The sequence below is a fragment of the Lepidothrix coronata genome, unplaced genomic scaffold (genome assembly GCF_001604755.1).
Source record: "Lepidothrix coronata isolate B3197 unplaced genomic scaffold, Lepidothrix_coronata-1.0 Scaffold156, whole genome shotgun sequence".
Taxonomy (NCBI): Eukaryota; Metazoa; Chordata; class Aves; order Passeriformes; family Pipridae; genus Lepidothrix; species Lepidothrix coronata.
Window position 1 is genome coordinate 1,074,342 of NW_016690336.1, and position 70,708 is coordinate 1,145,049.

Sequence of the window (70,708 nt, forward strand, 5' to 3'; positions counted from 1 at the left end):
TTAAAGCAATGGGCAACAGGATGGAGGTCTGTCCTCTCTCCACAGCCAAAGGAAAAGCTGGGAGAGGTGAAGTGACTTGCCCAGTGCCACACAGGAAAGCCATGGGAGAAACAGGGATTTCCCAACTGACTCCAGCCCCTTCCAGGGTCCCGGATCTGTCCATCAGTGGAGGGGCAGAGGTAGCTGTGATGTTTTCAACAGCCCCGAGGCTGTTGAAGGTGATGATTTGGTGAACACTGGGATGGGCAAGGTGGAGTCCAAGAACATGTACATGGGGACACTGAGGCACAGAGAGTGGATATGGACTTTGGGAAGCAGCAGCTGGCAGAGGGAGACGAGCCCCTTCTCATCCCTCCCAGATTTCCTGCCTGTGTCCTTCCCCTCCTCATGAGGGGCAGCAGAGGGGCAGGCACTGATCTCTGCTCTCTGTGAGCAGGGACAGGACCCAGGGAGCAGCTGGAGCTGTGCCAGGGCAGCCTCAGGTTGGATCTCAGGGAAAGGTTCTTCCCCCAGAGGGTGGTTGGGCAATGACCAGGCTCCCCAGGGCAGTGGGCACAGCCCCAAGGCTGCCAGAGCTCCAGGAGGGTTTGGATGATATTCTCTGGGACAGGGTGGAATTGTTGGAGTGTCTGGGCAGGGCCAGGAGTTGGACTGGATGGTCCTTGTGGGTCCCTTCCAACTCAGGAGATTCTACTCTTCTGTGATCCTTCAAAAAATCCCGGGGTACCTACAGATGGAAACAAGATCCCACTGCCAGACAAGGAGCCCATCAAACTGCCTTGAGACCAGTTCAGTGCCTTCAAAGGGCAATGACCACGGGATGGCAGCAAAATCCATCCCTGGGGAAGTCTCCAAACCCAGTTTTCCCAGTCCTTCTTGGCTGGGCACCACTGCTGGCACGAGGAGACAGCGGGGCTGGGGCTGGCAGTGCACAACCCAACCCGAGGCTGCAAAGGGACAGGGATGAGGGAAAGCAAAATGGTCTTTTGATATTTGTCTAGCTGGGTATATGAGCTCTTAGCTCCACTTTTTAGGGTTATTTTTGCTTTTCTTTTGGGAAAAAAAAACAAAACCAAAAACCAAAAACCAAACAAAAAACCCCTGCAAAACACACCAGGATACTTCCACTTCTTTTTGCCTGAATCCCCCAGGGTTGGATGTTTCCCATGGATGGGGAAGAAGGTGGATGGGAGAGGTGAAAAATAAAAATGTTTGCAAAACCCAACCTTTTTTTTTATTTTATTTTATTTTGCAAAGACAAATATATAGAAATAAATCGGGGCAAGAATCAGCTGCGCTGAGGCTGCAGCTTTCCAAGGCTGTCCCACTCCAAGTACCAACCTCTGAGGATGGTGGGAGAGCAGAAGGAGATCACAGGGCAGGGAGAACAGGCTGTTCTGCTGAGGGATGCAGAGATCTCTGGCTAATGAATTGGCCCCGTTTCCAGAAGCACTGCCAGGATGAAATGGGGTCTCTCCTCCACTTATTCATGTGAGTTGGCTGGTTCAAACCTCTCCGTCTGTGTCATTTCTGTGATGAAAAAAAAGTGGAATGGGAAGAAAAGGAAGGCATTGACATTTCTGTCTTGGGAGGAATTTTGGCTGAACCCCATTTAAACGAAGGTAAATCAGGGGTTTTTATCAGGGCTTTCTAAAGTAACACTTCCCTGGCATCCTTTCTCTCTCTTTTTTTTTGAAGCAGATAAAAATTGCAGGAGGGAGAAAAAGAAAACTAAAGGTGTGAAATTAATGTGTGGCTTTTTTTGTGAATTACGATGTTTTGGGAATGATGTTTTTTTTTTTTTTAAATAGAGTAAACATTTCCTGATTGACTTTCCCCTCCCTCCTTTTTAATCTCCATAAACCTGCTGGCTCCACACAGCTGTATTCCTGAGGGCTTCAGTTCTGGGCTTTCCAGCAGAATGGAGACACGGGTGTCCTGAAAGGCAACAGGCAGGAAAAGGAGGCAGATTTGTGGTCACTGCCTGCAATGAATAAATCCTACAGAGAGACAAGGAGCCTTTGCATGGTCCTCTCAGCAAAAACCACCCAGCAGCCCAGGAACTGCAGCAAGAGCAGAGCAAGCCCCAAGCTCCAAAGCAGAGGCTCTCCACACAAAGATATCTCCAGAATTTCACTCTGGAAACACTGATATAGAATCACAGAATCACAGAATGGTTTGGGCTGGAAGGGACATCAAAGACCATCTCATTCCACCCCCTGCCATGGGCAGGGACACCTTCCACTAGACCAGGTTGCTCCAACCTGACCTTGGACACTTCCAGGGATGGGGCAGCCACAGCTTCTCTGGGCAACCTGTGCCAGGGCCTCCCCACCCTCCCAGGGAAGAAATCCTTCCTAATATCCAACCTAAACCTACTCTCTTTCCAATTAAAGACATTCCCCCTTGTCCTGTCCCTCCATCCCTTGTCCAAAGTCCCTCTCCAGCTCTCTTGGAGCCCCTTCAGGCCCTAGAAGGCCACAATTAGATCACCCCAAAGCCTTCTCTTTTCCAGGCTGAACAATCCCAATTCTCTCAGCCTTTCCTCATAGGGGAAGTGCTTCATCCCTCCTTTCCCTCCAGCTCAGAACAGGAGCAAAACACCCTCCTCCTCCTTCCATCCACAGCAATTACTCAGCACCTCAGACCCACGTGCCAGAGAACACTGACTGGGGGGACACTCTCTCCACTCATCACCTTTTCCAGAAAATATAATGTCAGTGTCAATACAATCCTCTTTACCAGCAGATTCAACTCCAAAGCCACCCCATCGAGAGAGGAGGACTTTGCTGTATCACTTGGAGGGGGTCACTGTGCATACAAATCAAATTCCTGCGTCTCCAATGTAAAGAGATCTCTTAGGACTGTAGGGTTAGGATTGAAGAGTCTAATAAGGGGAGAGAATTAAGCCTGCAATCACTTGGACTGATTTAAATTAGGGTTTTTTTCCTCTTGCTTTGATTAAAATAAGCCGATTTTCCTTTCCACCTGTGTTTCTTATGCAGGCAGAATTTCCATTAACTTCAGTCGAAGCTTTTTTTAACTTCTGGAAGCTAAAACTTCATGGCATCCCTTCATCCTGGTTGCCAGGGTTTTCCTTAGCACATTACCACTCTTGAGATATTAATTATAATATCTCCCTGCTTTATGTACCAGTCACCTCTGTTATTAAATGGACCTCCTGTGTGCCTTTCTTCTCCCTTATTAAAGAACACTGACCTTCATTATGCATTAGAGAATATAATGAATATTCATTATGGAATGGTGATGATATTGGGCTTACATTGTCTGCAGGAAGATTTAGGTCAGGCATAAAGGAAACCCTTATTGTGACAGGGACAGTGATGAACTGGAAGGGTTTGGGACATGTGTCCCATCAGGGGTGGCTTTCAAGCACACAGCCAGATTTTAGGGATGCAGCAGGTAGAGGTGAGGCTGATTTGGGGCAAATAGGTGGGATCCTGGGCAGCCCTTGCACTTTTGCACACTTTCTACGGAAACAGGAGTATTGGAAACCTTCCAGTAAGTCCTCCCGGTGGCCATCCATTAAAAGGGACAGCACAGTGTTTAATAGCACAATTTTCAAGCTCTGGACTAATCATCCAGTGCTTAAATCAAAGAGAAGACAAAGTAACCTGGGCAGTCATCTCTGGCCATGGATTCATTCCCAGCCCTGTGTTAATGGTACTAAAGACAAGACCTGTCCCCACCACCATCCCCCTGATGTATCCTTTAATAGCCATGAAATCCTCCAGCACCCACCCAGAGCTCAGTTCCTCCCTTTACACCCAGGTTAGAGTTGGGATAATGCCCAGCAATGGGATGGGAAGTGCCTGAGGAACATGGAAAGGGCTATGGGAGCCCTGGGGGCTCTGGCTGGAATGGCCAGTCTGCTTTCCTGACTCCCATGGGGATTCACAAGGCATTCACCCCCTCCTCTTGACTTACAGGAGGTATTCCTTTAAATTCCTTGGGTCTGGGCAATCCCAAGGGCAAATACAGGCTGAGTAGAGATTGGATTGAGAGCAGCCCTGAGGAGAAGGACTTGGGGCTGCTGATGGACATGAAGCTCAACAGGCTCTGTCCATGTGCCCTGGGCTGATCCCCCAACATGGGCAGCAGGGCAGGGGGGGATTCTGCCCCTCTGCCTCCTCAGGTGAGACCCCCCTGCAGAGCTGCTCCAGCCCTGGGAACAACAGCACAAGGACGTGGAGCTGCTGGAGAGAGTCCAGAGGAGGCCTCGGAGCTGCTGCCAGGGCTGGAGCCCCTCTGCTCTGGAGCCAGGCTGGGAGAGCTGGGGGGGTTCCCCTGGAGAAGAGAAGGCTCCAGGGAGAGCTGAGAGCCCCTGGCAGGGCCTGAAGGGGCTCCAGGAGAGCTGGAGAGGGACTGGGGACAAGGCAGGGAGGGACAGCACAAGGGGGAATGGCTTCCCAGTGCCAGAGGGCAGGGATAGATGGGATATTGGGAAGGAATTGTTCCCTGTGAGGGTGCGGAAGCCCTGGCACAGGGTGTCCAGAGAAGCTGTGGCTGGCATCTGGATCCCTGGAAGTGTCCAAGGTCTGGTTGGATGGGGCTTGGAGCAACCTGGGCTAGTGGAACCTGAGCATGTCTCTGCCCATGGCAGGGGGTTGGAACTGGATGATCTTTAATGTCCTTTCCAATCCAAACCATTCCATGATTCTGTGATTTGGCTGCTCATGGCAGATGAAATCCAGTGAATCTCATTTATGGGTTACTGGTTTTGCATCTCTCCCCAGGGTGTCCAGTTTAGCTACTTTAGGATCGGCAACCCCAAGCAAAGATCATTTTTGAGGATCTTGACCTCTGCTGGAGACAGATCCCTGCAGAAAGAGATCCCTGCAAAAGTGCTTTCCTGACTGCTTTTGGGGGATAAATGTTGCCTGGGTTCCCCTGCCCTTTCCTTTAGAATATCACAGAACATCCTGAACTGGAAGGGAACCACAAGGATCATGGGAGTCCAACACCCCAAGGGCTCCAGACTTTCATGATTCAGTGCACATGTAAAACACACTGAGGCAGCAAAAGACCCCTGGTACCCCAGGCCATGCACCAGTTTTGTCCTCCTTCCACCTTCCTGGGGGATCCCAGCTGCCTTCCCCTGGCTGTTCCCACATCCCAGGGTGCTGTGTCAGCCCCAACCACTTGTCCCTATAACCCCCTGTGGGTCTACAGCTCACAGGCTTCCAGAGACTCTTGAAAATCTTCCTGATTTTTTTAACACTGATCCCACAAGGAAGGCAGACAAGGCAATATTTTGAGGAAAAGGAGATAAAATAAATTATTTTTTTTTCCTCTGAAGCCTTTTGTGTGGCTTTTAAAATGACTCCTGGAAATCTGCTGTGTCAGTCATCAAAGACAGCAAGGAACCAGATTACACGTGCCTGGAGTCTAATCCAGCCTGGCACTCTCACAATTCCATGTTCCCCCAGTTATCCAAGGAGCAGGTACAGTTCTCTCTCCCACACTGCCCAACTAACACTAGGTGGGAGCACCACCACTTGTTGGAGAGAGAAGAAAATTCAGTGCAGACACAGAGCACAGGCACTAAATTCAGCACCAGCAAGGATGGTGCCTCCTCATCCTGCTGGACCCCTGCTAAGTGCTTTGATTTTAAGGATTTCTTTAATTTATTTTTACATAAAGATACTCTGTCTTCTCCTGCTCTCCCCCCACTTCCTCCAGCAACGGGATCCATCTGGATTAGCTCCAGGGAGATGAAAGTAGCGTTGCTGCTCTCAGAGTTATCTGTGTTCTCCACACAGGCTGAGGAGAAAAGCAAATATTCCTCGTCTCTGGTGCAGCTCGTTCAGCTCTTGGCCTGATGTCAGCGTGGAGCTGCTGAACAGAGCGGTGTTATTTCAGAGGCAGATAAGGAGACCGTGCATCCTGCATCCATCTCTGCTTGCACATGCAATTCCTTCTGCTCTATTTCATGGGCATTTGCAGAATTGCACAAAAATTTAGGCTGGAAGGTGCCTTGTCCAGCTGAGTGCTGAACATCTCCAAGGGAAGCAATGCCCCCACCTCTCTGGGTTTGTGGTCCTGCCTTTCACCATCCTCACAGTGAAAACGTTGTTCCTTGTAACTCATGATGGAATTCCCCTTCCTGCAGCTCATGCCTGTTGCCTCTTGTCCTTTTGTCACACACCTCTGAGAGGAATCAGACTCTCCCTTCTCTGTAACTTTAATTATGGGAATGAAAAGAGCCATTAGATCTTGCTCAGCCTTCTCTACTCCTTGGCCCGTTCCACCAAGTGCTCACGAGCACAGAAGGATGGCACAAGTGAAGGGATGCTGAGAATGGTGGGGAAAAGCCTTAAGAATCATGGAATCACAGAATGGTTTGGGTTTGAAGGGACCTTAAATATCATCTTATTTCCACCCCCTGCCACTGGCAGGGACATCTTCCACTATTCCAGGTTGCTCCGAGCCCCATCCAACCTGGCCTTGGACACTTCCAGGGATGGGGCAGCCACAGATTTTCTGGGCAACCTGTTAGAGGAGGGGAGGCTTTGCCCCAGAGACAACCACCTCAGTTTCGCCTCCAGCCAAGACACAATAAAAACGCTTTGTCCTGTGTTGCATCCAGAAGGAGAAATGCAGCCTGTGACTCAACCTGCACATGCTGGAATCAGGATGTGAAAGCGTGAGCAACATTCCCATTAAGTGGAGTCTGCAATCCAGCCAAGCACACTTGGTTGGATTGATTTATGTAACTTGGCTGGAAATGTGGATTTTTGCAGCTAAAAGCCTTACCTCAAGCAGCAATGGCATTGCAGCTGCAAGTCCCTTGGGCCAACCTGAGGGAGGTATTGCTGGGCTACAACTGCATCCCGAAAAGAAACCAAATTGCATTTTGGCATCCCTGGTTTTCTTTTCCCTTCGTGCCTGTGGTATGTGGAGAGAGGAGAACAGTTCTTGGTTAATTCGTGCTGGAAATCCCGATCACCCAGGTCCTGGTGGCTGTTCCTGTGCTGTCACCTGAGTCCCAGACTTGGAAGGACACTGATTTCAAACGGAGCTGACGGCGCCGAGAACCAAATCGAGCTTTAATTAACTGGCGTCTAATGGAAACACGGGAAGGGACAGGTGAAATTAAAGCAGGGCTGCAGTGACAGACTTCTTCGCTAATGACTTCTAAATTGGTTACAATTTACATTTTGAAAAGATACGGGAAACTCATTAAGGCTCCAGACAAACAGCTCCGTGGGCACCAGGGGAGAGGAGGGAGAGGCTCTGAGTGAAAGGCACCCAGAACAGCAGCAACCTCTGAACATTTACCACCACTGCTGTTTGTGTCCTCCCCAGGACTGACTTTGTGAAGAAAGACAGTATTTTTATCTCTGATTTTCAGCTACAAAATGCCAGGCACAGAGGACTCACCTGTCGGTGCTGGGACCACGCTCAGATGAGCCAAGTGGAGTTAGTCAAGGATGATTTCCCTGACTAGAATCCCAGGTCTAGAACCACAGAATGCCAAAATCATTTAGGTTGGAAAAGACCTTCATGATCATCGAGTCCACCCTGTGACCAATCCCCACCTTGTCACCCAGCCCAGAGCACTGAGTGCCACGTCCAGTCGTTTCTTGAACACCTCCAGGGATGGGGACTCCAACAGGTCTTTTCTAGGGATGTGCCCATTCCCAAGAAACACTGGTTAGGAGTCACCTGGAATAATCTGTAACCAAAAGAGATGAAGAAAACATGCAGATGAACTGCTGGAAAATCATCCACGTGCACAGATGCAGTAACAGCCACGTGGTCTGAACCTCACGTGGTGAGGGCATTACCTTGGGACAGCCCCTGCCTGAAATTAGGGACATCCAAACCCACCACCTTGTGTGGCTTCACTGCTCACTAAAGAGCCTTTGAAAGGTTTTGGGTTTGTGGTCACAGAGAGGAAAGGACTGAATTTCAGTCAGAGGGATTTCCTTTCGCCACTATTTTTGTCTTTAATCCCCCGTTAGCACAGAAGCCTCGATCTCCAAATATTTTTGAAGACCTGCTCAAGGAAATCCTTAGCCTGGCTGGGTTTATTTTAGATTTAGATCTTTACTGGCATTATTTGTTCCAAATCTTCCCCCAGCTTTTAAGGAGAAAGAGGCCTCTACCTGCTCAAGTCTCACTCCCTGCATCACTCACACATCCTGCCCCTGTGGCAGAGTTGGACCAGACACTCAAACCTTGAGAGCAGAAATGAGCTGCCATGAAACACAGCACAGTGGGAATCATCTCACACTGATTTCCAGCCTTCAAACCTGGAGCACTTCATTGCTCTCCAAAACTCCCTGAGAGGAGATTGGAGCCAGGTGGGGGTCAGGCTCTTCTCCCAGTAACGAGTGACAGGATGAGATGAAGCAGCCTCAAGTTGTACCAGAGGAAGTTTATATTGGATATTAGGGAAAGAAATCTTCATGGGAAGGGTTGTCAAGCCCTGGAACAGGCTGCCCAGGGTTTTCAGCAGTGACCTGAGAGTGTACAGGAGACAGAAACCCAGGGCTGTGGTTCTGCTCCTGAGGCAGAGCCCTGACAAACTGTTCCCTTTGCATAAAATCCTCAGTGACTCAGGAACAAGAAACCAACACAAGCAGGACCTCATTTTCCTCTGCCACATTTTCATCTTGTCCTCATGTGTGTCTTAATTTTGCAGTTTAGTTTTCAAGAACTAGGGCTCTGCTTTGATTATGACCATCACTTGTATTTAAATTCCTCTTTTAAGGTAAATTTGAAAGTTATCTCAAGGAACAATAAACCACCTTATTTCTCTCATAACAAGTGACCTGAGTCCAGCAAGAAGGAAGCAGCAAAATCTCAACAGACCAGGGCAAGTCTCACAAGCTTCTTCAGAGGCTTTGGGGAGGAGGTGAGCTCCACTGAGGTCCTGGGTGGAGGTCACCCAACATTTGGGTTCCCATCTCGTTGCCCTGCAACTGTTAAATAAACCTGCAGCTCTTTGGCACCCTGAGTCAGACACTTCCCAGAGTCTGATCCTGCAATCCACCCAGTGCTTCCTGGAAGGTGCTTTGTCCCACTGGCACAAAGGAATAGATCCAGAAACACTCCCGTTCATTATCACACTTACAGAGTATTTGGAAGAATCCCAGAGGTCCATATCCAAGTGGGAGGGAGCTGGCAGGCAGCACTTGCATTATTTGTCCCTGTAAATACATTCTGTTACCTGAAGGTTCCATCCATGCTGCAAATCCAGGCATGCCCAGGCACTGGGAAGTACATCCATGTGAGAAAATTGTTAGAAAGCTCCCCTGCCTAAACCTGGGTGCCAACCTGCACTCTCCAAATAATTCCAAATAATTCCTAGGCAGGGTTCAGTGCACAGACCAGTCCAGGAACAACTCCCAGCGGGGAGTTTGCATCCAGCCACCCTCTCCTGGAAGGCAAGGCAAGTTTACAAGTGTGGAGGAGGGTGTTCTGTGCCAGCTGGCCACAGGGCCCAGGATACACTTAGTTCCTGGATGCACTTAGTTTATTAGGAGAGACGAAGCTGAATTGCCTCTGCTTAGAGCCTCATTGCCGGACATCGATCCGTGAGGCCACCGTGCACTCCCTGAATCCAGCCCTCTGGGATCCACTGCCAGCTGGATGAGTTCTGGGACAAAGGAGTGATGATCCCTCACACAAGTGGATACGCCTCCAGCCCCGGTGGGATGTAAATTTAAGGGGGTTTTAAGTGTAGATGTGGCACCTGGGGACAGGGGTTAGTGGTGGCCTTGGCAGTGCTGGGGGAACAGTTGGACTCAGTAACATTAGAGGGCTTTTTCAACCTTTATGATCCTGTGATTCTATAAGATTTCTATAAAATGAGGCATTTGAGAGGGTATTGTGCTATTTGACCTTTGGTCAAAATAAAGAATAAATTGAAAAGACACCTATTTTCCCCCAGATCTGCCTGCACCAGGATCAGGTGCTGCCCCCACACCAGGTGAGGAAATCGCAGAGGTCTGCACATGGATTACTGGGATTAAGGACTGACAATTACTACAACAAGGGGGAACATTTTTAAAATAAAAGAGGGTAGATTTAGATTAGATATTAGAGAGAAATTCTTCCCTGTGAGGGTGGTGAGGCCCTGGCACAGGTTGCCCAGAGAAGCTGTGGCTGCCTCTGGATCCCTGGAAATGTTCCAGGCCAGGTTGGATGGGGCTTGGAGCAACCTGAGCTAGTGGAAGGTGTCCCTGCCCATGGCAGGGGGGTGGAATGAGATGAGCTTTACGGTCCCTTCCAACCAAACCATTCCATGGTTTGATGGTGCCACCACAGTGCAGTATTTCTAAGGCTGAGTGGGACAAGTCACGCTCCAGCAGCCGTCACTCAACTCAATCACCACCCACAGCTCCTCGCAGCCTTCACACACGTTTTCCCAGTGTCCTGGTGCAAAGTCAGCCTCAAAAATCCTCTGAAATTCACAAATGGTTATTAAGGAAACCAGAGGGATTTTTTCAGATGCAAATCAGAAAAAATACGAAAAGGTTTCTGAGAAATAAACCTCAAGGGATGTCAGATGTTTCCGAAGATTCAGCGTGTAACAAAACTGACCTGAGCATCCCATACTCTGTCGTTCCTCTGGAGTTTAAGCTGTTTCTGCACGGGATATTGGTGACACCTACAGGAAAAACTCATCTGCTCCCTCTGCAGCCCAGAGAGCAGCAGGTGACATCCCACCATTAATATTATCTCCTCATTAAAGGCAGCAGGGACCATGCAGGCAAATAAAACACTCATCACCCACACGAGTGTGTGGTGGCTGCAGGGCCATCAGCTGGAGGGTGACAAACAGGACCTGGGAACATCCAACTTCTCCACATCTGCAAAGTACAAATTACAGCAGAGATAAACAAACTAAATAAAAAGTAGAATTTCTTTAATATTGCTTTTTTCTGGAGGCGCCTCTCAAGGTTTTGAGCAGTTACAGGACTACAGGTAATTCTTACAGGATATTTCTTCAGAAGTTCAGTGTGTTCTCTATTCAGGACGAATTTTAAGGAAGTTAAATAGAAAGGATGTTGGAGCCAGGGAGGCTCTTCTCCCAGGGAACAAGGGATAGGAGGAGAGGATACAGCCTCAAGATGGGCCAGGGGAGATTTAGGTTGGATATTGGGAAAATTCCTTCATGGGAAGGGTTATCCAGCCCTGGCACAGCTGCCCAGGGCAGCGGTGGAGTCCCCATCTCTGGAGGGATTTCAAAGCCCTGTGGATGTGGCACTTGGGGACATGGGTCAGTGCTGGCCTTGGCAGTGCTGGGAAATGGTTGGACTTGATCTTAAGAGGACTTTTCTAACCTAAATGAGTCTGTGATATCCAAAAACAGCCCCTTCACGAGCTACTCTGAAGAAAATTAATTCTACCTCAGCCCAAATCAGCACAGGAACTCTCATTAAAGAGCCACCATTTCTTAAACTTGTAGGCAAAGACACAGAAGAAAATCCAACATTTGTCATTCAGGTTTTATTTTTCCAAGCAATCCTGACCATTACACACAATACAAAATAACCATTGTCTGATGAGTACCCTGGAAATAACCACCAGGAAAGCTCCAGTTCATAATTGATCTAATTGTGAACTGTTGATAATTGATCTAACTGTTCCCCTCATGCCTCAGAAGGTACCAGAGGACACATCCTCTGTGACACAGAGTGAGTTTGGGATCCACCTAAGAGACAGAAACAGACCCCTGGAAGAAAGGGGAGCTGCCTTTAGGCCTTGGAGTGTTGGTGGGTGAGAGGCTGGGACATGACCCAGCCCAGAAACCTCCTGGGCTGATCCCCCAGCGTGGGCAGCAGGGCAGGGGGGGATTCTGCCCCTCTGCCTCCTCAGCTGAGACCCCCCTGCAGAGCTGCCTCCAGCCCTGGGAACAACAGCACAAGGATGTGGAGCTGCTGCAGAGAGTCCAGAGGAGGCCCCGCAGATGCTGCCAGGGCTGGAGCCCCTCTGCTCTGGAGCCAGGCTGGGAGAGCTGGGGGGGTTCCCCTGGAGAAGAGAAGGCTCCAGGGAGAGCTGAGAGCCCCTGGCAGGGCCTGAAGGGGCTCCAGGAGAGCTGGAGAGGGACTGGGGACAAGGCATGGAGGGACAGGCCAAGGGGGAATGGCTTCCCAGTGCCAGAGGGCAGGGCTAGATGGGATATTGGGAGGGAATTCTTGTCTGCGAGGGTGGGGAGGCCCTGGCACAGGTTGGGCAGAGAAGCTGTGGCTGCCCCTGGATCCCTGGAAGTGTCCAAGGCCAGGTTGCATGGGGCTCGGAAAAACCTAAGTAGAAAGTTTCCCTGTCCATGGCAGGGGGTGGAACTGGATGGTCTTTAATGTCCCTTCCAACCCAAACCATTCCATGATTCTATAACTGACTTCCAAAATAAGATTTGAAAGTATTATTATTAAAATAAAACATTGCAATAAAACATTCAGGCTGTAGATCAGTTCCTTTTTGAGAACTTCCCCCCATGTCCCTGGTTCCACTTTGCTAAAATTTAGCAAATCTCTCAATAAAAGCTGTTTTTCCTGTGACAGACAGATCTGAAGTCATCTTTAGCTCATGACACGAGCAGAGGCAGCTGTGGAGTCCCCAGCTATGACTAATTAGCTACAGCACTGCTTTAGATGTCACATAGCCTCTAATTTGCATTTTCAACTTATTAAAACACTCCCCCCACGAAGAGTGGTTCAAATGGCCACACTTAAGGCACTTCTGAAGCAAGAAAGGGTTTGATAACCCAGAACTTCACAATCACAAAGCAAGTGAAATGGGGTAAAACCCACAATCCTTCCCTCTTCACTCACAGGGCTGGGGCAGAGCCTGAAAAATGGTTTCTGATCTAACAGTGACCATCCAAAGGAGGGAAGTTTGTTCTCCATCTCCAGCCCCAAGTTCCTGCATCTTTTTGTGCCGAGACTCGTCTTGATCTAAAAAAACAAATCCAGAAAGAAATAAGAAAAAAAAAAAAGACTGAATTAGTTGCCTGCTCTGTCCCATTGCTGCCAACACAAGGTAGAGCCAGGAGACAAACCCTCCCTTTGTCTGGACACCAACATTAGATCAGCTTGAAACACGACCCATCTATAGCCAAAGCCCTCCCACCTGTACTGGCTCTGCACACGTCAATGTAAACCTGATTCTTAAGCAAATAACAGAATTATTTAGCTTGGAAATGAGCACTGAGATCAGCAAGTCCAACCTATGACTGAATAGCATCTTTTAAACTAGACCAGAGCACTGAGTGCCACGTCCAGTCCTTCCTTGGACACCTCTGGGGATGGGGATCCACCACCTCCCTGGGCAGCCCATTCCAAGGCCTGACCACCCTTTCCATGAGGAAATTCCTCCCGATGTCCCACCTGACCCTCTCCTGGCACAACTTGAGGCTGTTCCCTCTCTCCTGTCCCTTGTTCCCTGGGAGCAGAGCCCGACCCCCCCCGGCTCCCCCCTCCTGTCAGGGAGTTGCAGAGCCAGAAGGTCCCCCCTGAGCCTCCTTTTCTCCAGGCTGAGCCTCCCCAGCTCCTCTGGGCAGCCTGGTTTCCTACACTTGTACCAAATTAAGCCAGATCACTACATCAGACAGCTGCCTTTGGGCCAGCTCATTCTCAGCCTCTCCAATTTTGTCACGGGCACGTTTGCTTTGGTCCAGGCCAGCTCAGGACATCACTCCTGGCATGGCTCCGTCTTCATCCCATTCCCACGCACAAGAGACCGAAAGGCAGAAGACAGAGATCACTCAGAGGTGTAACTTAAGCTTCACCATTACCAGGGACACCCTGACAGCTCTGAGGGCTCGGTGCGGGGTGACGGCTGAGGATCTCCTCAGCCTCATCAGCCGCCCGCAGCCGCCGTGCCGGGCGGCCAGGCCCACGGACGGCGTGCTCAGGGGCGGTTTTGCCTCATAGTTTTTAATTCCCGCTCCATTTCCCGCTTTAACTCCTCCTTTAACTCCTCGCTCCCCTCCTTCCCTCAGCGCCCGCCTAAGGACCCCTCCAGCGGGCTGCCCGCGCCGCGCCTGTCAGCCTCCAGCGTGCCCGCCGCGCCCCGCCGCCGCAGGCACCGCGCGGGGCAGCCCGCGCCGCGGGGACCTTGCGGCGGGGAAGGGGCCGGGCCGTACCAAGGGTGCCGTGGGCGGAGCCGGGGCCGCGCCATGGACGCCGCGCTGCTTGCCGCCGCCGCCGTGCTGCTCGCCGTCCTCCTCTTCTTCGCCACCCGTCTCCGCGGGCAAGCCAGGGCAGGTGGGTCACGGCGCGGCGCGGACCGGACGGGCCGCTCCCCACGCCGCGCTCCCCCCCGGGACCGTTCCGGTGGGCGCGGCCCTGCTCTCAACTGGGTCTGGAGCGGTGCCGCGGGAGCCGCCAGGGGGCGCCACGTCCCGGGGGCTCCCCCTGAGGGGGACCCGCCATGTTGGGGGGTTCTTGGGGGTCTCGGGGGACTTGGGGGGTTCAGGTGTTTTGGGGCGTCCCAGGGGGGTGTCCTTGCGGTCCTGCTCTGCCTTCCGCCCGCAGGAGCCCCAGGTGGCTCCAAGGCCTGGTGGTCCTGCCGCAGGGGGCCGGGGGTTCCCGGCCTGAGGCAGCCCCAGAGTGAGGGGCGTGGGTTGGAAGTGTGTGAGGGGCTCTGTGAGGGTTCTGTCAGGGATTCTTTCCAGGTTCTCGCTCCAGGGCTGGGAAGATGCCCCCAAAGCTCCTCCTGCAAATGGGGAGGGAAATGGAGAACAGAACCTAGAGGGCCGTGATCAGCGTCCAGCTGGAGGCCTGTCACTTTTGGCGCCCCCCAGGGTTCTGTCCTGGGCTCACTGTTGTTTAACTTGTCCATCAATGACTCGCATGAGGGTTCGTTGCCTCCTCAGCGAGTTCTCTGATGACACAAAACTGGGGAATGGCCAATACCTCTGAGGGTTTTATGGCCCTTCAGGGGGACCTCGACAGGCCGGAGGGATGGGCAGGGAGGAACCTTCTGAAATTCAGCGAGGGCAAATGCAGGTCCTGCACCTGGGGAGGAACAACCCCTATCACCAGCACAGGCTGGGGGTGACCTGCTGGGGAGCAGCTCTGGGAGAAGGACCTGGGGGACAACAAGCTGTTGCTGAGCCAGCAGTGTGTCCTTGTGCCAGGGAGGCCAATGGGATCGTGGGGTGCACTGGAAAGAGCATTCCCAGCAGGTCAGGGAGGGGATCCTTCCCCTCTGCTCAGCCCTGTGAGGCTCATCTGCAGTGCTGGGTCCAGCTCTGGCTCCTCAGCACAGCAGGGACGTGGAGCTCCTGGAGTGGGTCCAGAGGGGGCTGTGAGGGTCATGAAGGAACTGGAGCAGCTCTGGGAGCAGGAAAGGCTGGGGGAGCTGGGGCTGTTCAGCCTCCAGAGGAGACACTGAGAGGGGACCTCCCCCATGTCTGTAGGGTCTGCAGGGAGGGGGCAGAGCATGGACCAAGCTCTGCTCGGGGGGGCCCAGCAATGGCACAAGAGGAACGGGCAGGAACTGATGCCCAGGAAGTTCCACCTGGACATGAGGAAGAACTTTAACTGTGAGCACAGAACAGATTGTCCAGAGAGGGTGTGGAGTCTCCTCACTGGAGATATTCCAGAACTGGGTGGACACAGTCCTGTGCCGTGTGCTCTGGGATGACCCTGCTGGAGCAGGGAGGTGGGGCCAGATGGACCCACTGTGGGCCCTCCCAACCTGACCCATCCTGGGATTGTCCCCCCCAGGCTTCTCCTGCAACTGGGGAGGGAATGGGCTGTGAGATAACAGGCAGGACCTGCCCCCTTGGTGCTCCCTGGCAGCTCCTGGGTTAATGTTCCTGTCAGACAGGAAGGTGGGCAGGTCCCTTTCCCTCTTCTGCTCCTTTTGGCCACTTCAGGTGTGTTTTGGGAGCTGGTGGATGATGAAGCACTTCCAGCCCTCCCTCAAACAGCCACTGTGCCACTGCCGACCAGTGTTAGATCACAGAATCCTTTAAGTTTCTGAAAGGAAAAGACCTTTAAAATCCTCCAGTCCAACCATAAAAAACTCTGCCAGTTCCACTGTGATGGAAAGACCTTTTTTGGGTGGGAGTTGAGTGTTATGGGAAGAAGTCAGATGTGGCCACAGTCTTATCAGGCTTGTGTTTCCACAGTGGGAGCAGGGAGGTTGTTTGGCTGCCAGGTCTCAAATTAAGATGTTTAGCCAGGACAAACACTGAATTCCAGTATCACCACAGGTTTTGCAGACATGGGGTAGTTTGGGGTTGGAGTTTGTGGTATTTTTCTTTGGGGGCAGTAGCTTTGATAATTTTTAATTAAGAGGGAAAAAAACCCCACACCTCCAGTATAAAAAGAGTTATTCAGTGCAAGACTGTGCTGGTAAAGACTCTATGTTAAAAGCAGTTTTGGCTGATAGTAATAAAATTAAATAAATAAAAAAATAAATGAAATGAAAATTAAATTAATTAAATAATAATTAAGTTTTCCAGCACGTTTTCCCTCACACCTCTGCTTATATAGACCTGGTCTAAATCTTTCTCTTGGAAAGATTTGGAAACTGATGGAATTTCATCGTATTCCTAATGGCTTAGAGCTGAGCTTTTGGTAAAAGTGAGGGACATCATTTCCTGAGCTGGACTTAGATAAATCAGGGCCTGTGGGGCTTGGGAGGGTTGATTTTCTTTTTAAGCTTTCAGAGTCCTAAACTGAAGCCCAAACATTTGTTTTAAATAGTGTGAATTATTAAAAAAAAAAAAACTTTAATACTGATTTTGAGCAACTTGGTTAAAGTTAGCTTACATTCAGGATAATTCAATTGTTTCGAAGCCTCTTTTTCAGAGTTAACTTTTTGACACTTCCACATTGGTCTTGCCTTTTTTTATTGTGTTTTTAAGGTAATTTCTACCTTAATATCCTGGTTTCTGTCATGATAAAATCCTTCACAGAATTTAATCTGGTGGGGATGACTTTGTGCACAACAGGAATTATTTTTTCAAACCTGCTGGGGCTGTGGGGTGTTTAATTTAGTCTTAATTTAGTCCCCTCCCAAATTTAGTCTTAAGCAGGAATTTGCTTTCCCGTTCCTTTTTCTTACATGGAAAATGGAAGTAAATCTGCCAGGAAATCTACGTTACCACATGGAAAGGACTTGGAAACCAGAGACATTTGACTTGGAAAAGTGGTGGGAGCTCTCACCTTTTCCTGTTAATGTCCAGGGATTGTGGCAGCAGCTTCACTTTATGTTCTGTCATGGAAATTGCCTTTCTAAAATGTTCAGGGCTTGCCTTCTTTAGGGAGCTAAGGATCACAAGAGGTAAATCCTGTGCCTTTGTATTTGCTTTGAGAGGTCATTTGGAGCAGCAGAGTGTTCCCAGCAGGATCGTGCCTGGACTTGTTCTGCCGAGAACAGAAAAAAACCCAAGTAGCATTTCTGGCTTTTTTACATCCGTTTGTGATGAGCTGCAGGAGGACGAAGCCCCTCTGCAGAGAAGCCAAGCACACTTCCACCTGGGGCATCTGGAGCCGCTTCCTGGTTGGATTTCCCAGGTTTTGCACGAAGGCAGAAGGTTCAGGGTGGTGCCACCGTGGTGGGAAGTGCCACCAGCTTGCGAGGGAGCAGCAGGTGGAGCTCTGCCCGTGCCAGCCCAGGTGACACCCTGCTGCACTTGCTGATCTGATCGAGCTGAAGATGAGCTGCTGTGATAAGCAAGGGGTTGCTTCTCCAAAAAAATATTTATGCTCTGAGCCAGTGGAAGTTTGCAAAATTTTGTGAAGGGGCAGATTTCCACCCAGGGGGTGGAAATTCAGGTCCTAAAACGCCTGGGCTCTGAAAGATTTCATTTTGCAGTGATGGGGCTGGTGCTTCATGCCCAGTTTAGGAAAGATTTCTGCTTTCAGGGCACAGTTCTGCTCACTCTCCCCGAGGAAGGGGACACAGCCAGTGCCACAGTTGCTGTGCACTGGCTGAAAAGTCAGATGAAATCATCTCTGCACTTGTGCTGATGCTTCTTGAACGCTGAGGCAGAGCTGCAGTGCCCAGCAAGGATGTGTTCCCTGGGCTTTGGAGGGCTGGGTCAGACACTGCAGAACACACAGCTGAAGATGCACACTGAACACATGTCCGTTTTGCAGACATCTGTTGAAGCTTTGTTTGTATTGCCTGTTAATTTGAGGGGTTTATCTAATTAATTTAGCCTGGCCTGCTGTTCTGCAAAGCCTGGGGATCCCTTGCCTCACCTCTGTGGTGCTGGTCATTAATTCTCACTCAGATGGCTCTGTATCAAGTCTAATTAGTCTTTGTGTGACTAATCTCTGCATGATTTGGTTTATCCTGGGGTGCCACTTCTGAGGCCTCTGCAGCTCCAGGGGAGTGAAGAGATGTGTTCAGAGAAGTGCAGCAGCCAAACCCCGCCCTGTGCTGCAGGGGAAGGGGAAAAAACCGGCAGGGACTGACCCCAGAGAGAATTATTATCAAAGCAAAGTGATTTTTAAGTGTATCCTCTGTGTTCTGTGAAGCCTCCAGTGCCACCCCGTCACTGACAAAGTTCAGAGGGAGACAGAGCACGGCTTGACTTTCTGGATGTCACAGCAAATGCTGTGGCTGGAGTCACGTAGACAGATCTCTGACCCCTGAAGAACCAGGTTCAGCTGTGTTGCAGCAGAGTAAATGAGGATTTTCTTCTCCTGTGAAGGTTGGGAAGAATTGCAGTGACTGACATTCATGTTTTTGAAAGGACTGCCCCAGCTGAAGGCCCGGCAAAGAGAAGCTGTGGAATCCTAGAACCAAAAAGGTTGGAAAATGCCTCTGAGATCATCGAGTCCAACCATTCCCCCAGCACTGCCAAGGCCACCACTAATCCATGTCCCCAAGTGCCACATCCACAGGGATTTTAAATCCCTCCAGGGATGGGGACTCCACCACTGCCCTGGGCAGCTGTGCCAGGGCTGGGCAATCTTTTAAGTGACAAAATCTTCCCCAGTATCCAACCTGACCCTCCCCTGGCACAGCTGGAGGCCGTTCCCTCTCCTCCTGTCCCTTGTTCCCTGGGAGCAGAACCCAACACCCCCCTCAGCTCCCCCCTCCTGTCAGGGAGTTGCAGAGCCAGAAGGTCCCCCCTGAGCCTCCTTTTCTCCAGGCTGAGCCCCCCCAGCTCCCTCAGCTGCTCCTGCTGCTCCAGCCCCTTCCCAGCTCCGTTCCCTTCCCTGCACACGCTCCAGCCCCTCCATGTCTCTCCTGTCTGAGGGTCCCAGAAGTGCCCCCAGGGCTGGAGGTGCCCCAGCAGTGCCAGCACAGGGACGGGCACTGCCCTGGGGCTGGGACACACCAGGGCTGGCACAGACCAGGGGCCATTGGACTTTTTGGCCACCTGGGCACCCCTGGGCTCATGTCCAGCCACTGTGTGCTATTAAAAAAGAAACTGGAGTCAAGATAAATATTTTAGGAAGAGGGAAGAAGAAGAAAAGCTTTATTAAAACATATCTTTTTCCTATAAAATGACAATCCAGAGTGTCTGGGTGTCTTCTGTTGTTTGTGTGATTGTTTTGGAGATTTGACAAGTCCAGTTGCTGCCTTGTGTGTTTGACCACGATATGGGTCAGGTTTGGTGAGTTTTGCTTCAGCCTGAGCCCCGTTCACACTCGTCCCTTTGAGGAATTTCCAAGTGTCCTGTAGAGAATGAAACTGGGAAAAGAGGAGGGCTTGGCTCACACGTTTCACTCTGTGAGGGCTAAGCTCCTCAGTCTGAAATAAATACATGGCTTATAAAAATAGATTCCTCTTTCACAAAATGCAAAACAGTCTCTGTTTCACAGGACAGCAGGAACCAAAACCAGAATGAATGAGTATTTGCAATTAGTGAGAGACACACACTGACTTCTGCAGGTGAAGGGATGCTGAGGTTTGAATTGCAGTGTATCTCAAGACTTTAGTAAGGGAAATAATGCATTTGTGTAAAAGGTTTTTTGCAGAGTGTCTCTGGCATTTAGCAGTGACCAATAAGTGATCTGCTGCTCTGCCTTTGCAGGAAAATATTACCTGTAGCATCCAAAATGAGCATTGTCATGCTGTGAATAGGACTGGACAAGCCCTGAAGCAAATAATGGGATCTCTGGAGCCTGGACTTAGGGACTTATTACAGAGCAGGCTCAGGGCTCTGCTGGTCAAATGCTGCCTGTGCTGAGCTTGGTGCTGCAGCTGTGCCCTTATCAGTCCCAAAGTCAGGTGCTCTGAAGGTTTCAGATGCACTGAGGTGAGCTGCAGGCACACCTTTGATCCCAGGATAGTTGTCATAATGAATCTCATTTTCTGATGGTAGATATGCAAATATTAATTTTTTTAGGAAGGCATTGTTTGGATGAGAGGATGCTGGAGACTTGGCAGAGCGTGGAAAGCATTTTGTGCTCCTGCTGGGACACAATATAATCCAGCAAAGCACAAAATAAATGTGTGCTGAGATGAAGTAAATGACTAGTTCTGCAGATTTCCATGAGATCATTTGAATATTTGCCTGAATTAAGGCTTAATACTTTGCAGGATTGAGCAAGTAACAACATACACAAATATCAGTTTGGCTTATCAACGGAATATGCAAAGCAGGTATCAGGGATGATGATGTTTTACCATTATCTGATTGTTTTGGCCTGACTGCCGTAGTTAATGGCAACAGGAGGTCTCAAAAAAAAAAACCTGGTGGAGAGTTTTCTATGGAAAACCTCTGAAACGAGTCCTGAAACCGGTCAGTTCCTTCCTGCCAGCTGCTCCTGTCAGGATATTCCTCATTTGTCAGATCTTAATTAGTAACTGCAGAATACTCAGAGAGGAGCTGCAGTGACCTTTGGTGTCCTGCTGCCCCTACATGTGCTTGTGGGAATTTAAATCCATGGGACAGAGTGAAGTTACCCTATAACTGTGTTTATTTCAGCTGTAATTTGTGATCTTTGTTTGCTAATGGGGTTTTGTTTCGGGTTTAACAATTTACATATTCCACTCTCAAGGATTCCTGCTCTGAGGTTTCGATCAGATGAATCTACTTCTGAGTTACACAAGTAAAAAATGAAAATAAAATTTAAAAGAAAATCAAAATACTTTAGAAAGGGGGGGAAAAGGGACTTCGGGGTCTTCGCTGTTGGTAACTCGGAAGTGAAGGCAGAAGGGAAAAACGCGTTAAATGATTAAATTAAGCAGGAATATTTTGTTTTTTTGCAGCTGATGAGGAGCACCAGCAGAATGTGGCAGCAGCAGCAGTGGCCAGGCCTCGTCCCCAGGTGGAGGAGAGGGGAGAGGGGGTGCCCCGGCGCCGCAGGAACATGGGAAACCGGCTGATGGCCCAGAGGAGAGCCCAGCAGGCTGAGGAGTGGGGGGAAGGTAACTCTGGCTTCCAAACATCAAAACAAACCTGATTGTTTCCAGCTTGACCGTAATCTGACTGCATTTATATCAGTGAACATATAGGTAGAGTGTTTTACTGGATAACCTTAATCTAGACTGGCTTGCTTAATTTTTTTTTAACTGAATTACAGACTCTGAATTATGATATTTTCTTTAAAAATTGAAGAATTCTCTTAGTAATAATTCTTTTTATACCCACAGGTAAATAATAAATTAGATGGCTACATTTTAATACATCTGGATGCTTAGGAAATATGATTGTCCCTGTCCCCACTTCATCAGTGGTCTGTAGATCCCACCCCTTAATTGCAGTGTCTGCCCCCTTCTGAGGTGAATCCTGGCTGTTTGTTGGTGCATCACAACATATTCTTCACTTACTTCCTAAAAACTGCCTTTGGTATTTCCTGCTTAGCCGTGCAAGTTCAATTTGGGAAAACAGAATCCACACCTTGCATTTACTGCCTTGCTGCAGTAAAATACTGGTTTCTTGCAAATTAGTGGGAAGCATTAATTTCCCAATGTAATCCCTGCAAAATCTGAAGTTCTCTTTCCAAAGAGCCCATCCAGGTGGTGGTCAGGACCAAGCTGATTCCCTGGAGATCACCCCAGACTGCTGCATTTTGCCAGCAGGTTGTTGCCAATGAGTTGTGTAAAACCCATGCTGGATTTACAGTTCATAGCTGCATGTCTGTGGTGTGGTTGTGGACAAAAATAGGGTGATAAATAACATCTTTCTGCACCCTGTAAGCATCACCTCCTTTTCTGCTGAAGCTTCACACATTATTATCTTTATTGCTACAGAGATGATCTCACCATGATTCACCTCACTGGATTCTTTCCACTTTCAGACTGTGGGTGAAGTGTTCAGGGTTCTGCTCAAATGGGGTTTGCTTCACTCGGGTTTGCAGTGGAGGTCAGGGTGCCTTTTTGGTGTGCAGTAGGTTCAAGCAGTGAGCACACACCTGTGTGATGCCTTGATTAGAGGCTGTTTGCACTTTGTTCAGCCTTTCTTACCCTGCAGTTTGTAGAAAGCCTCTTGCTCTTCACGTTGACAGGTAAACGTGCTCTTCAAGCTAATTATGTTCAGCAGCTTCACAGATGGAGAATGGACAGGCCTGAACTTTTCAACTTTGGTTGTTTCTTCTCATGTGAGAACACCCTGGAAAGAAAATGGAGTCTAAAAATATTTAGTTTTCAACTCCAGACATCAAAAGTCTGAATGCTGAAGGCCGACAGTGAAGCTGTCAAAGCAAACGGCTCATCTTATCTTAGTCACTTTAGCAATAGAAGAATCTGTGTCATTGGGCTTTATAAATAATTCTTTTGCAGCCTTCTGTACATCAGATGCGAGCACTGCCTCTCTTGCATGAAGTTTCCTTTGAAATGACATCCCTCTTTTATTTGTTTTCTCTAATTTCTTTTCCAAATTAAAACAGCTTCTCGCTCCGTGCTTCTGTTTTGTGCTTCTGTGTGTGGTTTTATCTGTATCTTTGGGATGGTTTTTCCAAGTGCCTGAGCACAGGTGCACAACAGGAACACCAAAGCCTTTGGAGACTGAGCACAGACTTGAGCAGTGTGGCTGTGGAGAGAAGCCTCTGCCCCTGGTTCCCCAGCGTTGAGGTGTTGCTATTATTAATTAAAATTAACCCCTCCTTTGTCTTTGACTGTCTGTGCAAATCTTTTAGCCTGGCCCTGAGCTACCTGCAGTAGTGTGGAGTTTGGGGGTTTTTTCCCCTTGGAAAATGATGTATTACATGTTTTAAAGCCCACTCTGTGGACACATGACCTAGGCCTGGAATCCCTCTTGGATTTGTCCCCTCAGTGCATTTTCTCCGTGTCAGTACAATGTAAAGCAGTTTGGGCAGGTTACTGCCTCCATTGCAGCCTGTTGAAGCAGCAAGTTCTCCCCACAGCAGAGCTTTATGTCACAGGAGTAGTTGACTCACACGGAGAGAGAGCCCAGAGTACAGAGAGTGGTGTGTGATGCCAGACAGTGCAGCACCAGCTGGGGCACCCAGGGCTGAAGAGCAAAGTTGTTTGGCAGTTCAGACAGAAACACCAAAACCAAACCAGTCTGGCTTCTTCAGTTTTGCCTTGTAAAAGCTCGTATTGCTTTAGGAGGCTTCTGATCATCTACCACTGGAGTGGGTTTCTTTTTTCCTTGTTGAATTCTTTGAGATGTTTCACTAGGAAGTTTCTGTCCCGTGTGTGGAATGTGTTGAGCTTTGGGCAGAGCTGCCTGATCCTCCTCTGTGTCACTCCAACTTCTGCCCAGACGTGATTTCTTCACCAACCCTGCAAGATACCCAGGACCGTCCCTCGGGGAGGGTGTGAGGAGGCCCTGGCTGGGTCTGTGTTCTGCCTGTTGGGAGCCAGCTGTGCTGGGGAAACGGCCTCAAAGCAGCACTTGCAGACTTTGGAGTTGTGGTTACCCACGAGGGTTTTCTGTTTTCCATCCAACAATCAGATTTCAATTCCAGAATGAGAAAGAAGCTTCAAGGGTAGAGTGGTAGCCCATGGTTTCTGCTGCCTGTGCTGAGTTGTTTTTGCGCCAGGACTCAAATCTTTGACAGACTAATGGGGGAGAAGAAAAAAAACCCCAAACCCTCTAGGGAACCAGGGTCAGGATCTTGAAAACTTTTAGTTGTTCCTTCTGTAGCTGAAATCTGATTTACTTGCAAGTCTGCATAAGGAGTCACTTAATACAGAAAAGGATAGTCAGTGAGTATTTTGAATATTCAAATCTACACTGTCAGTGGAACTAAACCAGGCTGTAATCCTTTCTTTAGCTCAGTGGGGTGGGGTGAGACCCCAGAATTACTTGGAGATTCTCACAGACTGAAAATAAAGGGTGAAGCACTAAATGGCTCGACTTTCCCACCCGAATGACACCACGGGGTGGTGGGTTCCCTGTTCACGGGTTCCGTGTGGGCTGTGCTGTGGGACAGGCCCCCAGCTGGGTGCCCACACTGCCCCGGTGTGCTGAGCAATGCTTTTCAGTGGTTAGTCGAGTTCTCAAAGGAGGTCTCAGTTAGAAAACCAACAACTATTAATACCTTCTGATGGCCAGAGATTGCTGGGGAGACAGTTTTCCCGGGTGACAAAGTGATTCTCAAAATGACTGAGACCCCTGAGCGTGTTCCACCAGCGTGACTTCCAGGCTGGCTTTAGAAAAATGGGTTTGATTGCCTTAAATTGGCCAATTTAATTCCAGCCATAACATTCCTGCCTTTCCTGCAGCCCTGTTAAAGTCGGTGTGCTCTGTAGGAGGGTGCCTACTCCTTTCCCTGTGGAAAAGGAGTCTGGAAGGAGAGTTGTGTATTCATGTGGTCGGGTTGATATCCCAGCTCGCAGACTTAATTAGCTCTGGTGTATCTTAATTTAAATTGAACCCAGACAGAGGTGGCTTTGTGGGCAAGTTACAGCCAAGATGAAAACGAACCCGCTGCAAGGCATAAATGAGTGAGGATTTCAGGCATTAATCATTTAGGGCAGGAGAGGCCAAGCTGAGCAAGGGGAAAGGGGATAAACTGGAGTTGGGCTGAGTATTCTTTGGAGCATGGGGTAGTGTGGATAAATAGCATTAGCCATTTTCCAGTTTCAAATCCCATTTATTTACTGATTGAGGAGGGTGTTCTTAGCTCTTGTTTGTGCCTGGCTGATGCTCTGAGTGCATCCACTTGGACTCTGATCACCTTTGGGTGAACATAAAGGTGTTTTATTGAAACTTTTCTCTTGGTTGCTGGTCGTGTGCAGAAAAACTCCAGGCCTCCAGTTGAGCTTGTCCTACTGCAAAGAGCTCAGAGGTGAAGAAGGTACTTTGACACTGTGTTTTTTTGTGTCTTGGAGCAGAAAGTGACCCAGCCACTTGATGTTCCCATAAAAAAATTTCCTGTCAAGTGACGAGAAACTTGTGAGGATGAACAAATAATGGCAGGAATGGTGTTGGGGTCATTTTGACCCCGCTGTGGTAAAATTAACGAGGCTGAGGATCTGAGGCAAATGTGTGTTAGCTTGGAGGGCTGTTGGACATTATTTCTGACTTTGTGCAAACATGTGAGGAGAAAACCTGCCTGCCTGGTTGCTTGGGTAGTTGGGGAGTAGGACACAGGTTTTGCAGCCCAGGTTTTCTGTCCCCTGACAGGGTGTCTTGAACCAGCACTTTCTGCTGTTGGTGTGAGGGGGTGGCATTTTTTGTTGACTGAAAATGGTGAGGTGAAAATGGTGAGGTGAATAATTACCTCGATCATGGCAAGGTGACAAAGAAAACAGACTTCTCTAAGAAATTACAGCCATCTCCAAGTGTCCAGCAGAACAAAGACCACTGGGCAGCCCCCTGGGCGTGGTGGGAGCTCCATGAAGAAATGAGGAAGAAGGGAAGGACGTGCCAGGAGAGCCTAAACAGCCCAGTGCGTTTCCAGGAAGGATTTCAAGGGTTTAGTTTTGAAAGACACTCACTTCCACACCTCAGGAATGACCTCTCTGACTTGTTGCAAAAAGTCTTGCCAAAAAATGGGACTTTGTGTAGGCTGTTATGGTTTGGTTTGTTTTTTTTAACAAACAGAAAGTAAGGACTGCATCAAAGAAATAATCTGGTTTTGTCAGGTTACTTTTATTATTTGTTCCAAACTGGTACAGGCTATGGGCTCTCTACTTTTGGCAGCTTGTAAATAAAACATGATAAAGAAAAGTTAAAGTCCAACATAAATGAAATCATGAGTTCCTCTCTTCTTTTGCATGGCAAGACTTGGAGATCAGAACTATTCTTTTTAACTGTAAGTCACTACTGGGAAAGAAAAGCACAACACAAAAAAGGTTTTTAAAGCTTTAAAAATTATAATTGGGCATGTTAAAATACCCATTATTGCTTTTTGTAGCATTCAAATCTTGCAGCTAAGAAAAATCTTGCGTGAGTGTTTTCTGCTAGTTTGGGGGAAAAATAATTTAAAAGATAATTTTTGATCCCCATTCCGTGATGGATATTGTGCATGAATCTGAGAAGGATGTGTTTGTGCTGAAATTTCTTAAAATAAGAAGTACTTTTTCTGAGAGCTGAAAGATCTGGAAAATGTGTAAATTTAGAAGCAGCGATGTTGGTCCCACACGGTTCTGGTGAAATGGAGCTGCATTAATTGCGGTGGTTGAAATCATTTTAATGCTTAATCAGTAGGAAAACCTTTCTAGTACAGTTAAACTTTGACTAATATCCCAACTAGTGAATCAAAAGTCAATTCTGACTTGCTGCTACTCATACAGTGACTTTGGTGTTATCGAAGTGCCCACAGTGTGTGTCTCTCCTGGAGCCAGTTCGAGCACAGACTGTGGAAGGGGGAGGGAGGTGTGTGGTTTCTCACTTCTGCCAAATGACTTTATTTGAGAATAAACTTTGTCGTTTGAGTTCTGCTCTAAAGGTCTGATGTCCTTTGTTTGTGCTGCACTTTTTCTGTCCCAAGCGTTGACCGATTTTGTGGCTTCAGATTAATTAACCAATGTCTTGTTCTGTTTCTAAACTGGAGATAAACCAAAATAAATTAAGAAATTAAAAAATATTAAAATTATGACTAGTTATTAGGCTATTATTAGTCCCACCACAGGGCTGTGTTACTCAGGAGTGCCCACACCTTTCCATATGTTGGTCCAATTCCCTTCAGTGGCTGGTGTCACACATCTCTTTGATGTTAATAACATGCTGTTAATAACATCATCTGCTTTCAAGATGAGCTCCTTGTTTTTTTCCCCTCTTTTCTCTACTCCTTTATTTAGGTGCTGCATAAATAGTAAATAAAGCAGCTGGCTCTGCCCTAAGGACTTTTTGTGAGTTCTTTTTCGCAGATGGGAATCCATTTGCTTCACTTCCAGAACTTAATGCAAGTTCTGGACTCTTTGACATGGATGACATGGACAACTAGACCACTTTGGATGGAGCTTGGAACACCCTGATCTAGTGGAAGGTGTTCCTGCCCAAAGGGAGGGGAGAATGAGATGATCTTTAAAGTCCCTTCCAACTCAAACCATTCTGTGATAAATAAAATATGTACTGGTTGTTTCTTTTGGAGCTTTTTGCCTGTTTTGTACACAGTAGCTGGTAAATTCCTGTCATGATTGAAAACATCAGCACTCCAGCTGACGGTATTAGGAAGCATTTTTGAAAAGTAATCTCAGCCTTTGTGACTTTTAGCTTTTTCCTGTTGTGCTGCCTCTCAGTGTGTTCAAAATAGTAAGGGAAAGCAAAGATTCCCTGAAGCTGCCTCTCGGCTTGGCCAGGTGAGCAAAACCATGTTTGTGTAAAGCAGAACATGTCAAGTGGTGTGAAAACATCACTCTGAGTCAGGTTGTTTCTGCTTTCTGCCTCTTGGTGCTGGAAACTTCTGGGAATACTTTGCAAGCTCTGGAAATCATGGAATGGTTTGGGTTGAAAGGGAGATGAAGGATCACCTCATTCCACCCCCCTGCCATGGGTAGGGACACCTTCCACTAGCCCAGATCGCTCCAAGCCCTGTCCAGCCTGGCCTTGGACACTTCCAGGGATCCAGAGGCAGCCACAGCTTCTCTGGGTAACCTGTGCCAGGGCCTCCCCACCCTCACAGGGAGGAATTCCTTCTCAGTATCCCATCTATCCCTGCCCTCTGGCTTTTTTAATGATGTCTGATGCCTGTGTTTCCCAGCTGAGTGCATACCCAGGCTGCCCAACTGTAGTGCTTTGGGTGATGATAAACTGCTTTCACACACAATTAACATGTTGCATCACATCTGAGGCTCAGGAGTAGGTGGAATGCATGTTCCTATGGAACTGACCCCCCCATGGAGTCTCCTGTTGTTGTCACAGCTCTGTGTGTGAAAAGTGATTATTAGAAGCTTCTGCTTTATTTAAAATTAAGTCAAGAAATCTTGCTGGCTGCATACAGCAACCTCTCCGCTTTCGGTGGAGATGCTCTGCTGTAATAACAAATTGATTCAGCAAATACTTTTCCCCCGTGTTTATGTTCCTGTCAGCACGCTCAGGTTTATTTAGAACACATTAATTGCACCCAGGTTTAGTGCAGTGTTGGCCTTTCAAGCTCTGCTGAATCACAGGCTGTGTCTGCACCACCCGTGGTACTTCAGGGATCGCATCGGGTGCTTCAAACAGGAGGAAAGCAAATGCTCCTGAACAAAGGCATGTTTGATCCAGGACTGGAATAAGGCTTTAAAAGCCTTGCTTAGGTTTCTGCCTAATGTCTGGCTCAGGTAATCTTAATATAGATGAAATCTGAGAAGCCCTCAGAGCCTCGGGTGGAACAGTGTCAAAGACGGTGTTTTATGCTCGTGGTGTTTGCCAGAAATAATTTTCTAAGCAATAATACCAGTACTGAGCTGTTCATTTTGGAGTAATAACTGCTAATGCTGGGTTGCTCACCCATTGTGTTTGGAACTCCCCTTGACTCCCTATTTGAAATATAAATAAAGTTATTTTAAGCTTCAGCAGAACTGCAGAAGCAACTGTGTCAAGTCTGAGTATCCCCCGTTGCTCTGTGTGGTGTAGGAAGGGGGAACCCTTTTGATCATCTCAGTAATGAGGCACCAGTAATTCTCTGAAGCCCAGTTCAGCAACCAGGCTCATATTAATTCCATCTCCTGAAAACAGCTCGGTTATTTGAGAGCCACCTACACAGCCCTCAGTTACATTTGATTCTCATGATGTGTCTCTGTGGCTTAACCATAGTCCTGTCCTGTGTCTTGGAATCAGTAAAACAAGAGTGTTTCAAACCTAATTCTGCATATAAAAGAAGAGGGGGTCTCATTCATCCATGTGCCCCTTTTACAGCAGCTTTTGGGGTTCCCAAAAAAGGGGACCAGGGAGCTCCCTACAGAAAACATCCTGGCACCAGCCCTGCCAAATCTCTTCCAGTCTGGATCTGAAGTCAGCATCAAGCATACCAGCACTGTGGGTGCTCAAAAGATCAATTATGTTGCCCAAAAAGGGAGCCACGTGTGAAGATCTTCCATTTTGATCCTGCCATCTGATTCAGGCACGTGAATCTCCATGTCTTGTGTGGTGTTCCATGGGGTGAGCTGAAGATTTCTCTTGGAATGTTGAGGTCAGTCCACAGTGCTTATGTGGTGGGATCAAGGACTACTCTAGACCAGGAAATGAGGTGGCCAGATGTTCCTGAGCTTCCTGAGGAAGTGGCAGCCTTTAAAACTCTTCTTCCTTAGTCCCTGAGAGAGCAGAAATACTCATTTGCACACCCTTTGAGCAAGACTCTCCCATATTTCACAGTGGCAGAAATCACCTCTCTAAACAACCAAGCAACCAATAAAACAGGCAACTACTGAACGTGTCATGTTCTTGCAGTCAGGTTTACATTTCAGGGACTTTTTTCCCCTCTTCCCTTAAAGGTTAGTTATATCCAGCCAGAACCAGTGGATGAGTGGTGTGCCTCTGAATCCCACTTTTTCAATGGATGTCTGTAGTGCAAAGCCTAAAGGTGACTGGGAAGAAAGTCAGTCGTTCAGCAGATACATAATGACACCATTAGCACAATTTATGTGTAAGAGAAAATACCTCTCTTAGTTGTGGAAAGCAGGAAACACTCGTGAAAAGCCTTCCTTCAAAAGATCAAGGGAATTTTTACTTCTGCCTTCACTTACTGTGTGTTTGCCTTGTTACTTCTGCTCTGTGGCTTTGGCAGCCTTGTATGATTTTTTTTTTTTGCCTTTTTTTCCATCCAATAGGTCCTGCCTGAAGTGTGTGTGTGTGTGTGTGTGTGTGTGTCTCCTTTCCCTCTGCTGCTGCTTTCCCGGGAATTTTCTCAAAGGGAGGTTTTTTTTTACAGGCAGTTTACAATTTGTCATTTGTGCAATGTTGCAGAGGAAGAGGATGCTGAGGAGGCGCCAGAATTTCAGGTGTCTGGGAAAATTGGAGCAAAGAAGCAGAGGAAATTAGAGGAGAAACAAGCCAGGAAAGCACAGAGAGAGGTGAGTGTTTCCTGCCACGTATCAAGCCCCGAGCAGAGCCTGAACAGCTCAGCAAAGAACTGGGGGTGAGAGACGCCTCAGAAAGGCAAAACCAGTGGCATCACTGCAAACATTGTCGATTTATTTTAAAACTGTAAATTCAGCTTTTTCTGTCATATCCCAGGAGGGAAAACGGAGTCTCGTTTTCTTTCCATTCAGTTCTCTGGCATTTTTGTGGGGAGGAAAGGAGTTAAAATTTCAGTGCTCTTTATTAGATGTTTCCACTGGCTTGTGCCTTAATGTCAGTACTGTCTGCCCTTAAAAACACCCCCAAACCCACACGGTGTTGTTGTGACACTGTGACAAAACTGTGGGCAGTTGTGACTGGGGTTTCATGTGCTCTCATAGTGCAAAAACTTGGTTTGGCTTTACCTGTGTTTACAGAATATTCTGAGTCAGAAAGGATCCATGAGGATCATCCATTTATTGTTTTTATGGACTGGGAACAATGAAAAGCATTTTGCTGTTAATTCCAGGGAAGCAGCAGGCTCTTTGCAGCTTTCTGAAGTGTGCTTGGGGAAGGCAGCAGGTTGGGCACTAATTCCTTTGAGTTGTTCTTTATATTTTTTGCAGACTCTGTATGAATATTTTTAATGTGTGGAGAGTCCAAACAAAGCTTCTGAAATCCCATCTTGGGGATTTTAGTGTCCCCTGAGGTTTAAATCCAGTATCTGCTTTACAGTGTAGTGGTACCTGTCCTGTAGATGGGGCAGTTGTTAATAAACTTAATTATTATGTTCTATATAAACTTCCATTGCGAACCTTTTCTCACTCACTCAGTGCTTTCATCACTGTGTTGTTACTTTCCATATTCATTCTATTTAACTGGCCTCTTTTTTGTGGAAAATCTGAGCAAAGTTGAGTGAAATGAGATGAGCATCAGTTGGTGGAGTGAGGAATCTTTTATTTCATTTTAAAACATGCTGATTTTTATTTTCCCATGCAGACAGGTAAATTCCTTGGTTGGGGCTTTTTCTCTGAAACATTCAAAGCCACTGATCCTCCATTTGAATGTTTTCTGCTTGTTCTCTTAATATATTTTCAAATTCAAGTGTACTGAAGATACTGAAGAAAAAAAATCTATAAAAAATACACTAAATGCCCTTTTTATTTTCCCCCATTTCTCAACAATCTCTTTGGCTTAAAAACAAAAGTATTTTAGGAGACCAGTACAAATTTTCTTTAAGAGATTTTGCCCAGGTTAATGATGAATTTGAATGCACTTGGTTTTACAGAGTTTATATTCCCAATTCTTTGTTTTCCTCTCCTTTTAGGGTCCATTCTAACTAAACTTTAAGTGAGGAGAAATGGAATGCCATGACACAATATGGCTTAATATTACTACAGTAATAAACTTAAAGCCTTATTGAGGTACAGATAAATACAAGGGAGAGGGGTAATTCTAAAGGGGAGGGGAAGTTAAATGTTTTTGACTTTTTATTTTTATTATTATTATTATTATTTTTAATGTTTCTTTCTGAGCATGGATTTAGGAAGACAGTAAGAAACCCCCTCATGCTATCACAGTATGAAATTAAAAAATGTACACTCAGGAAGAGTAAGGCTTGGTTTGCATAATGTTTGTTTTTTTCAGGCTGAGGAAGCAGAGAGAGAAGAAAGGAGAAGACTTGAGTCCAAAAGAGAGGAGGAAAGGCGGAAAGAAGAGGAGAGGATACGGCTGGAGGAGGAACGACAGGTGGGGTTAGTTGTGTTTATCCATGGAAATACTGGGCCAGGTTTGTCTTTGGAATTGTTTTGTGTGAGGTCTGTGATGAGGGAACTCTGTGTGTCCTGCTCAAACCATGTCCAGGCAGAGCTGCTTGTTCAGGACTTTGACCAGAAGAGCTCTGAGTGTCTCCCGAGGACGGAGATTTCCCAACTTCCCTGGGCCCCTGTTCCCTTTGAGCTGCCAGCTGTGACCAGCAGGGCAGAAAGGGGAAGGCATCAACAACTGATTTTGCAACTTTTGTTGTGTAAAATCATATAATTTTATTCCAATTATCCATATTTACATGTACCTCCCAATTAAAGGTTTCTAAACTGCGCACGTGACAGTGTGTGGCAGCAGCAGCGACCCAGAAAAACAGGTGCTGCTCAGCTGAAATGCTTTTGTTGAATAATTTTCACTAGTGAGGGAGGAAAACTCAGTTCAGAGCTGCTTTGTGTACTCAGGGCATCAGTGCTGCTGGCTGAGAACTTCATGCTCTGGTGCTGCTGCAGGTTGTGGTGGCTTTTTGCTGCTGGAGGTCAGGACCGAGGTGCTCTGCACGGCCCTGTGCTGAACAATTGCTGTCCCAGGGGAGCACAGCCTCCAGCTCTCACTGGGGAATTTTTTGGGATACTTATGTGCATGGAAATGTGTGTCTCTGGTCTGTAGATTTATTTTAATTTGTTCTGAGTGCAGGTTGTGTAAGGGGAATGCGTCGCTGATAATGTTTTAAGAAAGGAAAAGACAATTTTCCCTTTCCTCTGTTGGAGGCATGAAGGCAGGAAAAAGCAGTGTTTTAAAGAAATAATGTACATGTTCCACATGCAGATTGTATCCATGAGATCTTTATGTGAATATCCATTTACCTCTGGGGTTATTCCCCCACAAATCTTTCCTCTTCTGAACTCTCTTATTTCCTTTTCATCAGTACAAGTCTCCCGAATTTCAGAAATTGAAGTGGAGGAGGAGAATGTCTGTTCTAAACATCAGGTTATGTAGCATAGCCCAAGACTTTGACTTGTACAGCAGCTTGAACAAACTTCCAGGAGATCAGTAATTCCACAGCTTCCCTTCCAGAGAGATGAACGAATTCAGAAATACCTGGTGGGGGTCAAAGAGTGAACCCTGAGGTTGAACAACTGGTCTTGGCCACTCCAAAGGTGTGTTGGAACAGACCTGCTTTCCTCTGGATCCACAGCTGCCTCTTTTTCCCTGTCCACACACTCCAGCAGCACCAGCTCCTGCCTTCTGGGCTCTGCAGCCACTCTGCTTTTCTCCCAAGTATTTCCAGTTTGTCCCCCTCATAATTCCAGCTTGGAAAGAGGCAAAATGAGCTCTGGCTGCCTCTAAAGCCCATGCTCTGTGGGGCTTGGCATAACAGAGAACTCAGATGGCAAGTTTTCCCTCCAGTGATTTATTCCTTTACATGTTTTGTTTCTGCTCAGTTCCCTGATTTATTGTTTTATTTATTTTAATATTTTCCTACGGTTCTGAGAATTTAATGTCCTCGAAACCCTGAAGAGTGAGTTGGGATGACTCCAGTACTTTGGGGGAATTAGAAGGATGCACTGGCTGGACACTGACGTTGTGAGTCACTTCCAGTGGCACTGGAACTTCCAGGTCCTTCCAGGGGGGGCAGGAGAGTTCCAAAAAAACCAAATTGAAGCTGAGCTTGGCCAACCTGCTCAAAGGAAGCTGTAGCACAGGACAGGGATGTTATCCTGGGATTGCCTGTGGGTTTGACCTGGGGTTTACCTGGATAATCAGGATCAGTCAGGCATGGTTGAAAAGTTGAGTAGAAAGTAAGGGTGAAATTCTAACCAGAGATCTCTTCATGCAGAGAGTGCTTATTAACATTTTTTTAATTGTTTCTATGCAGTTTAGGGCTGCATAATTTATTTTGTTTGAATGAGGAAAGTCTTATTATTTTTATTTTAGTTTCCAGTATTCCTAGTAAAGACTGCACTAAAGCACTTCCACCTCTGTTTTGCAAGGCTCAGTGAAAAAGAGGAATATAAACCTGTGGTGGTGGCGATTTTTTGGGGCTCTGATTTTTTTTATTTGTTTTGATTTTTAAATTTTGTGCACAACAATTCAAGGGAGTACTTACTACAATTGGGAAGACTGCCCAAATGCCAGGATCCAGCTTGTTGTTCACTTTAGCCAATACCTTCCTCAGATACTTAAATTCTGTCATTTTAAGCCATTTTAGTTTGCTTTGATTGCTTATTTTTCCCAGTGTTTATCAGGAGAGCAAAGCCAGCCCACCAGGCTACATCAGCAACATTATTCTGCCTCTCAGAGGAAAATCCTTTCAATATTTTATTTTTTTCCTTGTGTCTAAATTGATAATCCAGGAACTGCTGAACATTTTGAGTGTGCATCGAAGTAAATGTATCTGACAATATTTAAGGTCCATCCTCAACTGTTTTCTAGTAATTTTAAGTCTGTTTTTATCCAAGTCTTGAAGAGGAAACAGAACAATTCAAGACTTGTCCGTGTTTAGGCTGCATTGCTCCAATTCCTGCTTCACTCAGCAAAGGCAGAAGCACCACAGGGAATTGGTAACAACAAACCTGCAGTGATTTAGTCTTGACAGGGTGATGGAAAGGGAGAAAAATGGAATTAATGGATACTTGATTACTGTGCCTGTAAGCAGAGCCTGTCTTTAGGATCATATCATTTTATCTTTCCAATCTTGTTGCAAATGCTGGAGAGGATGGTGCCTCTCTTCTAGGCCCCTGCAAGCAGTGAAAGGATCATTGGGTTTATTGTGGGATTTGGAGAATCCACAGAATAAAATGTCATTTATATGTTCCTCTGGAGAAGGAATCCTTCCTTTCCACGAGGAATGTTTTGTCACCAGTAAGCCCTTGTGGACTACACAGGGTGATGCTGTTCCCCCCCTATAAATTAGGAGGTGGAAAGGCAAAATTCTGAAAGGTAGGTCAAGTAGTGACTGATAGTCATGAGGTAAAATCCAGCTGGTTGTATGGTTTTTGGAGGCATTTTGACTACTCGCATTGCTGTAGTTTATATAATCCCACAAGGCACAAGAAAGTTAGATTTTATCACTGAATTTTGTCTGAGAATTGTTACAGCTGTCAGATAACCTCATTTTTCCCTTCCTTTTCCAGCACATCAGAGTATTTCTGCAGGTACAGTGACAGTGGCAAATCCCCAAACAAGCACAGCCAACTTTCTTAGCTAAATTCCAATTTCACCTTTTGTTCACTCTCTCTCCCAGGAAGTACAACTAAAATCGTGCTAAACTCCCTTCAAGGGAGTTATGGGGGCTAAAATCTTGCATATTCTTGAGAAAAATAACCCCCTGCTTCTATTTAAATACATTTGTATGCACTTATAAATAAAATGTGGTTGCTCCTTGGCTTCGGCGTTGCAAACCAGATAATATATTTTTAAATTCAGGTTTCCTTTGCAGTGCTCTGCTGACCTGATTGGCTGCAGGCCTGAGGAAGCTCCTTTATAATTGGCATTTGCCTCAGCCCTGCTTTGCCCTGGGGATTTCCCTCTCACCTCTTGGAGTTTTTTGGTGGTGAGCTGGTTTATCAATGAGAGCCAACTTCCTCTGATGTTGCAATGCAGGGTCTTCATACAAAACCTTGCTGTTTGCTCACTTAAGAGAGCTTTTTTATGGTTTTTTTTTTTTTGGTCTTTGCCTGTGCACAGGGATTTTTGTAAATTTGCATTTAAGTCCCTGAATAAAAATGGCCTGGATCTTCAGAGCTATGGAAAGGGAGGATCAGCCGTGAACACAAGGGTCCTCTTGGAGCTTTTTGAGAACTCAGACCCTAAAGTTTTTACTCTTTGATTTGATACTTGATCATGTGAGAAGTGGCACCAGTTGTCAGTGATTTTATTATGTTTAGTGTTATGTGAGCATGGAGTGTTTCTCAGCAGAGCTTTTCGTTATCTGTTTGGCATTTATATCCATTTTTTCATACATAAACAGTGCATTTCTGGAGGCTGATGGAGAGAGACGACTCCAGTTCAAGCATCAGTTTTCAAGTGTGTATCCTTTCCTGAAAACTGATTCCTCCTGAAGAAGCACAAGTGGAAAAGCTTGCAGAAAACTCATTCTCCTCTGATTTTGAGGGGATAAGGACACTTATTCTGCCTAAGCAGTGAGGGAGGCAGAACTCCTACAGATCCATCTGCTCTGGGCCAAATTATTTACTGTGAAGTCCCTTCTTGCTTCCTGCAGGAGCTGCACTAACAGCACAAAACCTGGATGCCCTGCAAGGAGGGTTTCTTTGGTCCATGCACCTCTGAGCACTTGGCATGGGAACCAGGATGCTCTCCCTCATCCTGCACGTTAAGGGAACAGTCAGAAACAAAGGAGTGACAGGTACAGGTGGTGGTTGGAGAGTGTCCAGTGTTGGCTCTGCCTTCCTCACTAGCAGGGAGATCTTCTCCTCTCAAGCAGCATCCCAGAACCTCCTGAGCAAAATTTGTGATCCCAGAAATCCAGCTTTAAGCCTGCAAGAGTTTTCAGGATGCTCTGGGTTTCACCTGGCAAAAGGCTGGGCCCTTGTGCAGTTGGCACAAGGAATGTGTTTGGAAATAATCCCTGGGATGAAGGTGAGAGGCAGGCAGAGGGTGATGATCTGAAAGGAACCTCACAGCAAGTCCAGGTCCTTGGTGAGCAGGTGGGACTGGGTGCAGAGGGAATTGGTGCTGACCAGATCCAGTATAGGAATGGGTAAGGATGTTGGGAAGAGATCCACGGACTGTGTGGAGCTCTGGAAGCTCTGGGGTTACACATGAGACTGGTGCAAGCAGAGGTAGAGTCAGCCCAGCAGTGACAATGTGGGCATTTTGACAGGAAAAGAACAGAAGGAAGAAAGGTTTGAGTGACTAATTTATTTTTTTTTCCCAATAAAAATATTGTCAAAGTGGGATTGTTTGTTCTTCACATGCAGTGTAGTGAACTGACCAAAAAGCAGTCTTTGCACTGTACAAGTGCTCCACAGTTTGGGTGACATTTAAGTAAGTGAGGAGAGAGGCAAACCTGCCTCAAAAAATGACAAAAAAAAAATAAAAGCAGCTGAAGGGAAGCATCTGCAGTTACCAAATTTCCAGGCTGCTGGGATTTCCCCAGCACCCCACCCATGGCTGGGGGAGGTAGCATCTCTGAGCTCTGAGCCACTGCTGCACTGCTGAGATCTCAGTGGGGAGGGCTCAAAAAACCTGCCAGACCAAGATTTGGGGTTTAAAACCTGTATTTGAGCCGAGTGCCCTCCGTGTGACTTGCAGGAAGCAAGGCCTGGGCTCTGTTCCCTGAGCAGACCCTGAGGGGCTGAGCCTGTTTCCCGTGGGTTATTCCTGCAGACACACTGGGTTTTGTGGGAATGCTGCTGCCTAAATGTGACCCTGAGGCTTCCATGCCACTGCTGCATGACTCGAGCATGTGGGAGAAGAGGGATAATGTGCTGGGTCTCCTGGAGTGCTGAAGATCCATGGACTGCATGGAGCTCTGGAAGCTCTGGGGTCGCACATGAGACTGGTGCAAGCAGAGGTAGAGTCAGCCCAGCAGTGACAATGTGGGCATTTTGACAGGAAAAGAACAGAAGGAAGAAAGGTTCGAGTGATTAATTTTTTTTTCCCCCAATAAAAATATTGTGGGAAACAATCCCCTCCCAAAGTGGGATTGTTTTCCTGGGAAAAAAGCTGGGAATAAATGTGACCAGACATGCCGACTGCTCCGGGTTCTCCTGCTCCTCATGGATTCTCCTCGTGCAGTTGGGCAAAGTCGTCCCTGCTCTTGGCTCTGGACCAGGTCACAGCCTGGCTAAATCCTTCTTTTTCTGCAGAGATTGAATCGTAGGTGAATTTAGGTTGTCAAGTATATGAGGTTGTGCATGAATTTTTAATTATTAGATGAAAAAGCATCTGGAAATACTTTGTGTTACGGAAGAGGCTACAACCACCGGGAAGCTTGGAGGGCTGACGCACTTCAGCTACCAAAGCAGTGGCTCAGACCACCTGGAAATGCTCTGCTGACCAGAATTTAGCATCTGGAAAACGGGTTGCTGTTGGCTTTTAAGCAAAAGAAAAGGGCTGGTAGCTTGAGTGCTTTGCCAGTCTCACAACAGAGCTGCTTTTCTACCTCTGTTGGAAATGGAAGTGCTGAGATGCTTTAAAAAAATGGAAGATGCTGTTCTTCAGGTAGGGAAGGAAGACAGGGAGGAACCTTTTTCATTTGTTAGGCCATCCAGAAACTGGAAAATACATTTTAGTTATTGTTGCTCTCAGTTACAAATGGGACGCTGTCTTCTGATCATTTATTTATTTTGTAGAACCATCTAGAAATTATTTGCCAAAGCAGTTTTCAGGTTTTGTGACTATTCTTTTTCCCCCTCATTTTCAAACCCTGCTGAATTACAAGCTCTCTAACAGACCAGGGGAAGAACCTTATTCATGGCTTTCCAGGATCAAGATTAAATTTATTGCACTTACAAGAAAGGAACAATTGTTGTCACTTCCAAATGAAATATGGTTTTGTTGTTCTTGGCACCTGTAATGCTTATAGGGAGAAAATGTGCTGTTGGGCTAATTGTTACAGTGATGAATGACCCAAAAATGGTCTTGTTTTGTCTCAAGAGCTTCCTTAGATCTGTAGATTTTTCATGAGATAGCAGTTTAAAAAATGGCTTTGGCTTTGCAGATACAGTCAGATCCTTTCAGTCCTGTTTTTCTCATCCTGGGATGTTGGCAAGAGTCTTTCTCCTGACTTTCTGGGAATTTGCTTAAATAAAATGGCAACCAAATACTCTTTTCTCTTTGGTTTTTATTGAAGGGCAATTCTCTCCCATCTCCACTTCTGGTACCTTGCTGGTTTTGGCCTTACAGGGCATCTTTTTTTAATATGGATTTTTTCCAATATGTTTAATGACCTGCTCCTGTCTGTTCCTGGTTTAATGGAACAAATGTTTGCTTTCCAGCTATTAAAGGAAGCAATTACCATATTAGTGTCAAAGATGCAGCATGGCAAGCATTTAGAAATCAATATAATTGTTCTTTAAAAGATCAATTCCTGTGCTGATGGCAAAGGAATGCCCCGAGATTGTTACTGAAATTTGAAGAACTCATCTGTCCAAGTTTTTAATCAGCCTTTGGAATGTGAAAGAGCCAGAGGCCACTCAATTTGGAATCTCCTTGTACCAGGTGCTGCACAAACATTAATTTCTCTGTGGAGGAAACAGTCCTGTAAGGAACCACTTTTATTCTCTGTGAATCATGAAATCATTTAGATTGGAAAAGACCTCCTCCAAGATCATAAAGTCCAGCCTTTGAGTTTACACTTGTAAAGTGTTTTGGAGAAGAGCAAAATAAATTTTAAGAGAAAATCATGGAAAGCTGCGAATTTATGAACTCCCAGTAAAAACCTGTTCTTATTTTAATAACTTATTAAGTAATCTGTCACATTCCCAAACCTTTAATCACAGTTTTGCTTTGTGAATGTGTGTGAATTCTACAAAACCATGTCATTGATGTTGCGCTTGGAGTTTTCTGGGTTGGCATTTTGGGGAGGGTTTTTTAAGACTTTAATATTTCTTTCAGGGCAGGCAACGAAGTATTTTATTGCAGATAACTAAAAATAGAGCCTGAAGATTTTGGTTAACAGCCAACCATGCAAAAGTCCCTTTTTTAATACAACCATACCTTGTTTCCTACGCCTGAAATACTTTATACTGTTCTTTACCTTCCATGTAGGCACAGTTTGCTGAAGGGAAGTTTTCATAAGGAAGAGATTTTACTTGAAAACTTGATTTTGCTTGTAACTTTTACAGAAGGAGCTTCTTCCCACGCACAGGTGGACACCAGTGTGACTCCTTGTTGTCACTCCCAGCGTGCTCAAGTGTCAGAGCAGAACTGGGGCCAGTTACCAAAAAATGAGGCTGTTGCATCAAAGTGCAGTTGGGGCAGGGACTTCCTGTCACGGGATCTGCAGAAGAAGCAAATTCATGCAAATTAAGCCAGCAGGTTGCTATTTAAGAGTGGTTTTGTGCCCTCTCTCAGACCTGGTGAGAGCCAGCCTTGGTGTCTGGTGTGAGCTCACACCATGTGTGAGATGGTCACTGCCTCGAGGGTGGCCTGTGAAATTAGTGATGCCACCAAGGGAGAACTTCAGCTCATTTAAAAAAACTTTTTATCTCCTGACTGCAGAGAAAGAAGCTGCTGCTTCACTTAAAACTAAACCCAGCTTAGGGAGGAGCAGACTGACCCCTTGTCATCTTTTCTGTCCAGGAAGAGGAAAAAAGAAAGGCAAAGGAAGAAGAGGAGAAGAGAGAGTATGAAGAGTACCTGAAGCTGAAGGAGAGTTTTGTAGTTGAAGAGGAAGGAGTTGAAGAGTCAATGACAGAGGAACAGGTATGTGCTGGGCTGGTTCTGCACTTTCCTTTCTCTTTGTTGCACTCACTGCATTTTGTCTCCTGTAAAATGAACTGGAAAGGAGGAGTCAGCCAAAGGTTTTTGCTTGTGAGAGCTAAGTTGTGTCTGTGGCACAGGTTAATCTGGAATATTCCCTGGGGAATGCTACAGTTCCTCATACCAGACCCCTATGAGTTAGTTTAGAGTGCTAAGGGAAATGCATATCACTGGAAATGAGTCCTTTCCTCCCTCATCCAAGGGCTGAAATAAAACTCCTTTTGGAATTTAGATAATGTTTTACTGTCATCACCCATAGAGAGTGAGCCCACAAAGCTAAATTTGGAGTTTGGTGGTGCCCACAGATCTTGGGGGCAATTGCTTGGGTTTGGCCTTATTTTCTCCACCAACAGACCTGCTGTGAAATCAAATGAAAAACCAAGTTCTTGTCTTAAAAAACTTTTGTTAAGAGAATTCACAGGACACAGCCTGGGTGCTTGTGGGTTATGCTCTGGAAAATCATACATTTAATGTTGCAAATGATAATATTTCAAACTCATGCAAAACATCCTTGCATGCTCTCCTGTGACTGCCTGCAAATGAGCTGCTGGGGATGGTGGTTGAAATGTGAGACTTGGTATAATATCACAGCAAACCTGAAGAAGTTTTGCTGTTGTGGGAGGCAGAGTTCTCTGCTCTGTCTGCTGAAAACCTGTTAGACTCAATTTATTTGCCATCAAATGCAGGACTTGCTCTTGGGGTTGTAGCTGCCAAATTTGAGCTGCCCACTGCATTTCATGAGAAAGATTTATTTCACCCTTCTGTGAATTTGCTCCTCTGCTGAAGTGACCCTGTTGAATTAAATGGATTTGCTTTAGTGTGACTGAGAGTGGCTTTGAGCTGAGGGGCTTGTGCCTGATGTCAAGCAATCCTGGCCCATTACAGGTTCTCACTGTGGACCCCTTCCCATTAAGAAAAATTCCTCCATCTCACCAGGATTAACCCAAAGAGATGGTGATGGGAATTTCCTGAGGTGCAGAGAACAGGAAAATGCAGATTTTCCATTGAAAGTTCTTTCAAAAATCTGTGCCTATCCTGTTAGAAGATGAGTTTATACCTAAATACTAAATTGTTCCACTTCAGGCACCCTTTAAAGCTGGAAAATGTGTTTATTGCCCATGTTCTCACAGCTGCCTGTCAAGAAGAAATAAATCTTTCTATATGTGAGAAGAGAGAAGGGTGTTCCTCACCTTGAAGAGCTTGGAAGGCTCTTGATGATGCCTGGATGTCAACCTGAGCTAACTTTGGTCGGGGTGGGGAGTCAGAACTTTAATTGGAGGTGATTTAAAAGTCATATTCAGAAATGAGAACGTGCAGACAGTGGCCTTGCAGAAAGGACAAGCCACCCTTGCCTCGTGGTGGATGAAGCACTTCAGTGTCCTGTTACAAAGCTGACTCTGCCTTGTGTTGTTGGGGCTGCTGTGCCGAAACTCCTGCTGAAAATTAAGCTCCTGAGTCCAGAGCTAAAGCAGTTAATTAAGGCTGATTGATTTCCAGGGCTGCGGAGTAACCTGATCTCCTCTTAACTTCAATGCACATTGTTTGCATTGCCTTTGGAAATGGAGCTGCTCACATGAAAGCACCGGATTTCAGGTGCTTGGCTTTGTAAAAGGGCTGAGCCTCCACGCTTGGCATCTGCAGGAGCTGTGCCCTGAGTCATTGTGGGTTTTACCTCTCTACAAAACATCCTCAGTGTCCGTATGTAACTTAATGAAGTTCAAACTCACGGTTATTTCAGGGGGTGTGTGATGGGAAGAATGAAAGATGCAAAGATTTCCTTTCAGAAAACACTTAAATTGTACCTGAGCCACATCATCTTAGAAAATACTTGTCATAAATCCCTCATAAGGTTAAATTTAGATAATCTTTATTTCCAGTTCGGTATCTCAGTGTGTACAGTTAAAACTTCAGAATTATGCAATCCAAACATCTATGATGTTTGCATTCAGCAAGTTTGTGATGCATTTAATGTTCATGAATTTACAATAACAGTTGTTTTCCTTGCTGTGTCCAGTCTCGCAGCTTTCTTTTGGAATTCCTGGAATACGTTAAGGTAAGCTGCAATTGGTCTTTCTCCTCCCTCCCCACTTGTTAGATTTTGTGAAATACCTTTTGTCAAAGAGGGACATCTGTACTTGCTCTTTGATTTGCTTAAATATTCAGCAAGTAACAAAAGTGAGACCTTAGATAAGCTTTATTTACTTAACCATCACTGTTAAAAGGGTTTGTAATTACAGCTCTGTCTTGGCTTTTTGGAGCAGGATGTGGCTCTTACCGTCTTTTTATAAAGACAGGCCTGGTGAATCACCCTCAAAGTTTAATGTTTGCTGGAGGTTGGGATTTGGGACATTCAGGCTTTTTTGTTTGTGAAAATCAGCCACTGATTTAGAAAACAATCTCTGCATCTGAGCTCAGCAGGAGCGAGAGTCGCTGTACCAGCGTGTGCCATCCAGGGTGTGTTTGTGCCTCAAACACTGCCCTGGAAAGGTCAGTCCCAACTTGTTGTGTGATTGTCCTCGCAAAGTTGTCTTAATGTTTGGCAGGGATATTTGATAAGAAGATCACTTGTTTTAAACAGGGTGTGTTAGTCTCCCTTTCATCATGTTGTGAGGTTGGGTATTTAAAGCCTGTGGTGTGTTCATGGGGATTTCTGCTTTTGATCTGTAAGGACAAGTGCCTTGCTCTCCACTGTTGCTGTATCAAAGGTCAGATGCATTTTTCTCCTCATACTCTAACAATGGTATGCAAATCTTCTGTTCTAATGAATCCCTTTCCTCCTTCCATGGAAACTGAACTCTCAGGATGTGTGGTGTGTGTGTGTGTGTGAAAGGCTTCTTTAGTAAGCAAATCACCTGTATGCTTACTGAAGTCCTAATCATTTTGTAATCCAAAATCCCGCACTCTGGGCCAGTTTTGCTTGTCTGTTATCCCAGCAAAACCCTGGATTTCCCTCATGGACTTAAAAACAGATTTGCCTCACGGGTAAGTTTCCTTAGGGTGTGAGGGATTGCCAGGCAGGGCTAAGAGCTCAGTGTGGAGTCCTTCCAAAGCTCTGCTGGGCTTCCCTCTGCTCCTGTGCCTTAGGATAACACAGGTAAAACAAGAGGAGGTTTCAGTGTCCCTTGGGATCTTCCATGAACGCTGGGAGAGCTCCCAAGGGATGCCACAGCTGGGTCAGGTTCTACCCATTGCCCTGGTGGTTGTGGTGGAACAGATTAGTCACAGAGTCTCAGCTCAGGGTTTAACACACGTGTCTAGTTTTAGATTAGTCACTTCATCTTGACGTCAGAGAAGTTAAACTCGGTCTGAAAACCGAATTCAGAAGCGCCTCAACACCTGATTTCCTCTGTGGAGATGAGCTGCAGAACTGGGGCATCACTTTAAATATTTTTCTTTAATCTTGAATGTGTGCTTAATATATAGATTATGTATTGCCCTCGTCTTCTGTTCACAGAAACTCTTGACAGGAAGTGGCGCTGAGCTGCTCGGAGCTGTCTGAAAAATGTATAAATTAAGAGTAATTGGCATTTTTTAAAAAGTAAAATTGAATTTAGCTCTTCTGTTGAATAACTTATTGTGCTGGTAGAACTGACTGGAGATATCTCACCCCGTGCTTCATTCCTGAGGGTGTTGGAAGTAAAATGCAGCCTCTTGCTCCCTTTCATCCCTTGCTGAGGACAGCAGCAGAATCACACCTAAAATTAAAGGAATTCAGTAAAATATGGATGTGTATATGTTGCTCTATGGAAATCAAGCATATTTCTAGAACATGAAGCATGTGGTGAAGTGTTTGATTCCCCTGGGACCTCACATTGTCGTTATATTTCAGAATGTGTGTGGGGAATGCATCCTAATTCCACCCCACCCCCTGGGCTCTTATCCACAGCAGGATCTGTCCTGGAAAGCTTCTACTAAACTTGGTCCTTGAGGGTGAATATCTTTAAGTGAAGGTTTAAGTCCTGTTTTTCATGTTTATGTGGCTTTGCACCAACACCCCCCCCCCAGTCCTTTTAAAAGAAGATGTGACGAATGTTGGCAGTTCCCAGCTCTGAGAACTGAATTCCATGGACTGGTTCCAGTTCCATGTGTTCAGTCCATGGTATTCAGTTCTCTAGCTTGGCTGCATCAAACTTCACTACTACTAAATCTGTGGGGGGCTTTTTTGGGTCTGATTTTATTAATGAAAAGAGATTAATCTATTCCAGCCTCCCTTGATTTCTTCAGTGTCCTTCCAGTCGTACTCCCAAGAAACAAATGAGTTTATTGTTTGAACTATTGCATTTTTTAATGGAGATGCAGCTCCTGTTGGCCATATATATATGGATTTTAGGAATGTGGTCCTGAATATTAACTGACCTTTTCGACAGTTTTGTGTTTTCCAAGCTCCTTACAAACACCTAAAAACAGATGAGTCCCTAAAGCTTTGGCAGAGAAGAGAACAGGAACCAAGCAGCTCCAGATGAGCACACCAGGTGTTTTCTCTGGAGCTCCAGAGAAGCATAAAAACAGATGTGAGCAGTGGTGACTGTGCCCTGACTGATAAAACCTGCAGGAAGAATCTCTGTCAAAAGCAAAATGACAGTTTGAAGTTCCAACACTGACAATTTTAATAAGGTGTTTGCTTGCTTAGGAAGATTATTATGGCATTAATACACATGACATTAGTAACACAGTCTAAAGCACTTAATGCTGCCAGTCTTGGCTGGATTTCGTGTGTGTGTGCTGATATATTCCAGTGATGATTTTAAAAGGTACTTTGAAACATCTCTCAGAGAAAAAAGGATCTTGATAAAGCACACTGGAAATTAAAGTTAGCAGCTGAGAAACTCAAATGCCAGGAGAACAGGTCCATGGCTGTTTATTGTGCTCATCCTAATGTAAGAAAAAGTCCAGGATAAAAGCTGGCAAATGGATTTGACTCTTCCCCTAAGTGGGTCAGGGCACTCAATCTTTCCACAGAGCTCACTGGTTTAAGTAACTTGAGAGTTTTTCATCAGGAAAAAAAAAAAAAGTGCTTACTTGGAAAAGTTAGTGAGAGTGACAGGTTCTGCTTTGTCTGGTAAATGCAATTTGTTATTTGAATGGAAAAAAAAAATACGGCAACCTGCTAATGCATCAGCTGTGTGTAACTCCTCTCTGTTTCCATAGAAAACAAAGGTAATCCAGCTGGAGGACTTGGCTTCACATCTGGGTTTAAGAACACAGGTGAGCACTGACTTTTGGGGTGTAAGTACTGACTTTTGGGTGCAAGTGCAAGCAATAAGTTTAAAAGGACAGGAGAGATAACAGGTAAATGGGGGTCTGTCTGTGGAAGTGTCTGAGCATTAGTGAAAATGCTTGGATTTTGGTGAGGATCAGCAAAATCAGCCCTAAAAACGTGGCCATTCATCGAAGTACCAGCCAGGCAGTGAAGGGTTGTTGGCTTACGAGATTGCTGCAGTGAAGAGTGCTCAGTGTGGCCCTTTCAGAGCTGCCTGCTGGTTAATGGATCCCACAGCGTTTGTGAATCTGAAAATGGAGCAATGTTTTCTGTTCTGTACCTCATCTGCTCCTGGGGTGTGCCTTCAGAGCAGCTTACACTGCCCTTAGTCCAGGCTGCTGTGCCCCTGCCTCTCTCTTAAACCAGAGCTCCATTTAAGCTTGCAGTGAGTCACTCAGGGTTGAAATTTAAACTGTAATTTGCCTCTGCAGTTCCATAAACACAGGGAAGGCAGAGAGGCAGAACTGTGGAAACCAAGGCTTAGATACTTAAGGTGTAGTGGAACTATATATAGAATTAACCCAGCCATAGATTCCACAAGTTGTTGCTTTCGATTGGTAAAAGAGGTTTGAAGGAAAAGGTAAAAAAAGATATAAAAAAACTGTGTTGAGCAAGATTCTTGGAGAAGTACCTCAGTGTGCTTCATGGCACTTGCCTGTTGCAGTGGCACTGCTCAGCCTTTCCCTGGGAAAAGCCTTTCCCACCCCTTGTTCCTTAAAACAGTCAGGCAACAGCAATTAAAGTCTCCTTTTGGGGTGGTGAAGTTACTTGAACACCCCAAAATGCAGAAAATTCTGAGACCAAAGGGCTTATTGCATCTGTCTGTGTGGGAATAGTGATGGGTGTCCTTCCCTGAAGCCCTTAACACTGAGGGATTAAATGTAAACCTCTGTTTGTAGCTTATCTGAACCTGTGAAATGTTTTTTGCCTCCGTTTCGATCAGTTTGTTGTTCCTTTTTCTCTTCTGCACAGGATGCGATTAACAGGATCCAGGACCTGATGGCAGATGGCACTTTGACAGGTGACAGCCAAGGCACAGAGGGGATGAGAGGTGGTGGTGCAGGATGTGCCTTCCCTGTGGCAGAGAGAGATTTCCAGTGTCATTCCCGTTTTAAGGATCCTCGTAGAACTTGATAACTCGATATTTACCTGTATTTTATTTATTTATCCATGTCCTGAAGGCATTTGGGGGTTGCTGAGCAGCCAGCTGCAAATGGGGCCTTGTGAAATCTGAATTTGAAAGGATCCCTGGGATAGTTTGGGGCGGTTTGCCAGCCTGGTGGCTACAGCCCAGGACTGGGATGCAGCACACTGTGGGAGAAGCAAACATCCCAGAGCACTCCAGGGTGCTGGAGCAAGTGAAGTGCTTGTTCCCAGCCACGTACCCACACGGTCCAAGTTGGAATGTGAGCAGAGACTGAGCCTGTGGGGAGCTCTCTGTCTGAACAAGTCTGGTTTAGTGCTGGGCAGTCTTGTTCTTTCTGAGGGTGAAGCAGGGGAAGGTGCCAGCACAAACATTTAGTGACCTGAGCCTGTGGTCATGGCTGGGGAACAACTGTCTTGGCAGGTACATGTGGGTACCTGTTCAAATGACCTCAGAGTGCTTGGAATTAAAGGATAAAGATGTGTAACTGCCCTGGCTGTGTCTGTGTCCCAAAAGTCATGCCAGGGAGGCTGTGCCTTGGTGTAATGTATGAGAACAGAGAGAGCTATTCTCAGTCTGGTTGGAGCAACTGAAATATGGAAACTGAGCTTTATTCCCTTTCAGAGGGGAAGCTTTAAAGGCTGAGCTGGGCCTCACAGGGGCTCTGAATCCCCTCCTGGATCTCCCTGCTCTGCCTTTCTCCACCACCTGCCTGGTCCCAGAACACCAGCACCAAAAAGGGAGGGCTGCAAAGACGGTGAAGGGTCTAGAGGGGGAATCCATATCAGGAACAGCTGAGGTCCCTTGGCTTGTTCAGCTGGAGAAGAGGAGGCTGAGGGCAGAGCTCATCAGGTTCTGCAGCTTCCTCATGAGGGGCAGCTCCTATCTCTGCTCTCTGTGAGCAGGGACAGGACCCAGGGAACGGCTGGAGCTGTGCCAGGGCAGGTTTAGGGTGGATACCAGGAAAAGGTTCTTCCCCCAGAGGGTGGTTGGGCACTGAACAGGCTCCCCAGCGCAATGGGCACAGCACCAAGGCTGCCAGAGCTCCAGGAGGGTTTGGACAATGCTCTCAGGGACAGGGTGGACGTGTTGGGGTGTCCTGGGCAGGGCCAGGAATTGGACTGGATGGTCCCCGTGGGTCCCTTCCAACTCGGGATATTCCATGATTCTCTGAGAACAATGTAGCTGAAGCTGTGGAACTCCCAGCCAGCTGTGCCCAGTGAAAAGAACGTGTTACTTTGAACAAAAAGGGTCTCACTGTGGCACTTGGCCACTGCCCCAGCCCCGCTCCAAGCCCCAGCAGCAGCCAGCAGATAAAAGCCTGACTGACTGCTGGCACGTTGTCTCTGCCTGCCCCAGATAGGAAATGCTGCCTCAGCAGCTGGAAGGTCCCTTCCCAAAGCAGTGACTGATGTCTGTGGGGAAGTGCTGACTGCAAGGCCCTTTCTTTCCCCCCCGTAGGTGTGATTGATGACAGAGGGAAGTTCATCTACATCACCCCGGAGGAGATGGCGGCCGTGGCGCAGTTCATCAAACAGCGAGGGCGAGTCTCCATCGCCGAGCTGGCCCAGGCCAGCAACTCCCTCATCAACCTCCAGCCTGACAGCAGAGCTGCTGCTCCAACTGTGGCCTGAGAAAAGCACAGCAGGAGTTTGACCTCTGAATGAATAAACCCCGTAATTAAAAGCAAACAAGAGCCTCTAGTCCGCTGAGCTGACGGTGCTTGAAGGTAGGATGGGCTTTTGAAGCCTCAGCTGCAAGGCTTCTCAGAAGTTTTGCTTTTCACTCTGTTAGAGCTGGGATAAAATAAGACATTTGATTGTGCAGCAGAGGCTGCCAACACTCTGATGGGGCTGTAACACTCTGATGCAGCTGTAGCCCAGGAATATCAGTAATTTATACCTCGGCAGTGAGTCCTGTGTGACTGTACCTGGACTTTGTATTGTTTGCAGATTTTCATGTCTCTGTCAAATAGATTCAGGTTTGACTGCACTCAGAATTCTTGCTCTGCTGTTAAACTTCGTGGAAGTGATGGACACAGCCCAGGAAAATAGGTTTTATCTGCTGTATCCACACTGGAAGGACAGAGTAAAAAGAAAATACTCTTTGTTCTCACTGCAATATATCCTGAAACTCTGGAAGGAGTAGTTGCTCTGTTGTTAAAACTTCCAGAGGCTGTTTCAGACAACCTTTGCTATATAAATATGTTTTCCTTTGTTTAAATAATATAAAAAGTTTGTTTGCAGACAAGCTGCATCATTTTCCTGTAGCCAAGAGACAGAAACCCCTCCAGGGAAAGGCTAAACTGGCCTCAATTATTGTGCAGGCCAGTTCTGCTGATACCAACCAGATTCTGATGATTCATCCTTTGAAGTCAGAGCCAGCTCAGAGTGTCTGAAGGCCTCAGACACCCCCACCCTGTGGCCTCTGTGTTCTGGATGTTTAGGGGTTTTTAAATAAAAACTTGAGACACTCTGAGTCATGCAATTAATGCTGCAAGTAAATGATTACTAATGTATTAACTGTAGGGGTCAGTATATTTCCTGCATAAGAATATTTATTTTTTTTAATAATTTGTTAATTCTCCTCTCTGAAATCAACAGGATTTATGTGGATAAACAGTAATTGGGGAGGGCAAGAGGTTTTGTTTCTGCCAAACATAGAAGATTACTTGAGGAGACTAAAAGCCACGTTATCAGTGGGATGAGACAGCAATAAAACAATGGAAGGAAACATATTTCCATTTAATCTCTGCACTGCTGCTGGATAGGGGAGTGCAGGAGTGTGGAGTTACAGTGCAGCACCACATGTTGGTGTGAGAGACCAGCACATCCTCAGTGTTGCACAACCACAACCAGCAAAGAGGTTCCTTGACACTTGAGGCTCGTAAAGTCTCTTAATTATCGACTCATTGTTACATTTTAAAAGTTACTTGAATTTGCCAAGATTTTGCTGTTCTGTCTTAAACTGTTCTCGTAATAAAATCAACAATATTGAAAGAATTGCAGAGATTTGTGTTAGAAATGGGCACAGCTGGGGTAAGATGTGACCGTGTAGCTCTGCCAGCAGCTGCTCTGCTGCCTTAATCCTCTGCCACCGTTCCCACTCCTCTTCTTTGCACCCAGCTGCATCATATCAACATTTTTTTATTAAGGAGCATCTTGTGTTTTCTAGGAATCCTCTCACAAAATCCAAGGAAACAGTTTGAACCCTGAAATGCAATTGCTTGGGGCCATTTGTTGGGATGGTTTATAAACGAAGCAGTTCAAACCTGTGCTGCTGCTTCAGTCTGTGTCTGGGGAAGTGGAGGGGGAAGAAATTCAGGGCTGTGCCCCCAAAATTACTTCACTGAGAGAATTCATAAATCATGTGATAACACACATTTCATAGATCCCAAAGAGAGGGAAGGGAGGGAAGAGTTATTCTGGCATTGATTTAGGGAACACCCTCATGTGTCGTGGCTGAGCTGGGGATTGTCCCCACTGTCCTGGGTGAGGGTGGTGGCTGAGGGAGCTGGTGGAGAGGTGGAACAGTCTGTGGGCACTGGAGTGCTCTCCTCCTTCCCCAGGGTTTAAGTATTAAACTGTCTTTATTCTTTATCTCCCTCCAGCCTTCCAGGGTCTAAAGGGGCTCCAAGAGAGCTGGAGAGGGACTTTGGACAAGGGCCTGGAGTGACAGGACAAGGGGGAATGGCTTCAAGCTGACAGAGGGCAGGGATAGATGGGATACTGGGAAGGAATTCTTCCCTATGAGAGTGGTGAGGCCCTGGCACAGGTTGCCCAGAGAAGCTGCTGCCCCTGGATCCCTGGAAGTGTCCAAGGCCAGGTTGGACGGGGCTTGGAGCAACCTGGGCTAGTGGAAGGTGTCCCTGCCCCTGGCAAGAGCTTGGAATGACCTGATCCTTCATTTCCCTTCCAGCCCAACCCATTCCATGATTCTGGAATCAACCCATGATTTTTCCCACTTTTCCCCCTCTGATTCCCTCCCTCATCCCACCCTGGGCCGTGAGGGCTCTGTGGGGCTCAGCTGCCAGGTGGGGTTAACCCACCACAGTCTGGCTCCATCAGCAGCAAAACACAGGGCAGTAAAATACTGGTGAAATTGTAAAGACAATAAAATACTGGGCAGCACTGGAGATTTTGGGCTCCTCACTTTGGGATGATGATGATCCATGTGCAAATCCCTCATCAGAACTAGCCTTGGGCAAGGACACCTCCTCCCACTGCCCCTCTGTCAGAGGCAGAATGGTCTCAATATTTTGCTTCCTGCTGCTTTGGCCAATCTACTTTTGTAATTTTTTAAAATCTGGAACATCCACCTATTATTTGACTTTCAAAAAAATAAATTCCCTATTTTCTGTTAAACTTTTCCCATGCATTATGCAGCATTTTTCCCCATGAAAAATGCTCTGAAGTAGCACAAGAGCTCCCAGGTACTCTGGCTGTACATGGAAGGAATAATAATAATAATTACTTGCTCATTTGGGTGAACTTGTCCTAATTTTGCCATTCCACCTGAAGGCAAAGGCCAAAAAAAATTAGATTGAAAACCTTCTGTTCGGATCACAGAAGGTTGGATCTAATCAAGGAAAACTCCAGCTTCTATTTCAGCTGAAAAATTTAGTCTGTGTGAAGCATTTACAGGTTAAAAAATAAATGTAAAAGCAACAAATGTCACAGCTTTTAATTTTATTTCTTTGTGGTACAAATTTTAGAGCCCATCAGCCTCAGGGTTTCCAGGTTTTCTCTGTAACTATGGATACTAGGAACAGACTTGGGGTTTTTTTCTTGTTGTTTGGGGTTCTTTTTTAATTCATATTGTATGTTCATCCTTTTAGGAAAATGCTAAATATCACAAGATGGCATTGAATCACGAAGCTGCAACATTCCCCTCTGCACAGGAACAGCCACAGTCTGCATTCACAGATTTCTTTCTTTTTAATCCCAAAAGCAAATCCAGATCATTAATGCCAATCTGTGGCTGCAGGGATCCCTGCAGAAGAGCCCATATCCAGGGAAGTTTTGTGCCTGCAGCACTGTAGGGATGGGACTTTAATTCTTTTTATCTTCTCTGAGATAAAAAAAAAAAAAAGTGAAGCTTGAATAAAACAAAGGAATGGGGGAAAATCTCCTTCCTGCCCTAAAGACAAAGGAACATTTTATGACCTCTGGATACATCTGGAGTCACCAAATGTGGCACTTTCTGTCCCTGGAGACAAGTCCTTCTTACAAAGAGTGGCATCAGCCAAACTGCTGAGGGGGACCGTTTTTGGAGGGTTCTCAGCTGGCCTGGGACAAGCCCCCACACCAGCAGTGCCCCAGCCCTTCCCAGCCCACCTGGGACAGGCTGAGCTTTGCCTTCTTCACCTATCCTGGTGTTCCAGGCCAGGCTGGATGGGGCTTGGAGCAACCTGGGCTGGTTGGAAGGTGGAAGGTGTCCCTGCCCGTGGCGGGGGGTTGGAACGAGATGATCTTTAAGGTCCCTCCCAACCCAAACCGTTCTGGGATTCCTCACCCTTCAAAAGGCTTCTTGTGCCGGGATGGGCTCGTTTGGTGGTGAGAGAGGAACAGCTCCAGGTTCATTTGCTGACCAGTAACCCAGTTCATGTCCCCTTTTTGAGTCAAAGATCTGCACTTCCCTTTCTGACACCAGACAAGCCCCTCTGATGTGGCTTCTCTCCTTCAGAAAGTGCCTGTGCAGCTGTTGGATGTTCCCAAATTGCTGAGCTTGCACATCGTGTCAGGACAGAATCACTGCCAGCCAGCCTGGCCTGCCCCATCCACAGAGGGAAGGCTGTGAGGAAAAGCAGCCCCTCAGAGGAGCTCCAGGGAATACTCAGGTTTGGAGGTAGATCATTTATGTTTCCCTGTGGATAAGAGTCGTGCTTCCACCTTTCAGAGCCTGAACTCACACCCTGGTCTCAGGAATCCCACAGGGAGAGATGGACAATGGAAGTACCCAGAGGATGGGATCCAAACCCACCCCCCTGGGGCAGGGACACACAGCTCAGCTGCTCCCTGTGCTCCCAGCCAGCTGATGTTGAGGTGGACAATCCCTCCTCAACTCTGGTGCCAGTGGAAAGATGGGACCAGGGGAATTCAGGGGCTTCCTCGGGCAAAGGAAGGATGCAGAGGTGATGGCCAAGATGCACAACTGCCCACCCTGGAGGTCAAAGAACAGACACAGGGAGACTTTTGCAGCTGAACCTGAACTTTGGGCATCTTCAGCACAGAGTTTATCCAGCTGATCTGATTACCCCTAAACCCCACAGGTCCTGTGCAGACCTGCACTGTGGGCTGCAGAGAGACACAGTTCCCTTTCTGTGGGATGCAGAGAGACACAATTCTCTTTGGCCTCTCTTTCAGGCCATTTTAGTGGCCTGAAATTTGGCTAAATTGACCTAAAAGCAGGGTCAGAGTGGTTGCAGGGAGGATCACACTGCTCAGAGACAAATGGGATGGGAAGTGTTGGAGGGATGGGCATCTCATCTCCTAAAACACCTCCTGGCCAGGTGGATCCAGGGACACTGCAGATGATTTCTGACTTGTCTCAGAGATTTCTGGTTTGTCTCAGAGGACAATTCCTGCCAGCATCAAATTAAGGTCATAGGACAGAGCACAAGGATGGCCTCGTTCCAGCCTGGCAGGGGACTTTGGAATCAGGAGCGGGTGCCACAGTCACGGAGCAGGACATGGTGTCCTGGTTCTGTGGTACCCTTGGACAGTCTCCCACACCAGAAGAGCTGGGGGACATTTGTGGGGTTTTTTTTTAGTTCCCTATCCCCCTGCTAGGAAGATGCCCCTCTGGAATGCTGTGTGTGAGCTTCTCCCACTTTGCATGAGCTCTGTGGGAAGGGCAGGGCTTGGATGGCTGAGAGGGATCAGTGGGATCATGGGGGGAAAGCTCTGAGCAAGGAGGAGGCTGTGATGGGACAATGACTGCAGGAGGTGCTGCTGGAGCTGGAGCTGGAGCTGTGCTGGCAGCACCAATAATCCAGACATCTCTCATCTGCTCCAGTGCAAAACCCCAGGGTGGGCCAAGTTACAGGGATCCAGGCTGTGTCTCCCATCACCTGCCCCAGATTGGCTCCCTGGCAGATGTCTGATGTCACCTTCACAACCAGGAGCCATCCACAGCCGAGGTTTCCATCCTGATGGAAGCAGCAGTCACCCTCGTGTGCTGGGGTTCCTGTTCCCTGTGAGAGCTGCTGACAGGAGAGATGAGAATACATGGGAAAGTGCAGCAAAGCTGCAGCTCTTGGTCATAACCCTGAGAAACAACATTTCAGCTGCAGCTCTAACACATCCCACGTTCATTGTGGTGCCTCCACACACACAGAGAAACCTCACACCCATCCCCTCCCATCTGCATCCTGTGCTGCCTCTTCCATCAGTGCACTAAGGACGGGATTAACTCCTTCAAGGCACTCTCTTCCAAGAGCAGCCACCTCCGAGCCACTCTCCATCCTTGAGCTGACCTCACCAACCCGTCAGGGTCCTCCCAGGAGGCCCAGACCAGCAGAAGACGTGCCCAAAGTTCTCTAGAGTGAAGCTACTGCAGCCAAAATATGACCTGGGCAGGTTTGGGCATGACCCTGGTTTTTCCCCAGCCCTGGTGTGTCCCAGCCCCAGGGCAGTGCCCGTCCCTGTGCTGGCACTGCTGAGGCACCTCCAGCCCTGGGGGCACTTCTGGGACCCTCAGACAGGAGAGACACAGAGGGGCTGGAGCGTGTGCAGGGAAGGGAACGGAGCTGGGAAGGGGCTGGAGCAGCAGGAGCAGCTGAGGGAGCTGGGGGGGCTCAGCCTGGAGAAAAGGAGGCTCAAGGGGGACCTTCTGGCTCTGCAACTCCCTGACAGGAGGGGGGAGCTGGAGGGGGGTCAGGCTCTGCTCCCAGGGAACAAAGGACAGGAGGAGAGGGAACGGCCTCCAGCTGTGCCAGGGAAAGTTTAGTTTGGATATTGGGGAAAATTTCTTCCTGGAAAGGGTTGTCCAGCCCTGGCACAGCTGCCCAGGGCAGTGGTGGAGTCCCCATCCCTGGAGGGATTTAAAATCCCTGTGGATGTGGCAATTGGGGACATGGGTTAGTGGTGACCTTGGCAGTGCTGGGGGAACAGTTGGACTAAATGGTCGTGGAGGGCTTTTCCAACCTACATGATTTTATGATTCCGGGTCATTTGCATCATTACTGTTTATTTGGCAGAACCCCGTGATTCAGGGTGGCCCTAAGAGGTGGCCCCAGGTGAGCCCTGCTGGGGTCCAAACGACAAGGTCCCGATGTACCTGCCCACATTTGGGCTGAGCTCTGCCTGAAGCATCTGCGACCTGCCTGTGCTCTTCCTAAACCCCCCCCCACGCCATCCAGGCCTCCTCCAGGAGGTGGCAGCAGCAGATCTCTCATCCCCCCCACCCGCACAGCATTTCTATGGCAACGGGAGCGAAGCATCCTCCAGAGCTTGGAGGGCGACCACAAGGTTAGGGAAAACCATCACATCCCGGCAAACAGCCCCTCTCCCGGCTTCCCAGGGCCGGGGGAAAGGTTGGAGAAGGTCACCTGCCACTCTGCTCCTGGCCCAGCATCCTGGTGACATCACTGAGGCGACAACACAGGTATTGCTGTTGAATTAACAGGTTACTGAGTTTTACTTCTTTTAGCAGGATGGAAAAGCTACTGGAAAAATCACACAGCTCCTGGATGTACTGAAAATTGCAGCATTGGCAGCAAAACCTTCGCAGCATCATCAGCTGAGTGTAACAGCCACGGGCAGGGAGCAGCCAGAGCAGGGAAATGCTTGTGGGCTTAGATCCTGCTGCTCCTGAAGTGTTGCTCCTAAATGTTTGGAAAGGCGGCTGCCCCCTCTCGGCCCCCTGTGCTGCCACCCAGACTAAGGGGCTCGGCACATGTGGTGTGATCCAAGGGCAGGATGTGGCAGGAGCAGCGGTGGGAGCTGATCAGCCTGTGCTGATGTGAACAGGATGGAGCTGCTGCAGCAGGGAAATCACCGGGGCTGCTGCTGGTTGTTTGTGCGGGGAAGTTTTTGCAATCAGGCACCACACAAGGTTGAGTTGTCACTGGGGTTGTGTCCCTCTGTCTGTGGCTGATGCCACTCACACCAGGGTGAGTTCTGGGCAGGTCACAAGCAGAGCTCTGGGGCACAGCTCGGATCTGTGCTGGGAAGCTACAGGAAGGGGGTTTTCCTACCATCATAGAATTTAGGGTGGAAGGGGCCATCTCATTCCACCCCTGCCATGGGCAGGGACACCTTCCACTAGCCCAGGTTGCTCCAAGCCCCGTCCAACCTGGCCTTGGACACTTCCAGGGATCCAGGGGCAGCCACAGCTTCTCTGGGCAACCTGTGCCAGGGCCTCACCACCCTCACAGGGAAGAATTCCTTCCCAATATCCCATCTGACCCTGCCCTCTGGCAGTGGGAAGCCGTTCCCACTTTTGGCACCAACCTGCTGTTGTTACTTGGAGTCAGGGCAACGGCTCAAAGTCCTGTTCAAGGAGCACAAGGGCAGTGTTTGGAAAGGGGGTTGTATCAAGGCTTCAAGGCTGCTTTGTTGTCCTAATAATTTACATTTGGCTGCTCAGGCTGATGCTTTCATTCCTGGAAGTGTCCAAGGCCTGGTGTAGTGGAAGGTGTCCCTGCCCATGGCAGGGGGGTGGAATGGCATGGTCTTTAAGGTCCCTTCCAACCCAAACCATTCCGTGATTCTGTGATTCCAAAGCTATTCCCCTCAGCCCTGGGGAGGATAACCCAGCCCCCCTAACTTGTTCTCCATGTTGACTCACAGGCTGAGCCCTGGAGCTGGTTCATCCCTCTCCTCCCAACAGGGAGCAGGACTGATGCTGATCCTGTCCCAGGGCTGCTCTCCAGTTGCTGGATTTTTCCCTTTGGGACTCAGCTCCAGCAAGAGGTGCTGACTGTGCTGGTGTCACCCTGCTGGGCCCTGACACAGCACAACCAGGCATTTCCCTTGTGTTCTTCCAGCCCTGGCCGATGAACTGCTGTGGTTTCACATCCCAGGCATGGACTGACACAGCAGATACAGCTCTATAGAAAAACACACATCATCATTATCATCATCATCAGGCCATCAGGATCCTTGGGGACCTGCCAGATGGCTCCTGCTCCTGTGCAGTATCAGGTTCCTTCCCTGGAAGGATTACACCCATTTTTTCCTTTGGAAATGTCTCGTTCAAGCACTGGACAGATCTGGACTCCTTTCATTTTGTGATTTGAGCAGCTCTGATGGGCTGCAGCTTTTGCCAGCTCAACAGTGTGTGAGGGGCACTGTCTCAGAACATGTTCCCAAGGGATGGAGAGCCAGGAGAGGAGTGGGATGGCGCGGAGGCAGGGCAGGAACATCACCAGTGGTTGTCCAGCTCCACAGGACCTGGTCAAGGAGAGCAGGAAAGGCCCACGGATGAGAGCCACGCTCATCCAGGAGGCCAGATCAGCAGGTGAGTTGGTGGTGAGGCAGGTCCAAGGCCAAGCTGTGAAGTCAACCCTCGTGGCAGGGCTGAAGGATCCGTGGCCAGGCAGGGCCTGGCTGTGGCTGAGCTGGAGACCAGCACTGCCCCAGAGAATCCTCAGCAGGGAGTGTGAGCCCAGGGCTGAGCTGGAATGGGAGGGTACCTGTCAAAGACAACCCTTTGGAAACTGGTCCTCATCCCCCACCAAACCCACTGAAAAACATCATGTCATCCTCTGCCTTGGGAATTGGATAAGAACTGAAGCCATTCCCACATCCCTGTCCAACTACAGGAGAACATTTCACCTCAGAGTCCTCATGACACGTGAGGCACGTGGCACAGGTCAGCTCTCCTGTTTGGTCATTCCCAGAGATGCTGCATGTCTTTACCTTCCTTTTTCCTTTCCTGATTTTCCCTGCCACCATTATTTGCCTGACTGGCAGGAGGGATTCTGTAAGTTAGCAGGAGTTTATTCACATGCACACTCATCCTGGAGAGCTGCCACTCACCAGCATACCAAGATATTTTGGGTAAATTTAAATAGAATAGGATAAAGCTGGAATACAAAATAAACTGCTTGGGCAGACAGCAGAAAGTGATGCTAGCAAAGGGCATTAATATCCTCTGCTAGAAGGTTGATTATACCAGGAAAATAGTCCACCCTGCTGTCCAAAGCAGCCTGAGCTTTGTTTCTGATCTGTGAGGAGCTGCACAAACACCCAGGTCAGCCCAGCCACTTCTGAGGAACAAGATCCTGTTCTTAAAACCCACCCAAGGAAGAGCAGATCGTGGGTTTGATGGCATCTGTACCAAGCCTAGGCCAGAAAAAGGGAGGACAAGGAGTTTTCCTTCCTCTGCAAGACTAAACTCTGGCTGCTGGGAACCACATCCCTCCTCTCCAACTCTGGATATTGAAGTTGGCCTGTTCTTAAGATGCACATACACCTTCTATGAGGAAAAAGCCCCACACCAAGAGGAGTCAGCTGGGCTCCCACAGCTCATTCCCCTCCCAACAGCTTGGAGCTTTAAATAAAACTTTATTTTTTAACATCCAGAGGACAAGGACCCATCAGGAGGGGAATGACCTGTGCCACCACAGAGACCAAGAGGTACCTCGGGTAGAGGAGGGATCTTTCCATGTCTCTGGCAGCAGGTCAGGATGGGATGTTGGCAGGGCAGATCCAAGGGAGGCCGAGGGGGATGGAGAAGGACCTCAGGTCAAAATAAAGGCTGTGCTGGAGCCTGAAATGGCTCTTCTTCACTCTTCCTCCCTTCCACCTTACTGGAAGAGTGTCTGGGATTGTCAGCAGCTTGGAAAACATTTTGGCCCAGGTTCAGGCAGCCTGCCAGGACCCACATTCCTGGTGGCAGCCTGGACCTGCGAGGTGGAGCCAACACTGGGGGCCCTGTTGATGCCAGGAACTTTCCCAGTGTGAAGGACACCGGCGGCACATCCCCCGTGCCCTCCCAGCCCCGTGGCTGCTGTCACACCATGTCCTGGGCTCTGCAGAGACGTGAGCTCACTCAGGGCTGAGCTGAGCCAAGCACAACTCGCTGTGTAAGGCCATTCCCAGCTCCGCTCTGACATTTGCCAGAGGAGATTTCCAGCGCCAGAGCCGCCGTCTCCCCACGGCTCCGAGTGCAAATCCCTGGCACTGCAGCATCCCCGTCCTCCGGTCCCTTCCCCGGGAGGCACCCCCACCTGCAGCCCTCCACCGGTGACACCTGAACTGGTTGTCATGGAAACCGGTGGGCTGCCGGTCTCCCTGTGTCCTGCCTGCCGGGATGTGATGCTCTGCTCCCTCCAGCAGTGGAGATTCCTGGTCCGAGGTCTTCGGAGCGGTGCTTTCCCTGCACACCTGTCCATGGAGCAGGCTGGGAACGTGCTGCCAGCTGGTGATGCTGCTGTAATTAATGGGAAGTGAGGGCAGACTGGGGTCACACTGAACCCCATGAGTATTTCACTGGCCAAGTGGACTGCAGAGATTCCCACCTCTCCCGAATCCAGATGGGCTCAGTCACATCTGCACATCCCAAATGCTGGTGGGGATGTAACGAGCAGAGCCAGCTCCAACACAGGCCAAATATTGCAGGGAAGCCTTTCACTGGAAAAAAATTAAAAAAAAATCCACACCCCCAGTATCAGAATATTGAGGGGTATTTTAATAAAATTGCAGGGGGAATCAACTCCATTTAATTTCAGGATGGGGCTGATGCTGTTGGACAAAACCCCACAGAATCATGGAATCATAGAATCCTAAATGGTTTGGGTTGCAAGGGACATTAAAGAACATCTTGTTCCACCCCTGCCATGGGCAGGGACACCTTCCACTAGCCCAGGTTGCTCCAACCTGGCCTTGGACACTTCCAGGGATCCAGGGGCAGCCACAGCTTCTCTGGGGAACCTGTGCCAGGGCCTCATCACCCTCACAGGGAAGAATTCCTTCCCAAAATCTCACCTAACCCTGCCCTCTGGCAGTGTGAAGACATCACATTACCTCGCACTTCCTTTATGACAACAGTTTGGGGGTTCATTCCAGTTTTCCTGGGAAAACTCATCCTGCAATGACCAGAAGTAGGAAGACGAGGCCAAGGCCTGTTGGAAGACAGTGATCACCCATCACTCAGCTCCTCAGCTTTTATCCATCATCCACAGACAGGACCCCAGGGAAAGGCTGTGCTCAGGACACCCAACCCCAGCAATGGCATGGAGAGGGAAACCTGGATTCCTTAGGGAAATGGGATAAAAATAATCAAAAACCAAGCAGTGTCTGTCTTCAGCCAGTTAAACACCTCAGAAAGCATCACTCTCAATTTTGGTGAGCAACACCCAGGGTGTGAAAAAATGAGGTCCTTGAACCCCCTCTGGCTGCAATAGGATGGGATGGGATGGGATGGGAAGAAAAGGAGATGGGTGAGGTTCCACATGAAAGGCATGGAAATGACGCCAGGGGAAGTGTCAGCTGTCCCACCAGATGTGATGGTCCTGTTGCTCCCCAGGCTCAGCCACACCATCCAGGGTGGATTTGGCAGGGAGGGAGGGGGGTTCCCTCTGCCTCCACCCACCCTGCTCCGGGGGTCCATCAGCAGCCGGGTGTTTTCCCCCAGACAGGAGCCCTAATCAGCAGCTTGTTGTGCCTAATTAGGACTCCTGATGAAGTGAATCAGCCCCCCCATCCCCCCACAGGATGATGATTTCATCCCAGGCCAGGTGCTGGTGGATGGTGCCAGCTCCACACACACACACAGCCAAGTCACTCCGTGCATTAATAAAATCCCTCCTCAACAGGCTCCAGGAAGGATGAATCCATCCATGGGAACATCCCGCCTGCCTGGATCCTCTCCCCCATCTCCTCTCACCGTCCAGGAGCTGGTTGTCACCACCTGACTCGCTTCTCTGAGGCTCTTTTTGGGGGGGGCTACATCTGTATTCCACCAAAGAGGACTCAATTCCCACTCCCGATCCTTCCTCCCTCCAGGAAACAAAAGGCAGGAGGAATTTGCCTCATCCCCACTGGGCACCGAGGCCAAGAACATGCATGGGAATATCCAGGAGGTCTTGAGAAACATCCACGTGAAAATGGGATCTGGAAAGAGCAGCAAAAGGGGATGAGGAATGTGACATTCCAAAGCAGCTGGAGGCTTGGAAATTAGACAAATCTGGATATCTGAGGAAACCTGGGATGGACATCCACCCTTCCCAAATGAGCTGAAGCTGATACTTCACTAAAACTGCCTCAGCAGTGGGTTTTTGACAGTATGATCCCATTTTTTTATAGGAGTGGTGCACCCTGGGAGTGGATGGGAAAGGGTGGCTCAACCAGGAGTTTTACAGCTTTGGATGAGGGTGGTATTTCCAGCTTTTCAAGGGAAAAACTGAGAGAGGATGTGACAGCAGTGTAGATACAACTCATCTTCTCCGTGGGAAGCAAACAGCAGTGTGGGAGCAAAGGGTGGAATTTGAGGAGCACAGTAGGACCAGACAGGAACAGCCACTGGAGGCAAAGTGGTCCTGGAGAGCATAACAGGCCTGGCAGGTCTTAGGAAGCTTCAGGACACAAACCTTCCTGTTTAGGCTGCAGAAGTGAAAATCTTTCCTCATGGCCTCGTCTGAAAGAGGCTTTTTTGGCTCTGCTTTAATGACAAGCAGAAACACCACGTGGAAAGCAAACATCTCCTCCCAAGGATTTGGAGCAAACTCCATCAGATTCCATCCAAGCTGTTTTTGCAGGTTTTTTCAGGACACACCGTGTGTGTCTCTGCCCTATTCCAGAGCAGGGGAAACTGAGGCACGGAGAGGAGAACGTCAGGATCTGACAAAGGCTTCCTCTGACCTGGGGAGGGACCTTCCCAGGACAACCTGACCTGTGCTGAGCTGGACCTGAGGGGAAATTCAGGTAAAACATTTGAGAATCATGGAATCACAGAATGGTTTGGGTTGGAGGGGACCTTGAAGGTCACACAGTTCCACCCCCTGCCATGGGCAGGGACACCTTCCACTTGCTCCAACCTGACCTTGGACACTTCCAGGCATCCAGGGGCAGCCACAGCTTCTCTGGGCAACCTGGGCCAGGGCCTCACCACTCTCATAGCCAACAATTCCTTCCCAATATCCCATCTATTCCTGCCCTCTGGCAGTCAGAAGCCATTCCCTGTGTCCTGCTCCTCCATCCCTTGTCCCCAGTCCCTCTCCAGCTCTCCTGGAGCCCCTTTAGGCCCTGCCAGGGGCTCTCAGCTCTCCCTGGAGCCTTCTCTTCTCCGGGTGAACCCCCCCAGCTCTCCCAGCCTGGCTCCAGGGCAGAGGGGCTCCAGCCCTGGCAGCAGCTCCGGGGCCTCCTCTGGACTCTCTCCAGCAGCTCCACGTCCTTGTGCTGTTGTTCCCAGGGCTGGAGCAGCTCTGCAGGGGGATCTTAGCTGAGGGGGCAAAGGGGCAGAATTCTCCCCTGCCCTCTGCCCACACTGGGGGATCAGCCCAGGAGGTTTCTGGGCTGGGGCAGGTCCAGCCTCTCACCCACCAACACCCCAAGGCCTTGGTTCCAGGGGTCTGTTTCTGTCTCACCACCCTCATAGGGAAGAATTCCTTCCCAATATCCCATCTAACCCTGTCCTCTGGCAGTTTAAAACCATTCCCCCTTTTCCTGTCACTCCATGCCCATGTCCAAAATCCCTCTCCAGCTCTCTTGGAGCCCCTTTGGGCACTGGAAGAGACTCTCAGGTTTCCCTGGAGCCTTCTCTTCTCCAGGCTGAACAATCCCAATTCTCTCAGCCTTTCTTCATAGCAGAGATGCTCCATTTTCTCTCCTCGGGGCCTTACAGACTCTCCAGTGACCACACACGATCAAGTCTCTGCTCTCCACCTCCTATGAAAGGTGATGGCTCCCTAATTTCTTGATGCCAAACCTCCAAAAATCATGCCATCAAGTATTTCCCTCTTAGGAAGGAAGATTATGGGCCAGAGGACGAAAAAAAACCATAAATCTCATCTTATTTATCACCTCTGTGTGTAATTAAGAGACAGCACTTGCAGCCCAGGGGTAGAGTCAGCACAGGGAAGCCAGGGGTGTTTCCTGGTCCAGCTGTGCTGGGTTTCCTCACAGATTCCCTAATTTCTCTCCATCCTTCTTGTATTTCTGCGTGCCACTGCAAAGCAAGTGTTCTGGATAACTCAGAGCTCTCCATGCTGCCCTGCTGTGCTGCCAACCCCAACAGGGCTGTGGTGCAACTGAGGGTTGCACAAACTTTCCAGCTGGAGGGATTAATCTGTTAAAGAGAAGAACAGGGGAAAAAAATAAAGCAGGAAGCACAGAGGGCAGGCTCAGGGTGTCTCTCCTGGAGCAGGGCTGTGTGAGAGGCTGCAGCACTCGGTGTTCTGGCTGCTTTCAGTGAACTCTGCTCACATCCTGGGGGAACTTTACCCAAAACACGGGCTCAAATCTCAACACAGCACAGGCCTTCTGTGTCCTGGAAGAGTGGACACACTGGGGCAGACTGATGGTCTCTTCATCCTATAGACCATCCATCCTATGGACCCTCCAGCTCATGGTCTGTCCAGCAGTGTCCTACCCCTGAGAGCAGGGAAAAGGGGAAAAACATCCAGTCAGTGTGGAGTCATTTCCTCCCAGACTCCAGCAAATTCAAATTCAAACAGTTCCTAAGGAAGAATCGTAGAATGATCATAGAACCATGGAGTGGTTTGGATTGGAAAAGACCTGAAAGACCATCCTGTTCCAACCCCCTGCCATGGGCAGGGACACCTTCCACTAGCCCAAGTTGCTCCAAACCCCGTCCAACCTGGCCTTGAACACTTCCAGGGATCCAGGGGCAGCCAAAGCTTCTCTGGGCAACCTGTGCCAGGGCCTCACCACCCTCACAGCCAAGAATTTCTTCCCAATACTCCATCAACCCCTGCCCTCTATCAGTGGGAAGCCATTCCCCATTTTCCTATCACCACTTGCCCACGTAAAAAGTCACTCTTCCTCCACCACCAGAGGGGTGGGATCTTGGTCTGGAAGAGCCTTTTTTGGGATGATCAGGTGCTAAAATTTTGGGATCCATGAAAACAGTTTATACTTGCAACATCCCGCAGCAATAATTCCACATCTGACTGTCCCTGGGATGGGGAGCAGCTCCCTGTTCTGTCTGACCTGCCCTATACAAGTGTCACTGGGTGGTTCACTTGACTCCAGCTCAGAGGGGACAGAGAGGACTTGTCCCACATCCTCTCTCCAGCCACCTTTAATTTTACAGCTCTACTCAGATCCTCCTCTATCCCCCCTCCAACAGGAGCCCTCACATCTCTTTGAACCCTCTTTCACTCCTCTCTGAGAGTCTTCCTCCCAAATTCTCAATGAGTTGTGATAAAGATGAACCAAAGCCCATCCACGAATTCCCAGGGCGGGTGGAAGACCCCAAGGAGCACGTGGCATCCGGCTGACACTTCAGCAGCTCTCTGATCCCTTACATAACCACTGACACTGTTTGTTTTTCTTTCCTGACTTTTTTTTGTGTGTGTTCTCTGCTCCCAAAGCCGCTTATAATCGTGCTAAACCCCGGCTTAGCCAAACGCTGCTCTGGGTCCTGGGTGACTCACTGAGCCATTTCTCTCACTCCCATTGCAAGAAAAAGCCTCCCCCCCACTCCCAGCATCCCAGGAGGATGCAACTGGCTCCACCACCCCCTTCTCTACCTGCACACCCACCACTTCTGACACTGAAGGGGTTTTTTTTCCCTCCTCTGGATGGGACCAGATTCAATATTTTCATGGCTTCTCTTCATGGTGACTCTGATTTGGGACCTGCTGCCCTTGGGATGGCCACTGGCCTCCTCAAAGGGTTGGCCAAGGTCTTGCTCATCCTCATAACCACCATCCTGAGGAATCCAAAATCCCAAACTTGCAGGCAGAGGCAGGTGGCAGCTCAGGCTGAGTGTGGAAATGGCCGTGCAGGAGACACTGTTAAAGCCAGTACTTTTACAGGTACTGGCTGTTTTCTAACATTGTCTCATCTTTGATAAAAAATAACATGCTGTTTTGGTAAAAAAATAATATGTCCTGCTCTCGCTTCATACAGTGTTCTCCTCTAAAACCTCTGCTGTGTTACAGATGTGCAAACGCATCCACCAGATACACACACACACACATTTTCTGCTGAAATCCCACCTGCTAAACCCCAGCTTTTGCTCGTGGTTTGCTCTTGTTAAACCAGGTCAGGAGTTTTGGGATCTCAGTAAAACCTCCTCGCTCTGCAGGGTGACTGTGTAGAAGCCCTGGTAGAAGACTATCCGGGTATTTTTTGCTGATGTCTGTGTTTTTACTGGAAAGCAAATGAGTTTCCATGAGTTTTTAAGCAGTACCTGGGCTTTGCATCCTGATTGCTGCTGGGAGAGTCATAGAATCACAGAATATCCTGAGCTGGAAGGGACTCACGAGGATCATCCAGTCCAACTCTTGGCCCTGGGCAGGACACCCCAACAATCCCACCCTGTCCCTGAGACCGTTGTCCAAACCCTCCTGGAGCTCTGGCAGACACTATTTCACACCCAGGCAATGCCAATTCAATCAACACTTCCCCAGGCTCCTCTTCATGGACTTGGGGGAATGGATGGGTTGGAAAGGTTTTGCACACCTTCACAGGGGTTTGGGTTGATCCCCACGTCAGGAAACACCGCTGGGAGCTTCCCAAGTCTTTCCATGCACAGTGTTTCCCTGTTTGACCATGGGCTGAAGCAAGGGGAGCTCCAGGAGCTCAGGCCAAGGCAAGTGAGTCCTTCAAAACAAATCCTAAAAGGTTTTGTGATCTTTGTGACTGCGGCAATGGAACAAGGACCTCTCAGGTGCCTTTGGCTGTTGGATTTACTCCCCAACACAGGCGCAGCCAGGAGCTGGGAAGACAGCAGCGGGCTGAGACAGGATATTTTAAAGCCATCCTTCTGCACCTTCTCCAGCCCGGGTTCAGACCCTTTTTACCCCAGATCAGTCTCACAGAGATGGCTCCAAGGGCTCAGCTTGGAGGCAGCTCTTCCCTTTGTGATGCTAAACATCAAGGAAGGGATAATCAAATTATATCCACATGATTACGTGGAGGAGCGCAGGAAGCCTCCCATGGGGACTCGTCCCTGTTGTGAGGGCCTCTGGGTCACTCAGGCTGCCCAAACACCCCTCTGGATTTCCAACAGGGAGACGGGAGGGTGGCTCTGGCCACCTTTGGTCATGCTTTTTGAGCACTCCTGGATCTGCTCACCAGCCATAGCGTGGAGCTGATGTCTTTTCCATGTCCTTCATCTCTTGCTGCTGCAGGTTTTGAGCCTCTTGCCCTGGTCTGAGCAAGGGGAGGGGTCCTCCCCTGCCACGTGTGGGTGGTGGTCCGGGGGCACAACAAGGAGGAAGCAGCTGCTTCCCGGCTGGAGCGGCTGCCAGCGTGTCTCGCTCCCACTCCCGGGGCTTACGCAATTCTGGGATGAATCAGCAGCACATCTGGGCTCCTGGGGAGGCTGCACACTCACATTTTCCCCTCCATCCCAGGCCCATGAGCTCTTAAGCCCCGGGAAGGTGTTGGGCCAGCCTGGCCTGTCTGGGAAGAGGGAGGGAGAGGAAGCTGAGCTGGCTCTGCCTTGCAGGGGAAACATTAAACGCTGCCATCAAATAACTGGGTCATGTCCCCTGCCCTGTGTCCTCCTGGTTCAGGGTGAGAAATCAGCTCTGTGTTCTCAGACAGCTGGTTTTAGGTTCCCCATAACCTGGACTTGGGCATGAGGAGATGTGGAGCCTCCCCTCCTTCTGCTCCTGGCTCCAGGATTTCCAGCAGCGGGATTTGCCCTCTGAGCCCAGGGCACAGAGCTTGGAATTCTGTGGGATGGGATTTACGGAGCCAAGTCAAGCCCATGGCAGCACTGACAAGACTTGTGAGCTCTTCCCAAGCACAGGGAGAGCAGAAGGAAGTGGGAGGCTGGGGATGGATAAGGAGAGGCTGGAGACAGAGAAAGGATGGAGATGAAGGTGGAGAAAGGAAGGCTGGGGTGGAGAAAGGGAGACTGGGAATTGAGAAGGGGAGGCTGGGAAGGAAGAAGGGGAAGATGGGGATGGAGAAAGAGGAAGCTGGGGAGAGAGAAGGAGAGGCTGGAGGTTGAGGAAAGGAGGCTGGGGATGGAGAAAGGAGAAGGGGGAAGATGGAGAGAGAGCAGGAGAGGCTGAGGATGGATAAGGAGGGTCTGGGGAGGCAGAAGATGAGGCTGGGGAGAGAAGAGAGGGTGGGAATGGAGAAAGAGAGGATGGGGATGGAGAAGGGGAGTCTGGAGATAGAGAAGGGACTCTTGGAAATAGAGAAGGGAGGATGGGGATGGAGAGGGGAGGATGGGGATGGAGAAGGGAGAACAGGGATGGAGAAGGGAGGACAGGGATGGAGAAGCGAGGATGGGAATGGAGAAGGGAGGATGGGAATGGAGAAGGGACAGCCTTGCTTGCATTTGAACCATGAGGAGGTGAAGCCAGGCTGAACAGGCACCTCCCACCCTCAGCTCTGGGGTGTATTTCCCCCAGCCCATCACCCAAGGCACCTGAGCCCCCATCCCAGAAATGCTCCTGCCCTCCAACACAGCCCCACCCAAGGGCTGATTCTGCCCCAGCAAGTGTCTGGAGGCTTTTTTTCCAGCCCTGCTGCATCCACTTCCCGTTTCCCACTTCCTCCATCCCACCCCAGATCTCCGGGACCCCTCTAGCAACCTCACCCCAGGCCGGGGGGCTGGACTGGGGTGCTGATGGGAGCAGCTCCGAGGGTGATGTCCCTGGGGGAGGGGGGTGGCTGCCTTCCCCCAGCTCCGCACAGTCAAGTGTCGCTCCACATCAGCATCACCCGGCTCGGGGAAGGATCAGCCACAAGCAGACAGGACCGGAGGCGGGAGAGGCGATGTGGGAAGAGCATCCCTTCCCCCACTACCCCGCTCCTTCCCCCGGCGCTTTCCCCGGACCGAAACCCAGACCTTTTCCCAGGATGCAAAAAAGGAAAAGGAGACAGGGCGGGGGGGGGCGGGGGGGAGAAGAAAGGTGTTTTCCAGCTGAAACAAAGCCTGGGGTGCTCCTCGGTTAGCCATTCACCTCCTGGGGTAGGTCGTTTCCTCTCCTGTCCCCTCGTTTCCTCTCTGAAAGAACCGGGAGATCAGATGCTAAACCACGAGATCTTGCCCAGAAGGAAAAAAGGAGTGTGTGGATCCCACACTGTCACAGCACAACAGGCCCCTTCCGCAGCAAAAAAAAAAAACCAAACCACTTTTCTGAGGAGAAATGGGAAGCTGGGGAGATGTGTCTGCAAACGGAGAGCTGGTTCCTTCAGGCTGTGCATCCCAGAGGTGAATGTCTGGTCCTTCCCTCTGCTGAGAGGCATCAGTGAGCCCAAATGGGGCCCTCAGACCTTTCCCAGCAGGGTTTGGCCCCTCTGAAGTTGTTGCCTTGTTCATCCTTCGCTGTCAGTCATGTCCTGGGGCCACCGTGCCCGTGGGAAGGGAAGGGGGCACCAGTGGGACAACTCCATGATCCCATTTGATCTCATTATTAATCAATAATAAATGGCTGAGCCAACATAACTCATCTATAGCTCATCCTCCTCTCCCTTGAACCAAGTTCTGGGAGAAGGAAGGAGGCAGAGGAGGAAGGAGAATTTCTCCAGCCAGCCTCAGTCATGGGCTGTCCCGATTTTTCCATGCCATTTCCAGACTATTGTCTTTGAAGCATTGCACTCAAAATTTATCAGCAGGCAAAAAGAGGGGAGCAGACCTTGTTCACAGAGCAGGAGTTTTGGGTTGGTTTCATTAATAAACTGCAACAAATCAGGTAATTTTTGTAGCCTCGTTGCAACGAGGCCAACACGTAGCACCCAAATTATCCAGTTGCTGCTGATTCCCATTAATAATGCAATTATGATGGTTATACATGGACTTCTGACCAATTCCTGTGCTCACCCTCCTCAGAGCCATGAGGGCAGGTCACCAGCATCCCTGATTTTCTGCTGGAGGGGGTGAGGGAGGAAGCATTGCCTGGTTGGAGTTGGGGGTCGCAGGTGCTGTTTTTATTCCTCACCAGGCAACCTCCTGTCTTACACCAGGTTACAGAACCATGCCTGGTTTTATTCAGACCTTTACTGGCTGCTGGAGTGTTTTGAGGGTGAAGCAGTTGCAGAAAGCTTGGCCAAAGGGTGATGCTGGTCCCCGAGCGCTGGGCAGACTGGCTGGCACTGCCAGCAACGCTCATCTGACCATTGGGCAATGCCCTGTTGCAGCTAAAAGTGGCTAAAAAAAGCTCCAGGACGAGTCTGCCAAGGTCTCACAAGACCTCAGCCCTGGTCTTGCTGAGCTTAATAAGGCTCTTCACCTAAAGGCAATACCAAAAGGTCATAGCTTTTTTAGGGGCTACCAGGGCATAAAGGCAGTGTTATAAAGTTGCATCCCTGAGTCCTCCCTGGAGCCTTCCCTGAAAAAGAGTAGGTTTAGATTGAATATTGGGAAGAAATGCTTCCCTGAGAGGGTGGTGAGGCCCTGGCACAGGTTGCCCAGAGAAGCTGTGGCTGCCTCTGGATCCCTGGAAGTGTCCAAGGCCAGGTTGGACGGGGCTTGGAGCAACCTGGGCTAGTGGAAGGTGTCCCTGCCCATGGCAGGGGGGTGGGACTGGATGATCTTTAAAGTCCTTTCCAACCCAAACCATTCCATGATCCTGTGAGTCCTGCATCCTCCTACATCTGCAATGCCCTTGGGTCCATCCCACCCTCCACGTTCTCCATCCAAGAAGCATCTCTTGGAGGCCACTGGACCTCCACCTCCCTCTTGTCCCCACAAGGAAACAGGCACCAAAACAATAATATTTACTGTGTTCCTACGGGATCCTGCTAAAATCACAAATGTTAAAGGACATTTAGCATCCTTTGAATGCTAAACAACAAAGCTCTGGGTTTCTTCCTTTTCCAGCTCCCTGTGTGGTGTTCCTTTAACTCCCATCACCAAATCTTTTCCACAATGGGATAGGTGCCAGCCCACTTTCCAGCTGGCACAGCTCCAAGCTGTGTGTGCCCTCAGACATCCCTAAGAGACTCGGGGATACCGGTCCAGAGGGCTGGGAAGGAAGAGCAGGAAGGTTTGCTCTCCCAGCTGGGTTGGAGGAGGATAAAACACTGCTGCAGTGTGAGGTAATGGCAAGGAGAGATTTTTTTGAGCCTGTCAGTAGGAAGCATATGGCTGCCACTGAGCTCTCAGGCTTATTTAGGATTTAGTGACTATTTGATCTATTTTAATCCAGATGTTCAGCTCATCACATAATGAGATCCCACCAGAGGAACTGTGCTGTGATGCCTCCCAGACAGCCAGGGCCCCCAAATCACAGTGGGGGAGAAGGAGCAGCTCCATTCAGGCTGAGCATCCCAGGAGGAGGAGCCCATGGCTTTGCACCGGGATGAGATCAACACAGGCAGCTGCCCATGTCCTTCTGGCATCCTACCCCAGCAGTAAAACCTGGAGTTTTTATCTCAAAGCACAGAAATTTTGCAGGGTTTCACCAAAGCTTGGACTTGCTTCTCTCCAGCCTCCTCATCCCTGTGCCGTGGGCTTTCTGTCCAGATAGAGGCACCATTTGTTCTCCTTATTTTGGTGCATGGAATGACTACTGCACCATCCTCCTGTCTCCTGCATCACTCCACCTGAATTTTGGTTCTCCTCACCTGAATTTTGGTCTCTCCTCACATGAACTGTGGTCTGTGTGCACATGGAATGTGTCAGCTCCCACTGCACCCTATGGAGATGGAGAGAAGTCTGGGGCTGGAGTCCGTTCCCTGCTCATATTGCCACC

At 48.4% G+C, this 70,708-nt stretch overlaps 1 protein-coding gene across 1 annotated transcript; it reads left to right on the plus strand.

The window, feature by feature from the left end:
- Positions 1-14,110: 14,110 nt before the first annotated feature.
- DDRGK1 (DDRGK domain containing 1) lies at positions 14,111-49,910 on the plus strand. Its single transcript, XM_017829008.1, has 9 exons — positions 14,111-14,243; positions 21,169-21,327; positions 30,203-30,309; positions 31,943-32,044; positions 40,328-40,450; positions 42,522-42,560; positions 45,656-45,712; positions 46,740-46,788; positions 48,373-49,910. The coding sequence occupies exons 1-9, from the start codon at positions 14,156-14,158 to the stop codon at positions 48,543-48,545; spliced, it is 897 nt and encodes a 298-aa protein (XP_017684497.1). The 5' UTR covers positions 14,111-14,155; the 3' UTR covers positions 48,546-49,910.
- Positions 49,911-70,708: the final 20,798 nt, after the last annotated feature.

Bases quoted from the DNA above. Each gene is read 5' to 3' on its own strand.
- DDRGK1 (XM_017829008.1), top strand. From the start codon at position 14,156: ATGGACGCCGCGCTGCTTGCCGCCGCCGCCGTGCTGCTCGCCGTCCTC. The intron at 32,045-40,327 runs GTGGGGTTAGTT...TTTTCTGTCCAG, and splicing joins GGCTGGAGGAGGAACGACAG to GAAGAGGAAAAAAGAAAGGC. The intron at 40,451-42,521 runs GTATGTGCTGGG...TGCTGTGTCCAG, and splicing joins AGTCAATGACAGAGGAACAG to TCTCGCAGCTTTCTTTTGGA.